This window comes from Gavia stellata, chromosome 20 (assembly GCF_030936135.1).
Source record: "Gavia stellata isolate bGavSte3 chromosome 20, bGavSte3.hap2, whole genome shotgun sequence".
Taxonomy (NCBI): domain Eukaryota; kingdom Metazoa; phylum Chordata; class Aves; order Gaviiformes; family Gaviidae; genus Gavia; species Gavia stellata.
Window position 1 is genome coordinate 12,354,533 of NC_082613.1, and position 72,089 is coordinate 12,426,621.

Here is a 72,089-nt window from a genome sequence, read left to right on the forward strand (position 1 = left end):
ATGGAGACAGTGAACAGGGAAGAAAAATCCTGTTTTAAGCACTTTTCAAATGCCACGGCTACAAACTGAAGTTTTCTTGATTGAAATGCTTGTGGTTTTGGTTTTTTTTTTTTTTGCTTCTTCCTCACCTTTAGAGATCTGCAAACACCAGCAGTCAGGAAACCTTTCTCCATATCACCACACAGTATTTAACTGGACTGTGGTATTGCAATACGAGTGTCTGGGGTCCATTCCTCCATACGGCTGGAAGCAGCCGGCCCCTTACAGCTAATGCTTGTTGGGGATGTAAATTTAAGTGCTGATTCCTGTGCTGTGGAAGCAAGGGCTGAGCTCTCCCTCCAGCTTTGCTGTGAGGTTTGGAATCATCACAGTGGCATTAAAGCCTGGGCAGGAGAAGAACTTCTTAGTCCAGCATCCAACCTCGTGATATTTGTGAAATTAGTAAGTAGTAGGTCCAGTCAACATTGCTTTAGGTGAAATTACAATTACAGGAATGAACTAAATATGATGAGCAGCTGCTATACAAGGCAGCTGGTTCACTTTCTCAGTCAGGGTCACCTTGGTGCTATGAAACTTAAGATTTTTTCTAGTGAACGAGAGTGAGAAGAACTCATTTTGAATTTTGAATCAGGTTTGGCCTGAAACTCCAACAGTCATTTTTGCTATTAGAACGGGTGACTGGGATGAAGCTAGTTGATTTTATTTTTATCTTCCTGTGAAAATACAGACACAAGTTGGTGAGGCTTGTAAAAGACTTGAAAGTCACTGTCAAAAGCAGGCAGACCAAGAAGCACTGCAGGTTTGCAGGTAAAAGACAATAATTTGAAATGCTGAAATGATGACTGCTGCTGGCCTGTGCTCCTTGTGTTAGTGGAGGCACAAGTGAGGTCTGAGATGGGTTGAATCATCTTCTGGTGTCACCTTCCTTTGGCTGCAGAGGAAGCCTTGGGAAAGCGGGGTTTTATTTTAGATACCTAAAGCTAGGTAGGGTGAATCCACACCAGAGAGGCTATTCTGTTCACCAGAGGCAAGTATATTCAGAGACTTGATTTTTAGCTTAATCCTGGAGGTGAAAGGACTGCTTTTATGCCAGCCTGAAATTATACTGCTTGGTATGAATTCTTGGTCTTCTGAATGAGTTCATTAAATGATTGCAAGAGATACAAATATCAACTTCTGGCTGATTTTCAGAGAGATCAGGGATGTGCTAGTTCATACCAAAAAGAAGGATGGGAACAGAGAAGCCCGTTTACCATGTTCAGCTCTGCTGTAACCTAATGCAACTTACTGGAAAGGTTGGATTTGAGAGCAGCTCATGCCCAAGTGTAGGAAAGCTGTAGTTCATAAAGTCATCCAACAGACAAAGTCCTGAACTGCCCTTTCGTAAAGCCCTGGTGTGATCTGGCTTCAGGGTAAAGTGCTCTTACGAAGTAGCCAGATTAAGTGTACAGCAGATATAGGCTATGACATGGGCATGTAGGCAACAGCTCTTATTAGAAAATTAGGTGTCGTTAGGGCCGTTCTCTGGCAATGAGGCCAACTGACCTGGAATGAGCCATGTCCATATTATTAAGCTCTTCTAGTCACCACACGGGACGATGGAACACACGGCATCTCTTGGGAATGGTCTTTGGCTGCACTAACTCTAAAATTCCTGGGACGTGTGTGGGAGTACACTAATTGATCCAGGCCAAAAATGTGCCAGGGCAGGTTCTAGGAATTTAACAATATAGACTATCAAATTCCAATGCCTGGGAATATTACCTGCCACTGTTTAATTTACTAAGAGCATAGGTGTAGCCCTAAGGGCTTATGCACACACACAGACGCCTATGGTGCATTTGAGATGCGTTTCGAAAGGTGCCTGGCAGATAACGTGATGATCAAGAGACTGGCTTAAGAACAGCAAATGCACTGCTGCCTTTTTAAGATCACATTAGAGCTTTTTTCATGGTGCTTCCCATGGCTAGAGATCATTCTTTTACATATGGACAGCACCTAAAGTACTGCTGAGAATACTGGAGATAAATACATAAATAAAATATGTCTCTTCTACTCTGCCTCATCCTGTATTCTAGTGCAGAAGACAGACTTTAGTGGTGCATTTCGTGCAATCTACATTGAAAGTAAAAACCCAGTACCTGCATTTTCCTTCTGACTGTGTGTGCCAGAAAGAGCGCGAGCCACCCAGGAAAGGAGAACATAGAAGGCTTATTTGTCCAGATTTCAAGTAAATTCACTTCTCCCTGCGGATTAATTCTGATTGTACAATGGCAGGTTTTAAATTTTTGATTCTTGTTTGTGTCTGTTTTTTAACCCATATCTCAAGAGGATTTAATTAGATTTGATGTTCATGATATGCTATTTATTGGATTATGATGAGATCAGCTGATAAAGATTGACATAAACTTGGCAACTTGTTTGGTGCTTTCTCAGTCTTTAGAATTTAATTATGGCAATTTCAAAACAGGAAGCTTGGAAACAACATGGGGATTAAGGACTTGCTCTTGCTCCACTGGGATCAGTAACCATCCGGGGTGTGTGAGCACGTGTTCCTGTTCTGCCTAAAATGGACCAAATGCTAGTGACATTTCTCCTTGGAAATGGTTTTCCTGAGAAATCCCACCAACTTCAATGATTTTACATGGCTTGGGTGAGAATGGAGTTAATGCCACTCTAAGGATATACGTAGACATACAAAAACGTGGGACTTAATGTTTTTAATGCAATTTCCCAGGGACTCTGCATGGATATATGCCCCTGTGCCACATAAAATAGTTTCAGACGCACAGGACCAAAGCAGATGGAGTTCTCCACTGTAAAGATTATTTGCCTGAGAGTGCTATTTTTCCACACTTCCACTGATTTTAAGCTTTCTTTCCTTTTTCCCACGAACAGCTACTGCTGGTGGAGGCTTCCCTGTTCCTTCTGTAAGCCATCCAGATGCCAAGAGCTAACACACTGCAGTGTGCACAAGCAAGTTCCTTCCTAAATCTACCTATGGTTAAGGATCAAAAGATAGTGGTTGAAATGCAGAATTGTTTCTTTTTATAGCTTTCCACAAGCACAGAGATCACATCTCTCTCTGTTTACTCTGTATGTTAAGTGCCTAATAAATAGCCTTGCAATCAAAGCATCTGAGCACCCACAGCTCTTATTGAAACCCCCACAGCTCTTATTGAACCCAAGGGGATGTAAGTTACTCTCAGAACCAAGTCACAGCTCCCTTTTTTGAGCACTTTGTTACCGATGCATGGTGCCAGGTAAGTGGAGAGCCTTTCTCCTACTTTCCAGTGTAAGGAAGTGAAGCAGGCATTTCTGATATTTTAGCCCTCGGATGGTTAAACATGGATTCTTGGGCCATTTTAGTAATGGCAAAAAACATAGATGTATGTGCGGGGAGAACCAAGGGGATTCAGGAGCAAACATTACAGCTGGGATTTGAGGGCTTCAGACACTTAAGTGTTTTTGACAATCCTGTTGCTCATCTTCTTCAGAGGAAACGTCTGCTGAATTCACTGCTGCAGAGAAACAGGCCAAGCACAAGTATGAATCCAGCCTGTCTGAGCTCTGACAAAAAATATTTTCAAAATACCTTTTTGAATTCATTGTTCTTCCATAATCACAGAATCACAGAATCATTAAGGTTGGAAAAGACCTATAAGATCATCAAGTCCAACCATTAACCCAACACCACCATGCCCACTAAACCACGTCCTGAAAGGCACTGTGTTGTCCTTCCATCTTTAGAAGTGGTGGGAAACAAAAAAAAGTCCTCTGCAAATTGAACTATAGTTGGTTAGAAAATATTACGAGGTTTAAATCTATTTCTACAGGTTTGCAGATAAGCCGTAGATACAGTCTTCTGGACAAGTCCCACTCTCTCCACCATTACACTGCATGGTGACTGAGGTAGTCTGCTCTGAGGTACTCTACCCACAGTCTACGTCCTTATCTTAACGTTGATAATTGCTTGTCAAACTGATTGACATTTATAGAACTGTCTTTTCCATGAGACATTGCTCCCTCCACACACACCCACCAAAAAAAGAATAGACAATTTGATTTTGTACTGTTTTTTCCCTCTTTTAAGCACAGTAACTTTTTCTGCCTAAAAGTAGTAATTACTTAATGAATAGTCCTCCATGTTTCCCTGTCAGTCACTCACTATAATGAACAACTCGTTTTGTCTGCTTTGTTAACAATAAAAAAAGTATTAAGCTAATAATAATGAAGATTTTCTAGGACTTCGCTGTTGACGCACAGGGTGCCCCACAGAATGTACGACTGGGATAACAAGAGGGGGAGGGTGAATTTTCTTCCAGACATCAAACAACATTTTGTACGTTTCTTTGAGCTATGGGACTATTTTCCCCTTGCTACTCCTCCTGTATCTTCTTATCTTTAACCATCCTGAATAATTGGAGCATATTTAGGGGACCAAGTCCAGCTATTATTTGTTCCCCCTCTGTGAAAGTTTTTTTTTTTCTTTTTTTTTTTTAAGCCAGATCTGTGAGCCTCTGTTGAGCTGTCGGTATTGAGGTCAGGGCTTTTTACAAGCTAGAGTTTTTATCATGAACTGGAGCCCAGAGTTAATTGTACACAAAGACACATTGTTGTTTCCATTAGGATTTACAGTACCACTGAATTTTAATTATTGGGTTACATTTCTTCCATTATAGCGCTCACTCCTCCTCTCCTTTTTGTGCCAACCCATGTTTCTTTTAGTTGCAGCAGCTTGCAATGCAAAGTGCAAAATACCCCCAATAAATAAACAAATTGTGACCTCGGCTTTGATGAAACAGTATATTTGTCCCTGCCTAAAACATAAAGACAACAACAAAAAAAAAGCCAAGAGAACAATTTAATGCAAGCTACAAACGGTAATCTATTGTTTCCTGTTTATCGGCACCGGTTACTTTTAAAGTTCAAAGCCCAGTCCTAGACAAGAGCTATACAGGAGGTCTTTATCATTGCTGGGACAAAACATTCACTTCTTATTGACAAAGGCTCTTGTGGGCATTAAAATGTTCTCAGATTCCTTCTATTTTATGACAAAATAGACATGCTGAAATGCTTCATCAATTGCCATGAAGCAAATGCTTCTACGGAGTTTTCATGCAAGTAAAACTAATAATTCACTAGTCTGTGAGTGTGAGCGGTTTCACAGAGTGTTTGTATGACTGATCCTTGAGTCTTTTTTTAAAAGTAACAAGCAGTAGTTTCAAAAGGCATCTAATAAACATGAGACTGTATGTATTAATTAGCTTGGCTCTTAATTTTCCTCCTGGTCTCCATGCTTGAGTTCTGCTCAATGTGTGGAGCCTCAGTCTATGGAGTGGAGTTGATTTAAGTAGCCCCAAAAGTGTAATGGGAAAACATGATGCATTCAATCAATAAAAATCCTTTTACTGAACCAATTGTACAAATAGTTGGCATCGGTTTATCACTTAGTCTCTATCCACTTCAGTCCTGTGTGTTGTTTTATGAACCATAGATTTACCTCGTATACACAAAAAAAAGTTTTTTGGGCTGGACCATTCAATTTGAAATGAATTCAAACCCCAGTGGGGGATGACATCAGAGGCATGGTGGGTTTCCAAGCTGAAATAAACCCGGAGAGGGCCCTGGAGAGGTTTCGTGGGTGGGAGGACTGCAGTGTGTGCAGTGCACGGGGCAGATCCCTGTTGTGCGCATTGCAGAGGCAGAGCCTTTCCAAATGCCTGTGTCCAGTCTGCAGTGCCAATAGTCAACAAGGAGGGGATAAGAAGACTCCTTTTTAATGATTTTACGAACCTTTCACCCCCTCTTTTTCTTCCTGCTGTGTTCTTCTCCCTCTACCTCTGATTTGTCTTCCAGCTGCCACCCACAGCGTGGCTCTGATTCTGCCTCTGGATGAGGTGGTCTCCATACAGTTCTCCCCAGTGCCCATATTTGCCTTTTGCTCACCAGGTCAGAGCGTGGCCTTTGGGTGCGTGGGAGGAATTATTCCCTTTCTCATATCCAGCTGACCATGGCTGCTGCCTCCATAGACAAGCCAAGTCCTGGTCAGCCAAAGGGGTGGGCAAATACTTGTTTCCCTTCAAAACTTCTCGATAATGAGAAGAACCTATGAGCTGGTCCCTGGGGGAACACCAGCAGGACCTGCAGAATTGCAGCGGGGATGGGTTTACTTCCTCTGCTCCCATATCTCAGGACTGAGTGAAAAGCTTAGATGAGTTCAGCAAGGGGTCTGCACATTTTATGAAGGCATAAATTGCTTAATGAAAACATGTCCACCCTGCAGCATCACTGCAGAGATGGAGACTGGTCTCCTGGGCTCTTCTCTTTGGTTTGACTGCAGTGGTAAATGCTTGAAGAGATTGAGTTCCAGCCTCTTACTGTGGATGCCATTTCTTGTGCGTGTTTAGGGTGGATCACATAGAAATTACACATCTTTAAGGACCTAATTCAGTTATGTGCTTAAAAAACAAAACAAAATTGATTTGAAGGAAGGGATACAGGCAACTGAGGCATATGAGGACCTTTTTCCTCCTGTTGGCTTACTGATAATCCTGTGGGTGTGCTGAGAAGAAGCAGCATCATAACCATTACAAGCAATATTGTCCTATTTCTCAGCCTCTGCAAGATTTGGATCCTCATTTCTGCAGGATGCAGGACCAGAGTTGGGATCCCCATTGCTTTAGCTCTTCTACTATGGGAACAGACCAGTTCTGAGGGCTAAAATGTGAGAGAGGAACACAGAGAAAATCTCATGCCCCAAAGGAAAATCTTCATCAAGATACCAGCAATCCCTTGTTCTCCAGGAATCTTGCAGTCGACCAGAACTTTGGGTCTTTTCAGTCTAAATCCCATTCATTTAATCTCAGATATAGACACCAAGCTTTTGATGGTCTGTGCCTTAATAACCACTACTAACCATCCTTGGAAGACATAGATTGACTTTTTGACTCTTGAGATCAATCAATGCCTGTCAATGTCTCTGGGCATGTAAACACACCAGTTCCTCTTAAAAACAAAAGGGAAAAGTCATGAAGTTGGTTGAGGCTTCTGAAACTCATCCGCAAGGAGAGAAGCCAATGCGCAGCATGGGTGCTGTGCTGAGGGCTGCCTGTCCTTGCTCTTACAGACAACTGCATGAGGCAATTCTGTGTCAAGGAGGCAACGGGGCTTCCCAGGACCCAAGGACCAGTTAGCTACTGTAACCACAGAGCCAATTCAAAAAAAAGATTAGGGAAGAGGTAGATACTGGTCACTGTGTACCCATGGCTGGGAGAAGTGAGATTTGCTGTGCCCTGTTATGGGTCAACAAAGAGAGCACAACAGATGGTTGTTGGACTGAGTCTTAGGAAAGAAACCCCAAATGGGACTGTGCCTCTGAAAGAGCCTTCTGTGCCTCAGAGAGGCAAATATGAGAGGATGGGTCATGGATCTGTTCTGCTGTGGCACGCTGGGAAGTGATGAGGGAAGGGTTCCTCTTGTAAAAATGGCAAAAGATCAAGCCTTTCATCGATGACGCGAGGGCAAGACTTTAACAGAGAAGTGACTAAGATCACCAGCTACTCTTATGCTTGCAACAGCTCAAGAAGTGATCTGGTTCTCCAAGGGCCAGAGCATGCAGCAGCACCCACTGGTACCTGTTGAGCAGAGGGTGACTCAGATAATTGGAAAATTACTTTCCTCAACTGTTGGCTTTGGAGCCTTACGTCGGAACTCCCCCTTTTGCAAATATCAGTTTTGCTGGTTGTGTGCTTGGATAGAGAGGCAACAGAAACGCAGAGAGGGCTGTCCCAGCATCCAGCGACTGCCAAGAGAGCAAACCATGGTCTTTGCCATGAAGATGCCTTTTATATCTAGCAAATCTGCTTGGCAGAATACATACATTTTGTCATGCAACATAACCACTGTCTTGTCTGTCTTTCTCTGCTAAGCCTAGTGGCTAGGCAGCAGGCATATGTCTAAAGAGAACCTGTCTTAGCTCTTCCAGAAGAAACTTCTCTGGAAAGGTAGATCCTGACAACGGTTTTGGGAGTTGCTGTTAGCACAACTAATAGTGGCAGAGCAAACAATTCCCTGTGCAATAAAGATATTTTCTCCCTGTCAGTAAACTTCTTGCCAGAGCTCGATGAAACAGGATACACTGAATTGACAGAAAGTCCCAGATTTACAGAGTGTAACTGAAGGATAGTTTCCAACATTCAGTTTTCCACCACAATCTGAAAAATTTTTGATAAAAAAAGGAAAAAAGAAAGAGGGAATTTCCTCTTTCCTCTCTCTCTCCCTAATTTTAACCGGTTTTCTTGGAATCTTTATAACTTCGGGGATTAAACTGAGCTCTGCATGTGCATTTTCTGTACATGCATTTAACAAATGCTTGTCTTTCAGCTCTTTTAGTAAGCAAAAGAAAACAGAACAGGATTAACTTCGCTGTCCTCCATTGAAAATGAGTTCCCCTACTGAGCAGTAAGCACAACCATGGAATACACGGCACTTATTTAACACACTGGAAAAATATTCTTTGTTAGACTTATGCTCTCTTTCCTAAATTGTTTTGCTGTTGTTGTTTTTTTTTCTTTTTTCTTTTTTCTTTTTTCTTTTTTCTTTTTTTTTTTTTTGTGTTACAGCCAGAAGGGACAATCAACATAATTTCCGTATACAAACTGGACATGTATATATTTTTTCCAGTAACTTTAATGAGAGCCAGGCTTGTGTAAAGGATCTAAGGGTGAGTTTTTTCCTGCTCCCTCTCACATCAAAAGAAAAGTTTTCATTGACTTCATTACTGCTAGGTCAGGATGGAGTAAGATATTGGGAAATAACACTCTGAGAAGAAAAGTGGCATCAGCAAGATGCTATAGTATCATTCTCTTATCGCAGGTCACTATCAGATTTATATAAATGTAAATCACTAATTGCACTAATATTTTGCAGAGCACCTAATGCAGCAGCTATTTAATGAAGCAGAGGAGTAGTAGCAATGCAGTAGATGAATCCTCCCAGTGTTTTTATGCAAGTTACATCAAGTCTAGAGAACCCACCGAGTTGGAAAGGCTACTGCCCTTCATTAATGCAGTAATGCAACAATGAATAAATCAGCGTGTCCTTCAAACTCCCAGGAGTCCTCCGGGCCTATACACAGCATGATTGTAAGACGAGGGGAAGGAAGGCAGGGAAGTCCTAAAGATTAATCAGATAATAAGGGAAATTCCTTAGTCCTGAGCACAAGGTCTTTTCCCTCCCCAGCCTCCCCGAGAACCCGCAGAAGCCGTATCGCCCCCGATTTGCAGCAGAGATAAGGATGCCCCGGCCACAGTGAGATGTACAACAAACACAACTTTATCTCCACCACCACACGCAGGCTCAGGATCAATAAGCAGTCATCACTTAGACGTCGTGCAGGAAGGATCTGCGAGATGAGACACCCCCTCGTGCCCCCCTTTCCCAGCCTTAGAAGTCCCCGGGTCACATAAACGAAGCCTTGGAAGAAACAGGAAAAACTCTTACCCCAGGTATGAGCCTGGGCCTCGGCAGCAGCAGCCGAACAAATGACAAAGGAGGAAAACACTTGATTTTGACTGTGTTTGTTTTTTCTTGTTTGTAGAGTTTGCTCCTTAAAGCTACCATTGGAGAGAAGTTTCATTCTGTGTGTGCTTTCCTGTAGGCCTGGCAGGAAAACAGAGACCAAAAGAAAGGAAAAAAAAAAAAAATCCTGATGCTGGAAACATCTGGATTTTTATATGTGCTTAGCATCTCGGGAGAGTCTGTTTTTGTTTGTCCTTGCCAATAAATTCAATGCTTTTCCCTGAAATATATGGGAGCAGGAAATATATATTAAAGATAAGTATTCCTGTTTAAACTCAAGCTTGGGTTATTAACAAGAGTGTGGCCGTGATGAGAAGCAGCGTGATGATAACCTTTATGAGCAATATTATGCTATCTCTCAGCCTCTGCAGAGCTAGCTGTAATCGTTGTGCAACCCAGACCATGAAAGGAAAGATAAGATCAGATAAGCAAAATACTGTTGTGATTTTGCATCAATGTTATTTAAGTTATAATTATTACTTTTCCTATCTTTGGTTAAAATGAGGGTGAAAACCTATTTTTTATTTACGCACACTTACATATATATATACATATAGGTATGTCTTTGACCTATCAGACCCCTAAAAAAATGTATGTCCATGTATTATACTACCTCAGGAAGACCCTGGTTAAATTGCTGGTGGCTCAGTCAGATGGTTTGGCACGCAAGCAGGCAAGATGTAGTCTTCACTGTACAGAGGAAGCCACCTGCAGATGAAAGATGATGGAGAGAAGCTTTTAGAAAGGCAAAGTCTCCCTCAAGAAACAGCCAAGAGACACCAACATGAGCAATTGTCTTCAGTAGGTGAACACTGATCTGGAGCTTACGGTCATACTGGCTGGGGCTGTCCCCATTCCCCAAAGGAGTTATGATTTCTGACACCCAGAATAATCCTGGCTTGGCAAAGTAAATGGGACAGATGACTGGAAATGCCTCCTCTGCTGCATCTTGAATGACCATCCCAGCCTCCACCTCCAAATAGACAGACAGGGTCCCAAAGAAATATTCCCTATGAGGTGCACTTCTACAGGTTTCATATACCTGTAAGACCCATAAAATAATAGCACTTTGGGTGCTTACCCAAATCTTTGCAAAACCAGGGGGTGATCCCATGCCCAGTGAGATAACTGGGTGCTTTATCACTGATTTCAGCTGCAAGAGGCTCACGCCCTCACCCTGTAACTTTCTCGAGGTCAAGTTTGCTTCCTATATTTCCAGCACTTCTGCTTCTGGTCCTGAGTGGAACAGACTTTCTTGTGGGTATGTTTGTACTTCCCAGTCATTTGCATGTAATTTTATGCAAACATTTTTATCACAGATCAGTTCACACAACCACAAGCTGTGTTTTTATTTTCTCTGTCAGCTGAAAGCTTCATCTACATTGCTTTTTTTTCTCTCCTTGCTCCAGTATGACTACATCAAAGTAATTGCACAGGTGCAAACCCTGACTCTAGATGCTCTGCATTTGTGCAGCAAAATATTCTGCTTTCCACGTACCTTACGTTGGTCTGAGCCTAGGTATCTCATACCTTGCCAGCACCAGCACTTTTGGAGCTTCAGTGAAACATAGGCATTAGCGTAATTGCAGCAGAGCAAAACTTGGGCACGCAAGCAGACCTTTCTTGTCGCAGGAGAAGTAAATTCTTTACAAAACAGGCCATTCTTTTGTTGGTGGATCACTTCTTCAAAAGGCTCAAATCGAAAGATCAAACGATGCTATAAAATCTTCCATTTGCCAGTCAATGACATACATTCACTTGAAGTGTCTCTGTAGTGTCTGTCCCAAAATGGTTGAGAGGATGAGAGGTAGCGCTGGTGGAAACAGAGGCTGAAGGAGCAGGAGCAGACTGGGCAGGGACCCACCGCAGGGAGGGAGACGACAGGCTTGTGCAGAGTGATTGAAACCCTCTTAGTGCCACTCCAGAGAGCAGAAACCTCATGATTTCACAGTTAACAGGCAATAGTGATCCAGAGTGCAGAGCTCAGAGCAGATCAGAGTGACGAAAAACATCAGCAAACTTCAATTTAAAATTGTTGGGTTGGAGCTGGCACCTACACAAGAATAACGCTTATTATGTGGTATCCATTTCATCTAATTCTCCTGGTTGATTAAATACTAGATCTTATCTTACAGAACACTGGAAGTTGTTGCTACATCACATTGTGGATTTATCAATAACTAATTCTCAGTTGGGGAAATACGTATTTCATACGTATACACAAGGTTCTCATTGCTCAATTTAAAAGATGCCTGATCCGAAGTTAATACTCAGATTTTTTCACTCTTTCTTTCAGTGACTCTTACCAGTTTCAGTTACAAGGAAATAGAAATTCACCCTTTGAAGATGCCAGAATCTGGCGCAATATGAGAAACTGACTCCCCAGATGAGCCTTGAAATGCCAAGTTTCAGCCCATTGAATTTTTTTCCCAGCCCAATTTTAAATCCTAGAAAACAGGCGTTTATGGTGGATCTGCTGAGGCAGCTCTGGGTGAACTGTAAAAGCACAGACTGCACCATGACGCCATGAGAGGCCAGGAACTGCTCATGGAAAAGCTCCATGTTTTCACACACAAAACGGAGTGTAAGGTCTTTGTTAGTACAGCCCCGAGTATTTCACGTTATGGCTCCAGGAAGAGCAGCACATTTAGCACAGTGCTGTGATCATGGACAATGCGGCTGCATTCACCCAGTGGTGGATGGCCATAGGAAAGGGGATCGCGATTAACTCCATCGGTGCCGAATGATACGGCTAGCTTGTGCTCCAGCTGATGCCTCTTTCTTACTACGAACAATAAAATAAAAATGAAACCACATGGCATCTCAGGAGATCTTATTTTTCTACAGTTGTTCATGTAATTATTTTATTTTGCTGAAAAATGATCAGAGCCAAGGCATGAGCAGGTGCCGCAGGATCTGAGCTGCACTGTCAGCCTCTTTAATGTGACCTTGAGCTAGCAACCACAAGTACAGTCCAGAATATGCTGGAGTGTGCTCTACAAAGGAGTATTCACAGAAGACTCAGATCAGGTCTTAAGATTGTATTCACCATCATTCCTTTAACTCACATCTCTTCAAGTAAAACCACACCAGAGAAACAAAACTGCTCCACCTTAGTAAAACTAATTCCTTTTTAGTCCCCCTTTTTTTTCAAGATTTCCGTGGGGGAAAGTTTCCTGAGCTATTGGAACGAAACTGGGAAGCTTTTTGATCCAGGAGCAAATGGGTTAAAACAGCTTCAGAGTTTAAAGCTCTGCTTTGCTCATCCTTAATGGAAACTCAGGGACTGAATTTAGAATTGTGTTTGTTGAGAACAAGGAAAAAAGCCTCAGAGAGGAGGCTGGCAAAGAGAGATGGTATGCACAGGAATTAAATGCGGTTGGGTGTCACTGTGCAGGGCGAGTCTGAACTATGTATGTGCGTGTAAGAATTTGTAGTAGTCTGTGTGCTGGCAAAAGAACTGGCAACCTGCCCTAAAATATCTAATAGGCTCCTCCTGAGTTTTTGAATCCCTCCTCAGTGCTCAGTGACAGAGTAGAACTTGATCCCCATTTTAAAGCATCCCTAAGTTAGGGGTATGTGGGCTAGATATGAGGTGGCATTCAGATTGAAAAAATAAAAAAGTCAGTTTGGACTATAATAGAACTGGGGACCACGCGTAGCATTCGGAACCAGCTCTTCCCACATCAAAGTCTGGGGATGCCTGGAGATTGGTCATGTGCCTACTTCAGAGACAGGATCCAATTTCAGATGCTTTCTCAGTCCCCAGAATCCATCACTGTTTTCAGCCTGCATTTCATGATTCAAACTTACATAGTGTTTTCTGCATAGAGAAATCAAATGAGCTGTGTAAGTTCCTCTGAAAGCTGCTCTCTCAAGCTCTAAATACGCAAGAGAGCTTGAAGGTCCCTCCTAAGAAAGAAGTAAGCCTGGCTGGTGTCACTCGGTGGCTTCTTTACTTCTTGCAGTAATCAGCTGATAGTCCAGCTTTGGCCATAGCCTTTGCCAATTTAGTTACTGATTTCAGAGGTTAAAGGCTCAAAGGAAGAACAACTGTAGCAGCCTGATCCATTTGCTCTCTGTCTTGATCACGGCTCTTCTGTGTTGCTGACTGATGCTTGCCTATGTTGTAAGCTGAAAGTACTGCAAGTGCTGAGGAAGACTTCAACAGAGGACATCTGTGGGTAGACCAGCCTAGCCACACTTGGTCCATCTGGATGCCCTGAGGTCTCCTTCATGCCACAAGGTTCCTGAGCAATCTTCATCTGTCCATGGATTTGCATGAATGGCAGAGGTGTCTGGCCGGGAGAAAGGGCACTGACCTGCTCTGAATGAAGAGCGTTCAATACCTAAAGACACCGAAGACAAGATAGGTAAGAGGAAGAAGGGGCATCTCAAAACAACATTTCTCATGTCATATGGACTCATGGAAAGCCCCTGATTGCCCGGCACCAAGGGTTTGTGTTACTAAATGAGTTTTGCACAAGTCTTCAGTGAAAGCCATTGGACTTCTGCAGAATGCCTCTAAGAGGAACAAAACCAGTCACCAAAACCAGCTGTGCTGAGAACTCTCCATTTGCCTCTGATGGCCTCACAGAAAAGCGTTCATCCTCCTATTTATTGCAACTGCCTAAATGCATCTTTATATGAAAGCCCGGCATAGCTTAAAAAGCCTCTATCTTAGGAAAATAGCATGCATTTAATACCATTCCAGGAAAATACCACATACAAATTGAACAAGTTCATTTAGCCAAGTAGCACTTAATTACAGCCAGCAGTGTGGCACCCAAACTCCATGGAGCTCCTCCATGGAGAAGCTCTTCCTTGGGCAGAGACTGTAAAATCCAATAGGACTGTTTAAATTCAGCAGGCTCCCTGTCAAATGTAGATGCAGTTGAAGGCTCCTGCATTTTCCAACCCTTCATCACCCAGTCCAGACCCACACTCAGCTTTTTCTAGACCCCAGCAGACTGGAACTGCACCCAGGAGAAGAGCTGCACCGATGGCTGCGCAGAAGCAGTGGGGGACCTAGAGGTGGTATTAACTGACTGAGACAAAGAATACACCAATCAAGGTGTTTCCCTCTACTAACTAAGGTCCTGTGAGGCATCACCTGTGTTTTAATGCTTCCCTTATCCGCAAGATCTTCCCAGAAGGCTGCAGTGGAAAACCAGCTGCCTTCCAGCAAGCTTCAAACTCTCTATCCACCTTCACTGAAGCCGATCGAAGCAGCTGTCACCTCCCTAAAATGGAACATTTGAGTGGTTAAACTGAAGGCCAAAGAGGCTAAATTAGTATTCTTTTTAGCCAAAGTTTGCTACCACTCGGCAGAAAACTGCCAGTCCAGCCAGCATACTTTCATATATAAGCATACAGCAGCTCTTGGTGCTCAATAAGACAGGTGGGTTCTCTGTGAGAAGTATTGTACCTCCATCGCATGTCCAGGAGGCAATGTGTGACTGGGATATGGGAAAGGTCTGGGAGAGATTGCCCTCCCGGGCACAGAAGCGGCAGAGCAATCCCTCCTGCTGCCTGGGGGCAAACAGCCCCTCTTCAACCAGTCCCCTGGTAAAGAAACAGGGACAGCTCAGCATTGCTTGAGGGACCGACCCAGCCCGGCATCGCAGGAAAGGACTTGGTGATGGGAGCAAAGGGCCCGCAGCGTCTGTCGCAGGCTGCTGCGTTAGTGCCTTAGTCACCTGCGATGGCACTGACTCTCACTTCTCAAAGATGGGAGAAGAGTCACCTGCCTCCCTCTCCCTGCTCCATCTCCGGGGCTGGCACCGAGCAAACAGTCCTGCTGACGGTTCCCACCAGTGACCCCTCGGGGTGGCCTGCCGGCACGTGCAGGGGGACCGGGTACCCCAGAGAAGTGACTGACAGCTCTCACGCTGTTTGCAGCTCTGGCTGGCGTGAGGCGAGGATGAGGAATGCCAGATTTAGATTTTCGTAGACATCTCTAGTGTGGGTTAGTTTCGGTGATACTAAATATTAACATTTGTGTCCCCTGAGTTCTGTGCCTTTCCGAACAGGACGCCTACTCGTTAATTAGTTCAGGCTTTTACCCGAAGGGTTATTTTGGGGATAGGCTTAGCGTTACAAAGTGCTCAGTCTGTGTTCTGACCAAGTAGTTTGCTGTGAATATGGAGTTGACATCACGTCATTTAGTTCATTTATTTAAGTGTTGATTTGTAGCTGATGCACCCACGGGTAACGCTGACAGCAGCTCCAATTTCTTCATTAAAATACAGTGAAATAAACACAGCCCTCACACCTCATCTTTCCTTAGCTGTAACCTGCTCACACAAGGAATAGTCATAGCATCACTGATGACAGCTAGGGCCACTCAGCAGTGGTATCGCTCTTATCCCTGATATTTCTGGATGGCATCTGAGACAAGAGAATACCTGGGACTCCACCCAGCCAAAAGATGCTGTCAGTATCTCCACAGACACAGGAAATCTCCTGCTTAATTTAGGGCATGAATGAGATCGTTTGTATGGACACAAAGCCTCCCGGCAGAGATCTGGACCCGTGCTGGAAGGATGGCTTGGCCCTGGGGAGGCTGAGGTTCTGGTTCCTGGCCCCGCTGTTGTCCTTTGTTGTGCCTCCAGCAAGCTGGATCACTATCCCACAGTCTCAACTTTCCCTCCACTCCTTTAACCAAGCTTTTTACTTCTTTCAGGTATCATTTTGCTCTGTGTGAGCACCTCAACAGTTTTAATAGCACTTTGTAACACTGCTGGCCATGGTAAGTAAAAGATCCCATGAAATCACCTGTACGGTGTTCCAGTCAGGGAGTAAGGAACACAGAAACTGTATCGTTCCCAACAGCAGTGAGAAAACTGTTTACTCCTGAATATCTCAAAAGATGTAATTTCAGAGAGGGGAAACTGAGGCAATGACAAGTTTTTGCGAAACATCTGTGGTGTGATAGAGATCTAGATCCAGCTCCCCAAGGAATCAATTTAATGCACAATTCACTGGAGTACTCTTCTTCTTTAGCCATATGAACAGTGAGTTTGTCGGGGTCTGGACAGCTTGCACAGCTCCTAGCATCTCTCAAGCTCATTGTGGTGGCACCCCTGTAAAGTACTACTTGAACCCCTAAGTCCTGGATTCTCCCACAGCAGGTTATAAGGCTGGTGTTCGACACGGTCATGGGAGAGGCTGGGTTCCCCTTGCTCAGCTGTGGTTTGGACCACGTTGCTCCTTTGAGCCATGGCTGTGCTGTGGCTGCAGGGACGGTCCCACAGCTCTGCTCTGGGACCCCGTGCTGTGGCAGTGACCAGGTCTGGACAAGGAGACACGTTGCAGGGGCACTGTGGGGGGTGGAAGTGCTGCGGCAGGAGGCTGTAAGCCAAAAACTAGACGAGAGTTTCACTTACAGATCACGTGAGGCTTAGTGGTTTGCTGTCACTGCTGGGAACCATCCAGAGTATCATTTTGGGTCAAGCACTGATACAGGGAAAGCTAAAAGCTGGCAAAAGCATCTCACTTCCACCAGCTGCTAGGACAGTGGAGCGCTGGGTGAAAGCTTTGGCAAAAGGCTGGACGTCTTACTGGGCCTATAACCTATGCAGAGGGATAACACAGCTGTAGATGTCTGTGCATGACCATCAGATGATGAGTTTGGAGGGCATATCTGAAGTTGGCACAGATTTATGAGATGCTATCAGGGGACTGGACCGTCTGACTGTGGGAGTGCGAGGTGCGGTCTTTTCTGCACAGAGAGAGCTGCAGCTTGTCCCGCTGCTGGCAAGAACATTTTCCCTTTCCCTCCTCATGGGCACTGTGCTGCCACATTGCTACTCTTGGCTTATGAGAGAATTGACTCCCAGTAGTACCAGTGGAGTATAGTATAGCTTGTGATATGTACTGGGCTCCTTTGGGAACCAACGTACTACAGAGCAAATAGTCATGCTGGTAATAGCAGTAGCTGTGTCTAGCACTATGACATTATGAACATCACCCTGATTAACATTTCCTCTCACTGATTGTTACTACAATTCAAACTAGAACCTTGAATCAAGGAATTATCCCTACATATCTGTGGAACGGCTTCTTCTATCTACCTTAGAGTTATCTGGTTTGGGTTGCTGTCACTATCAAGATAATAGATAAAATACATGAGAAGTCTAATCCTAACTACCAGTTCCAATCCTCCCCTGCAATCTGAGTTTGTATCTGTTTGTGGATCCTAAGCTGGCCCATCTCCAGCTGGAACCAATTCCTAAATCAGAAGGAACATTGGGTCCCCTTAAACCCTGAGCAATTTAAAAGTTCTCTCTCATCGCAACAGCTTTGACCTGGACCGCCTTCTTTAAACTGCCTCCAGAGTATTCTGTTTCATAACCAAATTGTTCGTTATTGTTGCTCTCTCCAAACTACCTTTTCCTGCTCACTGAATTTAATGGGACTCCTCTTCAAGATGTGTCTTGCGCAGAAGCAACATTAATGTCTCATTTTGGTCGTTCTATGTCTGAATGACCTCTGTATGGGAAAGTTGGTGACAACAGAACAGCATCTCTCGCGATAAAAGCACTCCGTATTCGTTCAGTGTTTGTAAGTGCACAGTAACATCACGCTACTTTAATTATATGTTTTCCTGCCCCTTCTCTTTCATCTTTCTGTAACTTTGTCAAGGTTGTAAACACACCTAGGCCTTAAGCTCCTTCAGCAAGAATTGCTTTTGAATCCATCTACGCATTGTCCTTCTGTGGAGCTCAGTGTTCTGTACTTCTCCAAATTGCAGGGCTGCAGTAAATGCCTGAGAATAATGCATGCATATAAAGCATATACTATAAAAGCAGAATTGTGTGACAGTGTTAGCAAGCACCTCTGATGAAAGATGAACACAGAGGCTGCAAGAGGCTTTCTCACGTGTAGTTTGTGAGTGCTGGCAGACTTTCCATTGTTTTGATGCTCTGGCTTATTAAAAACTCACTGAAATATCAGCTTGTTTCTCGATGGGTTACCATTATTCACAGACCCATTCTTTGTGCATTAGGCTGACAACTCATATGAAGGTTTCCTGTCCCATACTGGATTGCTTTTGAAATTGTTTGTTTTAATTTGCCTTGTGGGCTTTTTGGATTAAATGAATGTAGAATTGATTCACTGGGAAGACACGGGATTTTTCTGCAATATAACTATTATCCTTCAGGAAATCCAGGCTGCTCAAAGATGCTGCCCCTTTAAACAAAACACAAAAAGAAATCAACCATCGCCTGGATAATACCATTCTCATCAACATGCAAGGAGCTTGCTTGTCTGTCACGTCGCCCACATCTTCTCAATCACTCCCTTTCATTTATCCTATTATGCCCCTATTTTAACTCATGCTGTGGCTGATACTCAATGACAGACGGAAGAAATCCAGCTGAGCATCATCCCTCCTCTGCTTCCCCACTGGAGATGCAGTGTAGGACCTTACCTGGTGGAGATGAGTACTCATGCACCTGGTGGAGCTGGAGCGCGGAGAGGCTTTTTACAGCTAGAGGAAAACAGGGGCAACCCAGAGGAATCTGGGTGACGAGATGTGTTGTAGGCAACTGTTTTTCTGACTTTTCCCCCCTTCTCCATGTGTGAAGAGACAGTAGGTGTTTTGCAAGCATTTGCAGTTTGGAAGACATGATCATAAAACCTGACTAATGTTTGTGGTTGGTGGGTCTGTGGCAACAAGTCAAAGCAAGTGCTAATTACTATGGTTATTGCTGCTATTTTATTATTTAATTTCACTGTATTAGTGTGGCATTGCAGGGCCCTAACCGGGAGCCATGGCCCCACAGGCAGGACACTATCCAAACACAGAACAAAGCAACGGTCCCTGCTGCTAGGAACTTGCAACCTAAATATACTGGTATGTTGACTCCTGACCCGTAACCTGAAGGTGTTTGAGCCTTCTGACTCCAGGGATCCCAGAGCTCATACTGGTCTATGGCAGAGTGCAGTGGGGCTCTGTGGTTGAGCAATGGTGTTACTGACCCAAGTTGCCCAACCAGGAGGAGGTACCAGCCCAGGTACTTGCACATACAGGTGGGTAGATCTGTGGGAAAACAGTGGGTCTCACAGATAAATAAGAAAAATAAATATTTCTGGTCTTCAGCAGGAATCTGAGGCTCAAATCTGAGCCTGGAGCGGTTCGCTCCCATTTAGAAAACACAACCCCTTTCATATGGCTGATTCATGGCACTCTCTTCCTCAAGCTGTCTAGCACATGTCTACAAGTTGATGCATTGATACATAGCAGCTTAGGACAAAGTTATTTCTCTCTGGCATGCATATATATGAATGGCAGCCAAATGAAGCAGCCAGCTCCGATGCTGCTCTCTGATTGATCCAGTTCATGAAGACCTGCCCAGTGATTTCCATGCATATCATGCGAGGATTAACACACCATCCTGTCAAGCAGTGTCCCACAGCACTGCAGGAGAAATCCTTCGGTTAACCCTGTGCATTGCGAACAGCTGGAACTGGCTGTTTTAATGAATCTGGTGGGTTTTCCATTATAAATAATCTAACAGTATTCTGCTAATTTGTTGCTCAGTTTCCTGGGTATTTCTTCAAGACATAGAATAATGCTGAGAGCCCATGGGTCTTTCTGTCTTTTATGTCAACTTACGACACTCTGAGCTTCCCATTCTAGTGAGAACCTTGCAACTGTCAGCGATAATAATAATAATAATAAAAAAATTTAGTGTTACCATTTCTGTCTCTCCCTTGATTCAACAGCGATATAATTACCTAGAATAGTTTCTAATATATGAAACAATTTAGGCCAAAATCCTGGAGGCACTGGATGGGAATTTGGCCGTTGGTTTTAAAAGGAAAAGAAAGATTCCACTCTTTCTGTACAAGAAGATTTATGCCTATTACGAACAGTTTAGAGTTTGCTGTTGAAACAAACTTAATCTCTCTCTTTTTATTTCTATGTTTTATTCTGGATTAGGCTGTCCTTGCTGGTAATTCAGATTCTCGGGGTGGGAGGAGGATGCACAGATCAGGTTTTGTTCAGACTTGCAAGTGCTGGTGTAGTCCAGTCTCACAGCTGACTCTGGGACTCAGTATGCAATATTTGCTTCCCTGCTTTGGCCATTGCTTGGGTATGTCAAAATCAGAAGGAAGGGAATCCATGGGGATGACAAGGAGAGGGAGAGAGGGCATGGGGAAATCAGTGTAAGTGTGCTCCAAACCAGCCCCGGACCTCCGACCAGCCCCCCAGCTGGGAAAAGCAACTCCTGCTCGGCACCTTCCAGAATCAGTGCAGATACTTGTGGCACTGGGCACTTTGCCGGTGATGTGAAGTCACCAGCGTCCGACCTCTAGAAGGGAGGAAGAGAGAAAGCAAGCACAAGATCATGCCAGGCAACATTCTGTCACAGCTTGTTCCTCAAACCCCAGAAAGCTCCACACCCATTTTACTCTTCACTGTTTCCTCACCAACCTTGCGTGAGATGCTCCTGGGGGATGGATTTAGGAAAACCCTGTCATTTACATCTTAATGGCACATGGGGAAGCAGTAGCAATCTCCATGGGAACGGGGCTACCCCAGCCCAGCTCCGCCCAGCTGGTGAGGATGGATGACCTGCCAGCTCATCGCACAAAAGCACACCGAATTGCAGGGATGGACAGACAGACAGGTGGATGTCACACCTGTGGGAAGCTCACAGCTAGCAATCCTGCCTGTTTGGTCTCTGTAGAGAAGATTTCTCCCTGGCTAACTTACAAGACAGCCATCTGGCCCGTGCATAAAGAATACATGATGGCTGATCACTCTGAGGGCATTTATCTTCATGAATGAGGAGGAGAGGGTTATAGTGGCGAAGCCCCGAGGAGTTGGCTTGTCTCTCCTTGCGAGTGAAGATTAATGCCTTGTGAGATCTTGGCTAACATGTACCACGCACGCACAGTGTACCTTTCCCTCCATCCCCCTCTCCTTCCCTCAGCTCTCTTCTCATGGACTAATACAGCTTTGAATGATGGCAGGTTACAAGGAATACACTCCCTCTCCCCACAATATGTAGGGGAAATCTGTGGGGAACAAAGTGCTTAGAATGGTTAAGGGGAGTTTTGATATCCTATATTATTAACTTCTAAATGAAAAGAAGAGCAGCCTATGGAGAGGATTTCACATCTCTCTCTCTAGTATAAACTGGATGGAGAGTATCTTCTCTTTTCAAATACATAGCCCATAAACTAAGTTCTTGCACGTTTTATGTCACCCAGTTAAAAGCCAAATTGAGGTACCACGGCTCACACTTGTACCTAAACCAGCAGACTGACTTCCTTTAAAAGTTCAAGCATAGAGGAGAGTTTTCAGCTGAAAACAAAGCTTTTTGAAGCTGGTACATCAAGGCCAATAAGAAACTGCATTTGATATTGGCCCTGCGCATCTCTTTGCATTGTTTACTTCAGTGATCATTCAGGTACACATTATCTGCAAAATCACTGCATGCACAGGACAGAAATGAGCAAGGGGGAAAATTTATAAGAAAAGACAACGAAATGGCAAATCTAAGCAGATAGCTGCCTAATTTGTACCTGGTATATACTTTGCCACAAAAACACAGGTTCAAATTCTGCAGAGGCTGATCTGTATAAAGCAGCTCAGTTTTGGAAGCATGTATTTCATAGGTTAAATTAATGCTCGTTGTAGTCAGTGCAGCTTCAAGCTTGTGGAGAGCTGTGGTTTTTGGAGTAAGGAAAAAGCAGGGCAGCGTGTCTATCTCCAGGCTCTGATCTGGGCCACTACAGGCAACGGCAAAGGTCCCTGTTGCACTGGTGGTGAAACATCTGGCTGGTCCGCACAAGTCAAGGAGAGAGACATTAGAGTAGCTATGGAGATATGGGAACAAGAGAATATGCAGAGCCTTTAGTGGGGGAATGAATACATTAAATGTGATAGCAGGTATGAGATGGGAAATTAAAGAGGGACTTGAATGATGTGAGTTTGTGGCTGAACTGGGAGAGAAGTACTTGCATTTTAAAGTGTCTTGAGGCAGAGGGAGCTGCCAAGGCTGGGCAGAAGCATTTCTAAGCATTAAGATGAAAGATGACCAGCCTTTCTCCAGAGGCAAAGACATCCTCCCAGGAGTGTGCCCTGTCCACCTGCCCTGTTGCAATCTGCTGCCACGAAGATACCAGATTTCCAAACCCTGCTGAGCATATACAGGAGGCAATTATTCTGAAAAAGGGGTACTTCTCATCAAATCCATTTTCTCAGCTAATCTATCATTTACAAAGTCTCAGGTAGAAAACTGGTAATCTACATAAAAGTGAAAGGAATGTCATGCAGAATAGCTTAAAATATGGATCCCCCATCACAGAGCCTGTCATGTCTTCCTACTGTATTTCCATCACTGCAGACAACATAATGCCACTGCACCAGTCATGTTTCAACTAACACCTCAAGTCAGGTAGACGCATAGCAGGTTAATTAGGGGCTTTGGCAAATTGAGTCCATGGGCTGTAATTACCAGCACTCAAGACCTACAATTTCTGTTTTAATTAAAATAAACAGTGTGGAGAAGCTGACATCACACCAGAGTAACCAGCGTGTAAGTCACAGTTAATTATATTAAGCTGTGGCCTCTGTCATAAAAAATACTCGGTTTGGATCTGAATTTATAGAGACCGGCTTTACCATTTCAGTGAAGTTTAATTGCTGTACACAGGCCACCGACTGGTCCGGACCAATCAGTCTGTTGGGGTGACGGGATATGCTGTGTGTGGAACAGCTCCTTCTCCTCCCGGGGTGGAAGCAGGCAGTGCCAGTCCTTGAATCATCCCTCCACTGCCTCCTGCCAACCCCTTGCACCCAGACAAGCCCTGGTTGTGCCCCGTCCATGCTCGGGCTGCCTCTATCACATCAAACAGGAGTGAGTGCTGCTGCCTTTCCCAAAGAGCACTGCCAGGGAAAACGAGCTGGGGGAAGAAAGTTGGAAAGTGAGCTTTTGGGGATGGTCTTGGTGATGGGCGGCGCAGGGCACCGAGGTGCTTTGGGCACCCCTCGGTGCAGGGAAGCCGCCGGCGATGGGGAGCCAGGCTTTCGGTGCCTGAGCACACCAAGGGCACGGGTGGCACATTCGTTCACTGCATCTAATAAACGCTTCTGCTCTGGCACAACTCTTGCCTTTCTCTCTACACTCACTCTCCAGCTAATTCCTTAGGCGGCATTGCAGAGTACAGCGTAATGCTGCCACGGCCCACACTCCAGCCTCTCATCTGCCACCTCTCCCGCTTCTCGTCCTCCACCCAAGCTTCTCTCCCAACCCTGCCTTTTGTCTCCTTCACCCACTTTCAACCCTGTGCCTCCTTTGATGCCACCCGATGTACTAGGTGCAGCCAGATCCACCCCGCCCAGCCAAAAACACACCTGTTTTGCAAACCAATCCAGGTGTATTGGACGTACGCTGTTCTAGGATTGCTTTTATTATGTTACACAACCCCGCTCTGTGTGAGTCTCCAGCCTGAGCAGCTGTGAAGGAGCAGACGTCTCGCAGGCTTGCCAGGACTCCCCAGCAGTGCCATGCAATATATGGGCAAATAATTAGACATACACGAGGGTAGATGTGACAAATCACAGACTTGTACTTTTCCAGTCTGGTTATGAGAAGTTGGCAGGTGTCCTCACAAGCATTCAGATAATCCACAGGACAATGAAGCCCTTGGCAGTGTCCTCTCCTTGCAGGTCCCAGGTCCCGGGGGACTCAGCTGGGTCCCCTGTTGCTACCTGGAACTGTGAAGGGTCAGCAACAAAATGCTGGAACAATCCTCTGAGCATTTCCTGGAGGATGTGATGGTAACTCCATCCAAAATTGCAAAATAATGCCATGTCTCCTGGCAGTGCCGTTAGGGTTACAACGAGAACCCCCTGGAAGCATCACATTCAGCTTTTGCAGTGGAGCTAAGGAGGTGAAATGCCCTCAATTTCCATATGTCCTTATATCTTGAAACCAATGCACTGTACCTTTAGGACCAACCTGCCCTGCAGAATCCCTGGAAAACATTTCAATAAAGCTTTGATGACCTAATCTGCTTGGGTAGAGTGAGAGGAGGGAGCGTAGGGCCCGGCATGCTGCTGTTTTCTGTTGTGAAAGGTGTGGACTTCGTTAATCAACTCAGGTCGTTGGACGGACAGCTCAGGCTAAGGATGGACAACATTTTTTTTTTGCTTCTCCCAAGCAAGAGAATGTTTTTAAAATCATTCTTTATTACAGTCTATTTTCAAGCATGAAAAAAGCAATGGAAAATGCCATTTTTTAATTTTTGCACAAACCTAACCCTTTTTTTTCATGAAAACAAAAAAATAATATGCTCAGGCAGTACCAATGGAAACATTTGCTATTTACCCATTCAGTCACTTCAGGATTTGTCTTTGACTTCTGCTAACACTGGCTGATCCTTATTTAGTTAAGTATGGTTTCCCTGCCACCTCTCCGTATGAAATTGCGACTCTCTATGATGTTTTGATTAGCATAATATTAACCAATAATTTTTACTATGTCATAGGCCTCACACTGAAATTCTTCTTTTCAACATTTCTTTCATTGTTCTGCCAATATTTCCTAACAGTTGCTGCAACCTGCAGTCTAATTATTTTCATTTCCACGTTATTTTGAGACCAACCGAATAGCAGCAGCATGATGAGTTTTAAACCGGGTAGTTAATCTCTAGAATGGATCTTATTAAACACAACTGTCTAACCGATCATGGGTATTGCTGTTTACTTGTAGCTCACCTACAAAGCACCAGAGAAAGATGGTGTTTGTTTGTTTGTGTTGTTTTGATGCAGGATTGCTCGCCTTCTTTGGTAACCAGGTGAGACACCTCATGCAAGCTCAGACACCGGCGTTTGGTGTAGGCCTGTACGTTGCCCAAGAAGTAAGATTGCCCTGTGCTCCTCACCATGGGTTACTAATGCTTTTGGCTTCTGCAGGTGAAAGCAAAGAGACAAAGCAAAGCCACTCGTGCCCAGCCCTGAAACGTGCGAGTTTTGGCACTGCCTGCCCTCAGCAGGGACCGGTGTAGCTGACGTGATGTGGGCATTACCTTCATTTCTGATCAGACCAACCTGGAAAGCCATCAGTGCTCCCTCGCCACTGAGCAAGGAGGAGGAGGCATGGTGACTCGGAGGAGCATCAGAGCCCTCGGGGCTCTCCTGCACGCCAGCCCCACGCCCCTGCCCGGGCCCACGGGCTCGGCCAGCCCCTCGCTGCCTTCAGAGCACCCAGCTGCAGAAGGGGCGACTTTCCCACAAACGTGCAATCCTCCCCCAGCCACCTGCCCCTCCAGAGTCATGCACACCAATTTCGGGACATGCCTGAGCCCTCCTGCTACCACCCCATGGCTCCTGAACCACTGCACCAAGCAGAGAGAGAGCTCTACAGAGCAGTAGCGAGGGGGGCACAGGGTGCCTACCTGAGGCAGCTTCAATGCACTGAGACCTGGGGCAGGGCCACCTTCTCTCCTGGAAACCATCAGCCGGGACAGTGGCTTCTAAAAGCCAGGACACCCAAATTACTATTCTTCGTGCTGCCAGGATACCACAGTGTTATTCAGGGTTTTATTCCTCTGGAGGTATGGGCCACTCCACAGCCGTGCGTCCTGCCCAGCATTTGGGCTTTCACTGGCTCTGAGGAGATGTGGTTTTAAATTCTTTCACCTAACTGTAATGAGTGATTCGGATCTTCTCCTCCTCTTTTTAGAGCTGTTGCCAGGCAGTTTGTCCTGAACATGCTAGTTACGGTGCTGTTTTCTTTTTCTCCTCTTATCAGAGCAGGATGCCAAAAGACCAAATTACTGTCCTGACTGTGTAACATCCTCTTTCACATCCTCCCTTCCATGGTCTGGGATGACCAAAGTGCCCAGATATCAGGCCCTCGACAGGTCGGTTCAGAGCAGCCAGCGAGCAGGCAGGAGCACGCCGCAGACCGTGCTCATGAAAGGCTCTTACTAAACCCCATTGGAGTGATGGGAGGAGTTTTCCCTGACTTCATCAGGCTTGGGAATGGGGCCAACATCCTCCTTGAACCCTCTGTCCCTACATAAACCATATAACTTTCCTTTCATGTCCAAGGCTGGGCTGCAGCACGGACAGCGATGAGAGGGGTCTGAGGGGCTCTGAGTAGCACAGGGGGTTTGCACGTCTGAGCTGTTACGAGGGAGAGCCATCGCTTGGGAGGGAGACTGCAGAGGCTGGAGGGGAGGGGAGAAGAAGGGGAGAGAGGCACTGAAGCAACACGCTCTGACCATGCAGGGTGCCGCTGCTGGGACAGGGGCAGAAAATCCGTTTCATGCTACTGAAGGTTTGGTGTCCCTGAATCATAATCCATTTTAATTCAGGTCACAATAAAAAGACACTTATATACTCATTAATGAATGAAGATATACCATGTGTGTTGTGTTTTCTCGCAGGGCAAGGTGTGTGACGGGACCATGGGTGTTTGGTGCTGACGAAGAAGCTACAGGGCTGTATCACTCTTTCTGGTTTGTATTTACCACATCCCTAGGTCTCAAGGGGTTTTATTAAGCCTGATCGGAACTGCACACTTCTGGGGAAAAATGAAGTACATTTACATTTACTGAAGCTTTTAAAAAAAATTCCCACTCCTGCTTTTTTCTTCCTGATCATTTTTCTTTGGATGCACCCTCCAGCCTTGGGCTTGTATGACAGAAAGCAGCTCCCAGTAATTGGAGGGCTGATGCCAGCCTTCCCTCAAATGTTCTCATAAACATTTCCAACGAAGTAATATAACAAGGAGGTGCCTGCGTTTCCAGCACCCAGCTTTGCAGAGCAATATCACCCCTGCAATATTGCTTTAAAAGTGACCTGCCTGTGGATATGATAATGGGGAAGCAGCTCCAACCTCATTAAAGCCAGTGGAGAACCTCCCACGGCTTTCAGGGGCAAAGGCTTTGGGATGCCTGTGTGTTGAGGCTGGAGGAGACCACTTGGAAATATCTTAACAAAGGAAAAAAAAACCCCAATATGCAAACTACACTTGCTAAAAGCTTTATTTAAAAATGGTGTTATTCTAATTCCCTACACAAGTGAATTAGCATGGGATTTCCCACCAGCCATGGTGGGAAAGGAAAAGCCCCCGTTCCCCACCCACTGGGTGTTTTGGAGACCTTGTGCAGGCAAGAAGCCAAGGGGTATGAGTGAGGAGCTTTATCCTGTCTGCATTGGGTGAAGCCAGCTAGGAAGAACGATTGCTTTTCATAAAAGCAATCACTTCCACCCCAGCACCGACATGTTTCAACGTGCTCTGGGGAACTTACTGTAATGAGTGACACAGATGCTGCTGAGAGACCACCTAATAAAACCGTATTTTTCAAAGCTACCCCAATAAAGAGAACAGGAGTCAAAGTGGGTTGAAGGTTTTAGTTCAATGAGGTGTTTTGGGGGGGCAAGGAGGGTGTGAGAGAAATTTGACATTCCTGTGAAATCAGGTGGATGTGGAATGAATGATACGAATATCCACGTGTTTTTTGTTGTTGTTGAGAATACCTAATTTCTGAAGATACTGAGAGTTTTACTTCCAAGTGAAACTTTTCTTTTTACCACTTGGGTCCTTCCAGTGCTACTCAGACACAGTTCCAGCCCACACCAGCAGCGGTGCTGTGGGTGACAGGTCAGGTATCACATCACGCTGAAGATTTTATCATTCTTTCTAGTAAATCACTCTTCTTCACTTTTTCTCTCTGCAAGAGGGGCAGGACATAACCTGCTAGAGCCACCCTGAAGTAAGCAATGGCTTTAATTCCTAAATGAGCAAAATACTGGAAATTTGCCCAGCTGCAGCATCCGGACCCCTGCAGGCCCCCAGGGCAGGGGGACTGGAAGAGGAGCGAACTGTGTGTGACTCCCAGGCAGGGGTGCCAGCCCTGGCAGAGATGTTGCTTTCCTGTCCAAGCACCCAGGGGTGTCAGCATGCATCCGGCAAGCTGAAGGGTTAATGCTCCCTTTTTGCCTGTGAAAGTGGCTTCTCTTAAAATGAGCACCACGCTGCCTGCTCAGGTTTTTTGGCTGCTCTTTCCACCTCTTTCCCCCCCGCCTCCATTCAGTAAAGAGGAGCTAAAGGAAACACCTTTGGCCACAGTGAATAGGTAGCGGCTTTTGTATTTCCCTTCGCTCTCCTGCCCTTCCCAGCCCAGTGACGTGGGGATTTCAGAGATTTCCTGAGCAGCTGCTGGATGCTACACCTTTAGGAGCTCCAGCACTGACTCCTCCACACCCTTTCCCCTTCAGCAGAATTCACACAAAACCAGGGGATTAAAAAAACCCCAACTATAAAAACCAGCCTGGTGCTCACTTGGACGGAGCGACTCTGCTCCCAGCTGCCCATGGAAATCTGGCACAACCCCGGTATCTTGGAGGCACTTTTGGGGTGAGGTGGGCAATTGTGGCATTCAGACAATATATCCGAGCCCCTCCTGAGTTTACTGGCATGGCTTGTTAAATTAAGTGTGGATGATTTTCACTAAGTTGGGTCCTCTGCTAAAAATATCTTTTTTTAATGATTAGACATGCTGTATTGCTTCTTCCTTTTTTTATACACCTTTCTTCTGAACAAATGTTAGGACCCAGGCGCTTTCTGCCATCTGCGTATGGGGCCAGGTCAGATCAGTTTTGTTTTGTTCTTGGTAGCTGCTGCTCCTCTGACACCTCTCAGATCACACTGACAAGGAAAACTTTTATTCCTTAGCCTGTAATTCCTGCCTCTGTGTGTGGGACCAGCTCACACGCCTTGTAACTATTTAACTCTGGCTCAGAACTCATCTCCTCATTACCCAGGTATAATTACATCTGACAAAAGTATTGAATGCACTAAAGCACAAAAGGAAAAGACAGAGAGATTAAACTGATACAGGTCTTTCACCCTCGTGGACATTGTGCCCCCACAAAGAGCTCGAGGAGGAAGTGGGTGAAGAATTCTTGAAGGATCATAGCCATGATGACAGGGTGTGATCTCTCATATGACACCTGAAGACTCAGGCAATTATGGAAATTATAAAGGAAAATCAGTTTCAGTGCTAAGATGGGAGCATGGGGATTTTTTTGGGTTTTGTTTGTTTGGGTTTTTTTTTTGGTTTTTGATTTTTTTTTCTTTTCTAACAGCAAACCAGAGAGTCTGCAGTGTAACTTAACACAACATTTAGCTTTACATTACAGGTGGGTTTTCAAAGGCATTTAGGGACAGCCTGACAGCTGCCCCTAAAAAACCTATGGCTAAAAAAATAAATAAATAGAAAATCATTTGAGGAGCATTAACAGCAATAACATTAACCCCGTGCCAAGCACTTCTGAAAACAGGGCTAGGTGGGGCAGTGCGTGGCTGCACCTTTGCTGGGGAGCGATGACCTGCCATGGTCGGAAATGCCAGTGGGGTTGGTAATGTGAAGGCACAGCGGGCGTCTGGTCGCCTGGGTGCTGCTTGGGTGTGGGGGCCACTGATCGTCCCCTCCTCGGAGCGCCTGCCTGCCTGTCCTGCCTGCGCCAGGCTGGCCCCAGTCCTGGGCAGTAGCCTGGCCCTGAATAAACTTTGCAGCAGGTTTATGCGCTGTTGAAAACTTGCAAAAAGGTCGTGGTGAGAGGATGGCGCAATTTTCTTGTAAAAACTTTGCTGACGCGTGCTAGGGAAAAAAATCAGGACTGAAGGAGTAGACGTGGATCACTGGCTGAAACTTGCCTTCCTCGTCAGCTCTCCTGTTTTCTTTTAATTAAAAAAAACGGGGGAAAAAACCAACCGACGTGTCTCCTTGTAACAAATGGAGGAAAATAGAAAGTAAACACATAAAGAAGTGCCAAAAAAATTACCTGGGAAATTTGAAAATGAAAGTATTTTGTTTAAAAATTTCAGTCAGGGTTGCTAAGTAACGACAGTGCATCTACTTATCAGCTCATTTACAAAATCTAAGCACTGAAAAGCCAAGACATTAATAGTGGTGGATGTCATAAATCTTATGCTGCAGACATAATAAACGTACATGCATTATTCTTATCAAGTACAAAGAAAGCAAAATGCATATTTCATCACAACAAGCTTAACGCTGACCTCTAAATAAATAGCTGTCTTTCATTAGCAATCTCAAAATAAAACATAAAGCAAACCCTATTAAAAACAGCCATAAAAATTATGTATGTAGACACTAATGACACATATTGATCAGCTTCACGTGCAAACCCATACACATGCATAATTCTGCCACAAATCAACATGGTTATGCATTTTTTTTTCTCAAATCACTCATTCAATAATGTTCTCAAGAAAACACAATTATGAAGAATTAACTGAAAGTCAACTGTCGGTTTGATAAAGACATGTATTTTATACGAACACACATGTAAGTCACAGTATTGACTGTATCCCTTTAAGAACACTTTACTTTTGTAACTGGAATTACCAAACTAATATGATATTAAAGGTCAGAGTTAAGGCTGCTGAGTCCTGGTGGGACGTACTGCATAGCTGTGTTTTATGCTTCATAAAGCTCCGGCTCTCTGCTGGCGCTAATTAGGATAGTCCCTTGTAATCAGTGGCGCTATTCCAATTTCCATTAGCTAAGTTTTGGACTCAATGGGCTTTTACTTCTACGGTTGCCCCATTTCAGCTGAGCACTTAACCATATGCCAAGCCTTATGCAGGTACCTAAGCTCTGAGAAGTGCTTATTTTTAAGTATTGTGATGGATCACACGGGCGATGCAGGAACATAGAAGAACATGCGCTTGTCATACTTCAAAACCCCAAATTTGAAGTGCTTTGCCAAACACTCTTCATATCTCTCAAGCATTTTGGCAATTTCCAGGGGAGAGATGCTAATCCTCCAGCCGGGTCTGTGTCGGCAGATGGCTGCTTCTCCGCGGAGCCCCGGCGAGACCAGGCTGGTGCGGCACAAATGGGATGGCAAGGGCAGGCACAGAAGGGTAACAGCGCAGTTGCCTCGATGGACCAGGGTGGTCCCTGGGGTAATTTGTGGTTTCAGCAGATGACATAAATTTGTCGTAGGTTTTTAACCAGCATCGCTGGGGCTCCGGCTCCCAGTGTGCCTGCAAGCTGACATGCCTGGCTGTCCCGAGGTCTCCCAGCTGAGCCTTCCCACGTCACACCGATGGACTGTGACTTTCTGATGGATGAACAACTGATTCCCACTCCTTATAGGTAGCATTTGCTCTGCGGTTATTGCCACAATATACCAAATCCTTTTTAAGAAATCGCACTAAGTGCACCGAGGATCATGTAGCTGAAAGAAACTTCTGAAAACTCGCAGATAATAGTTAAATCCATTCAGCTTTGAACACTTTAAAAACTGATCAGACCTCTTTCTTACAGCCCTGAAGTGCTTTTAACTCCCACTGAAGCCAATCAGGGCTCTTTGAAAGAAGTGAATGGCAGAACTAGCCCCTGAAAGATGTGAGCCCTGCTACGGAGAGTGGAAGCAGAAAATAGGTTAACCCTCCCAGCACAAAAATGCAGATGTGAATTAACTCCACATATGTAATGACATTTAAAAGCTACATTCAGTAAATCTTATTCAGAGTGAGGAAGAAATATGAAAGAAATCCGTCAACATTAATTTAACTCAGACAAATAACTATTACTCAGTGTAAGCCAAATTGCAAAATGCAAAGACTCACGTATCTAGTCAGTAAGTTTTAATGATTCCCCCACCCTCAAAAATGTTTAGACAAAAAATGGATAAAGTCGTCCTTTCACTCAATGTCTCACTTAAAAAAAGAAAGAAAAAATGTGCTGAAATTTGAAATAAAGTGTTCATTTTGAAGTAAAGAAGAGCTATAAAAAAATCTCTTCTCTCAGGTTCTTAACTCCCCTCCTCCTGGGAGAGAGGGGAAGCTAAAGAACTGTGTATAACCGTTCATGTTGTGCAGAAAGAGGGGCTTTTTCAAAGCATTTCTGCACTGCTGATGAGGAGAAAAGTTTTTCTTTGAAACTAGTTGCGTTGCCCCCCTTCCCCGCGTTCCCCTCCCTGCATTTCTTGGATGGAGCACCGGGGAGTGAGGGGTTGGGAGAGGAAGCAAGTGTCCCTGTGGGCAGAGAACGACCGAGAAGGGATTTCCCTTTAAAATTTCTCCTTCTGTGCCTTTTGAGTAAGGTAGGAAGGGATAGAAACATGGGACAAAAGGGGGAAAACCCCCAGGCTTCTTGCCCAGTAACGCTGATTCTCATTTGGCTGCCTCCTCTTCCCAATGAACCCCTTCATTTTCCCCACTGAAAAAAAGAAAATAGCCTGTACCCAGATCAGCAGTGATGATAACGAGAGCAACATTGGTTCCAGATTAATGCTGACCAAGGAATTATCAGTTAAAAAGCTGGTTGTCCCCATTGCAAGTCCCTTTCCTTCACCACCGCTGGTGAGAGCACAACAGCCGTCCGACAGTGATGTGCAGTGACGGGAGGAAAGTATTTTAAGGCACATGTAGGGGAAAAAGTGTGTGCATGTGGGAGATGTCTCTGTTATAACTGGAGGGTATACCCTGTGTAGGCAAATGACAACATACACCATGTGCTATGTATATGTCAAAGATTTTTTTTAAAAATAACAAATACGTAAAATAATGATATTTCAACCTTAATCATTTTATAGACTATAATTAGTTTGTGTTAATATGTCTAAACATTTCAGTGATGACAGCACTTCCTAGTAGCCAGATAATAAATCAGGGCCTATGAAGAAAAGGAATTCAGAGAATTTTTATTTGGTATGATTTGTATGCTGGAAGAAGTAATTTATATCCATGTAGATTCACTTGGATTTATTTAGGCTTGCATCTGAATTTATCTTTAGTATGGGATATGGAGAGAGCAAATGCTTTACACCTGCTGATACCTGCCCGTGTGTCTGTGCCACTAACACTCCGTTTATTTTATGAAAACATGTTTTTGTTTTGGGGTTTTTTTTTTTGGTGATCCCTTTAAGAGGGTGCAGAACTAATTTTTAGCTCATTATGGAGGTAATCTTCCCTTGCTTATTTGACTTGGGCTGTTTCCATAACATCTGCTTTCATGCAAAGGCGCTCTGCACTATATGGATGTAAGCAGTACTATATGTGGTTACATTCACATGTTGTTCACTTAATGAAATCCTGGCAATTGTCCCATGTTTGAAACACATCTGAACCACAGAAAACTACTCAATGCTGTTGCTATCCAGGAACCTAAAGAGGAGGGAGACAGCATTGTCCGTGCTTTCTTAAGGGAGCTGAGCTAAAAATATTAGGGAGAAAAGAGTGCACATGCTTTTCTAAAAAAACAAGAACACATGGGGCAATTCTGGATCATGGGCTAGGAGGTCGTCTTAAATAGGAAGCCCAGAAAACGTTCTTGCCAACTCTTTTAAATTGATTTACACAGATTTTCCTGACCCGTCCGCTCTGGTGATGGCTCTCGGTGCCCTGTCCAGAAATCTGGCTTTTGCCAGGCTCACGGGCAGAAGTGGATGAACTTGTTTCCAGTCCATCGAGTCAGGCTGAGCCTGAATCCTCGACTTACGTCTGTCCTCCCCTCCTTCCCGTAGTGACCAGTGTTGGCACCATGTTGCCATCTGAGCAGTGCAGGAGCCTTCCCTTCCAGAGACCATGTTGTCTGGAATACAGTCCAGTGCTTTTCTCTCTATATTTATACATATTTTCAAATTTATATCATTTCAGTTGGGGGAAAAAAAACCATCATAAAACAGCAAACAGAATTTTTCCCTGTGAAAACCACAGAGAAGTTCAAGTTTTACACATTTTCACCCAAAAGCAAAGATGTCGTTTTGTTCACTGTGTTTTTTCAAAAATATTTCCATTATTTCAATTAAACCATTTAGTCAGTGAAGTGGGGAACGAGGCAAGAAGGTGCTGCTGGGCAATAAGAGCTATTAAAGGCTAAGTTAACTATTAAACACTTACAATAATTTTCTGGGGGATAAGTCCGATCGGACGGGGCTGTTCTTCCCTCCTGGGGCAGTGCCAAGGTAGGAGCTGGCCTTTCAAAAACCCACGCACATTCCTCGCTGTGATACAGATCCTGTCGTGTGCTGTTTGCTAATATAAAGATGTTTGTACTCCTCAAGTCACAGCAGAAATAAACTGATATATACTAGAAGCCAACCCAAAGGCTTCCTTATGTATTTGTTCACAAGCTGTTGTTTTATCACAGGGCATGTGTCAGCCAGCAATTCATTCCTTTCTGTTACATAGATTTCATGCTATGGGAAGTGATGGGGTTATCTGAATGAGGCAGCAGAGAAAACCAAACAGTTAGGGCTGTCAGGAGAGGCAGAGGGACGTAGCAGGGAGAGGAGCGTGTAAAGGGTGATGAAGAGGCAGAAAGCTTCTCAGGGCTTATGCAGTTTGCATCATTGCTCAGAGTGCCACCTCATCAGAAGATAATGCAATCCGCACGTTGCTTCACAGGGCTGCATCATTACCAGGAACAGCAGAGATCAGTGGGCGTTCAGGTGAGGATGCCCTGAGTCAGAGAAGACATCAGCTGATGGAGCAGATCGAGGGCCTAGTTGGTGTGTTTTGTTTTTTTTTTGCAAGATGATAGACCTTAATCTCCTAAACTACAGCTTGGTGAGATGAAAGTGCTCTTGTACCATACTGCTCCCAGCTTGTGAATCTAAGCCAGACACACACATACACAGAAAGCGCTGTCATTTTTTGTTCAACTAAGGCATTAGGATTTCTTTTACTTTTTCTTTTTTTTTTTTGGCACTTTCAGCCCAGCTCAGCTAGCAGCTACATACTTCCAGAAGGTTTTTAATGCACGGACTTGCAAGAGCAGATTTTGCTCTTCGGCTGTGCCCAGGTTGTGGCAGCTGGAGCCGACTTCCTCGGGAACCCACCATCTGGGCTGCGTGCGGGGCTTCGGCCGCGGGTGCTAAGCGCTCGCATAACCGACCTTGAGATCTTCTAAAATCTAAACCAGAAGAGACTGTGGCTGCACAAGGCTCTGTGTGGGTAGGTGTGTTTGAGAGAGATAATTATTGGGAAAGGCAAGAAAACATTTACCCACCGCTGTAATGTGTTCTCAGAAGACAAGAACAATCCCTATCCTTTAGCCTTTTAATTGATTTTAATTATTCAAAGCCCTTTCTCTCCTTGCTCAAATACCAGTATGATACAATATTGTTGCAAGTATCTTGGTGCCTTTTGAGATACTTAAATATGAATAGCTGGGAAGCTGGTGTCTGCTCTCCCTCTGCAAGCACACAGCAAAACCTTGCCGTGCAAGGCAGAGCCTACTGCACAACAGCCAGATTATTCTAACAGCTCTCTTCATTTCATGGGGATTCGTTTAAGTGGATTCCACACAATACTCTAAAAATGTTATAAGAGATGATTCTAATAAGGCAGAAGCCACTACGGCATTTAAGGGGAATTTAATCTTATTCTACTACCACATAAAAAGGAGAGAAGTGCTGACATTTCAGCCCACCACTGGCCTATTTCACAAACATTTCAAACTGTGCTTTTCCATTATACAGCTGTGTATTCCACTGATACACATGTGTATATTCCATCAAAACCCTTATCGTCCCCTGTGATCCCCAGTTCACCTTCCTCCTGTTTGGAAAAGGCAGACGCAGCAAACAGTCTGGTAACAGTCTTCACATGCAGAAATGACTCCACTTTGAGGAGCTGGGGACTGCGGAGCTGAGACCTGGCAGTGGGATTGCAGCAGTGAGCAGGCAGCATGCTGCACTGCACTCGATGCAACCCAAACAGTCATGACCATATAAGAAGTGCATGCCGGCACATGAGGCAGCAATGCTTGAGCATGCACAGGGTTATTGCTGTGATTCATTGCTGGATAGGCATGGCTATCCAGTTCATCACAGTTATAATGCCGGGAGAAATGTGCTGAATCCGTGTTGTTGCTCCTCTCAGCCTTTCTGGCTTCAGCTACACTGTAAGAGAACCTGTTCCAGTGCTGCAGTGCACTAAAGCACTCACATTTCTCACTGACTGGTTTGTAATGCCATAAGTACAAAGGTAAATGAAGGAGGATCATCAGACCCAAGGACTTGGCAAGTAAGGGGTGCTCCTGAAATGTTTATGCATGCTCACACACAAATTCACTGGAAGAGTTTGCAAAAGAGGGAGGACATGTTCGTCCCAAGGAGCAAAACCTGCAGTGGAGGTAGCTTGGTTGGAAGTGAAGGGCTGCCTAAGTGCATGACTTGAGGCGCGACTGGCTCCCTCCAGCACAGCTAGCTGTGCATTTCCTTCTCCATCTCATAAAGCTGAGCAGTCCCTACACACAGGCTGGTTTTCTACAGAGGACTTAGCCCCTCCAACCTTCCATGCAATGCTTGGACCTCCTGCAGCCACAGCACTGCTCTGAGCCATGCAGCCCCCAGGGCAAGGCACAGGGTGCCTGAGGCATCAGAGGGCCTGCACTGGGTTCACTCTTCCCACTGCTTCTCCCACTCTCCATTGCACAAACCAGCCCTCCTCCTTCCTGAGGCATATACCTGCCATTATGCTTCCCGGGAGCTGGCTTACTGGGGTAGCCTTCATCCCTATGATTGACTTACCTAACCCTATTCTTACTCCTCCCTCTGATAATATTAGCCTATCTATTGCACATCCCTGGCATAAAGTTACAAATGTAGTTACCCCTCCAGCCATCCTCTGGAGAGACTGCTTTTCCAATTCTGTCTCTCTGGGCAAACCATATTTGAATGATAGCTCTCTAACAGTTAGTAGTGGGTTCAATACTCAGCCAGAAGGTGCATACACAGAGGAGTTTGTGAGCTGTTGAAGGTAAGGACCATTTTCATAGAGATTTGCATAGTATCCACCAGAAAAGGTCTTGCTCTCATTTGCATTTCTAGGCACTACCGTAACACTGGTGCCAAAAGGATCAGTCGTACAAGCGTTAGCTTTTGATCCTTGTGCGGCAGTGATGCTGTTGGGTGGGGATGCCAGCACTGTGTGTTTGGCTAGGGGATGCCCCAAACGCCTGTACTAAGTGACAAAGAGCTTAGGGAAGGGGGTACAACCCCTTAGTTTGTCTGTTCCCCTGTTTAATCTGAACCAACAAAGAATTGTAGAATAGTTCTAGTATAAAAGGGAAAGGGACAAATCCAAACTATGATCCCCAGATTTGAGTCTTGGCTCAGATGACTTTCTTTTCATCCTTATGCAAATCAGACAACTCCTGCTTATTTCATCATGAAGTGGGAGGCAGGGTAAGGCTTACGTAGCTACAGTACCTCCCAGGAGTATTAGGAAGGTTAATTAGTTAATGTTTCCAAAGCGTTATTATACAAGTGCCAAACAAAACTAACAACAAGAGGAAAAAATGACATGACAAAGAAAATAAACAAACATAAAGCCAAATTAAACATAGTTAAGGGAGGTAACTCTATGATATTAAATGTGATATTGTAGAATAAAAATAGAGACTGACATAACATATATGAGCTACAGAATACTGAATGCAAAACTGTTTGGTGGTTGCATTGTATAACCAGAGAGACAGATTCTAGAAAGCAAGGTTTTATTTAAGTTTTAGGCTTCTGTGACAGTGATTTACTTTAATGATACGCAATACTTCACTTTGCATTTGTGATTTCAAGACCTCTATAAGTTTATGTAAATTCTAGCTGCTAGGGCACAAGATAAAATCATGGCTCTTACTTACTTTCATAGTGTCACATAAATGTGAAAAATTGAAGAGTTGCTCCAGGCCAGCAAGCTACATTTTGACATTGTGAGAATCTCTGTATCCTACCTACTCTGCTCTGATCACGGAATATCTGTACTAGCATGTACAGAGAAAGAAACAGAAAGCAAAGGACAAAGCAGCTTGTATTATCGAGGATCCAGAAGCAGTGTTCCCTTATTCCCGTGTTATTTCACTATGTGGGACATCAGGAAAAGAGGAGAAAAAAAAAATCAGCAGGCTTTTCAAGTGTATGAAATATTCTCAGTGGGGTCCAAATAAGATCAGAATATTTTTCATGATTATGTCACTTGGCAAACTCAGAATCGATCCTCTCCATGCAATCCTCAGGCTGAAATGGGGCTAGTTTGGAGTGAAATTGCATGGTGGAAACATGCCTTGCTTTGCGATTTTGCCTGGTTCTGTAATCAAATTTCACAATAATGAAAACTGTAAGTCAAGAAATTGAGGAAATGTCATGAAAAAGAAACCCCAAAATAAATATGCATTGAATAAATCCATCCACACTAACTTGGAAGAAACAGGCATAGTGGCTAGCACAGCACGTCTGCTTTCTCAGCTGATCACTGAATCACAGTCTGACTTTGAGCACTTCACTTAAATCTTGCTTAGCTTTGGTTTTCTTCTCCGGGAAGGGGAGAGAACAAAGGACATGTGCACCAGGCTTGCTCTAAGTAGGTACTGGCCCCAAGCAGCTCCAAAGGTCACCCAGTGCCCTGCTGTCCACAGCTCCCCGCAGCCCCACGGGGCAACAAGGGAAAGGGAGATGCATGCAGCGGGATACTCTTTCAGGACAGCCAAGGCAGCACCACATTTCGGTTGACTGATCTTCAGGACTGGTGACAAAGGATTGTAGTGGGGGCAACACCAGTTTGCACCCTGAGGTGCCTCTGGGCACTTTGAACCTGTTGGCCCTTTGCTTCTGCCATTGCATGTTTTTCCTGCTAACAAGCCCCAGGCCAGCTCTGCACGTGAACAAGGAGCTCGGAAGGCTCTACATGGGAGGAGCTCAGTCTGTTTCTGCTTTTACAATCGCGGTAAGTGACTGTTGCTGGCTTTAAAAACGTATTTGCACTGCATTCTGTGGGACAATGTTTCTTTCAAGGCTGAGCTGCACACTGAAGTCTACGCTGGGACCAGTGCCACTGCAGAGCTGAAACCACTGAGGCTCACTTGGTTTCATTCAAAATCCTTCCAAATGTGGCTGCAAACGCCAAGGAATGTGCCAAGCTGTGTCAGTCACACCGAGCTTTACCCACGCAAACTGGTGAAGGGCATTGGTGCACCTTTGTGCTTGCAACAGTGTCTCCCCCAAAAGGTGAGCCTGGCAGCCCGCGCGTGGGTCTCTCTGCCTTTCCTCAGGGCGGTAGGAGAAGTATCACTGATTATCAGTGCCGAGTGCGTGCCATGCAAACTAAAAATTAGCATGACATAAAAATGAAAACTCTGGTCCCAGACGAGGCCCTAGGAGTCTTTCTGGTGCTGCAGGGAATCCTTCACACAGTCCTACTCAGATTTATTGCACACGCGTTGAAATCCAGTGTCTCCAACTGCATGATGTCGGTTTTCCCCCAAAGGAAAATTTCCTCCAGTTGATTAGCATTGCCTGAAAGCGACATGTGTACCAACGCACGTATGCCCCCTTCCATGCTGTACTTATGCTCACACGCTTTTCCTCCTCCATTCCACGAAGTTGCAGCGCATCATGCTGCAAGTGCATCAAACTGAAGGGGTTTAGTCCATTCCAGGTCCCACAAAAGCCAAGCGTAATAGCTTGTTTCATCTGGGCAATCCTGTAGATGCCACGCTGGGGGCCTCTATGTGATACAAGCCAAAGAAAGTGCAGGGCCGTCTAGATTAAAGGAGACTCTACTTTGGTTAAGCACACTTCTGAATTTGGCCCATCTTTTGTCTCTGACGTACCAACAGGAACACATCTTACATACTTGGTAGCGACACTCAAAGCTCCCTGCAAAGGAGGAGAGAGGAAGGGGAAAGAAAATGTGATTATGAAACATCAGAGTAGATCTGATCATGTCAAATTCCTCTGGAGGAAAAGACAGAGAGAAAAATTACCGTCACGCAGTGCTTGAAGTCAATAAATGAAATTTAACCAATTCAGCAGAGGCATCAGGGAAATCACTCTTGATTTGTCTTTGATAGGTTGACAAAATCTCTGTTAAAGTTGTTTTAATGCTTTTGTAACTGGGCTTCCAAATACATTGAACCCAGGCCAGGTCTCAGCTCAATAGGACCAGCCCTCCATGTCAATCAAATTTGTAGCTGGTGAGAAAAATGAACCTTTTTTTTACTGCCCCTTGTTCTCCAGTTGGGCAAAGAGCCCAAAAGTGACTGAGGTTTTACTTTGCCAAGCTTCTGAAGGAAAATTTACTTACAGGAATGAAAAAGCCCCACGGCTGTCTGTAGCACAATGAAACACATCAGGCCAAAAGCTGCCCCTAGACATTTTCGTGTAGCATCTGTTGAAGTCAGCAGTGGTATCATGTAGGTAAGCTGAGGGCTGAATTTAGCTCCTTGATAATGGAATCAGACATTATGAAATGAAGGTATGTTCCGCTCTCTGAGAGTCGGCAACATTAATGAATTAATTTACTACTTAATTAATATACAAAGCCACAGAGTGCTGTTGGCAAATTAACCGTCAGCAAGACACGTTGCTCTGAGGGTCATTGGGTATTTCTTTTTTTCTTCACCCTGCTTGTGTCGGGGGCAGAGATCACATGTTGGGTGCTGAGTCATGGTGTTATAATGGGAACTACTGGGAGCTGCGCTCTTTGGGATAGAGCTGCTCCTGTCGTCTCCATCTCTGAACACAGGAGACAAAGGTCAGACTTCATCCAGTGTGAGAGACTGCAGGAAGCTTTCTCCCTCTTTTTAATCCTGTAGTGATACTCAGTCAATGCACCCTCACCTGCACTTGCTTTATGGTTGAGAAACAAGATGATTTATATTAAAAAAGGCTAAATACATTATAACTCAGTGTCATAACTGAAAAGAAGAGCTGGAAGTCTAACTACAGTGGTATTATGTGAATCTGCATCTGAATTTCCCCCAAATCTGGACAGAGTTTTTAAAAGGGATCTAGATTGATAGCAGAGCAGAATCCTGACTACTTGCTGTTTTAACATTGCTAATATTTCTGCCTCAATAAAAGTGAAATGCGTGTTTGAACTTCCCTGAATTGCTTGAACTTCTGAACGGACTGAAACCGAGTAGGAAACGTCAGAAGAGAAGGCAGTTGTACGACTCCAATTCAGCTCCAGAGTCAGTTCAGAGCTCGGCTTCCCCTCTGTTCACAAACTTCAGTTTTGAACTCAGCGTACACCCCAGCTCTCATAGCTTCCAGTAAAGCCCCAACTTTTCAGTATGTTTCTACAGAAGTTGTGTGAAACAGTGAAAACTTTGGTCAAAAATGAGCTCTGGCACACTTGAAAGGTTTAGTGAATCTTTGTTAAATTGCCCATTCATTAATCAAAGATGAAACCTGGCAGGGCAGAGCAGGTTGATTACTCAGTGTGTTCACTGCACCCAGACCTCGCTACCCAATCCAAAACTCATTGAATCCTCTGGGAGTCCTTCCATGCATTCCTGTAGACTTCGGACAAATGCTTGAATGAGAACCAGTCCGGGATCTCTTTTCCATACATAATACAGATGAGGGTACTAAAGAGAGGAGACAGTTGTTTACAAGGAATACTGCATCTGAGATCAGATGCAGATCAGATCTGAGGAGGGCATGATTACAGAAAAAAAATGCACCAAGTGTTTTGCAAATCTGATTCTCTATCAGAAAAGCAATTTCACAACTATGTAAATACACAGTTATTCTGTGCAAAATTTTTTTTTAAAGCTCTCTCTCTAATTGCACAAGAGGCTCCTTTGCTGTAATGAAAAACATCTGCCATTATTTACCAGCAGACTCCAACGTGCATTTGCACTGTGCTCTGTCTTACAATTGCACGGATAACATGGAGTGGAGGAACTTAGTTTGTTGACTGGATAAGGAATTTCTACAGGGAAAATAGGGTGGGGGAGCTCAGGGAGAGCTCTGATCCATTGTACACTCCGCTTAAGGCCTGATACCTCTGTCAGAGCCATGCGTGATCAAGTGCATGACAAAGCCTCCCCACCTTTCAAAATTTATCTCCACGGACTTTCTCCATTCCATGCACAAAAGGACGATAATCCCCCTTCGTAGTAAATCTTCAGATGAAACAGAGTCCACTATCCTCTTAGAAGGATACTGCATTTCACAGAATATTAAAGCTGAATCTGATTAGAGGCTCGGCAAGAAAAGCAGAGAGCCACAGGCGCAGGTCACAAACAGGTGGACCCTAAACTGACTGGAGGTAACTGGTATCTTTCTGTTGGCTTCAGTGAGCTCTGGACAAGACCTAAGGCTGACAGGGGCTTGTATGTATGAATTCTGCAACTTCTTTGGCATTAAAACACAGGAAGAGTGAAAGCCTGCTTAACACTGAGTGACTATAAGAAAAATGAGTGAACTGAAAACAATTCCTTCACAAAACAAAAATAATTGACAGTTAATGAAGTATTTCCACTTAGTGAAAAATACAAATTATGTGAGATCTATGCAAGCTGCTACAACTAAAGTGCCTTTCTGCCCTCGTTTCTTGTCTCCTCACTTTGACAGCATTTATAACTTAAGAGGATGTCCTTCAGGTCACAGCTACTATCAGCAGGACACTTTTTAGTCATACCTGCTTGACAGACCACCAAAAATGTATGGGATTTGCTATGAGGTTGGTGATCTGAGTTTTAAAAATTTAATCATAATTATTTTTCTGTATCAGTGTCTTTATTTTGCAGAACCCTAGCTTTTGCATTTCAAATGATGGCAAAAATATATTTCTGGTATGCAAAAATAAAAATAATCTTGGTAGTCAGAAGCTCATCAAAGGGGAGATACTGGCTGTTCATTTGGCTCATCTTCCGTCAGTGAAGGACAATTCAGACTGTGTTTTAGAGCTGCACTACCCTAGATGTGCTGCTGATCTAACTGGCTGCGTGGAGCAGAGCCATGCTCCTGCGACACATCCCTGCTGCTCCCTTCCTGCCCTGGGCTTTCAGCAGGAAGGTGTGGACTTGTTTTACCCTGAATGAGGAAAGCATCGAACCATGTGCTTCCACACTGAGGAGTGAGAGCCCGCGTTAGGCAGGATTTGACCCTTAGTTTGCAGTGGTTGGGGAGAGAAAGGACAACAGGGGCCATTTAGCTGAAAGCTTCTCATCAGTTTCTGGGGGAAAGGAGCAGAGAAGAGAGCCAGAGTATGAAGTATTTGAGGAGTTGGTAAGTATAAAAGATGATCCTCTACAAGTGTGGTTGGTTTTGAAAAGGATTGGCATAGGCATTTCTAGTATGTCTGTGAAGAAAAGAGAGGAGATGGAGGTGGAAGAAATGGGCAGCAACAAAACAGTTTTAAAATCTAAAATGAAAGGTTCCCCACGAAGAAACAGAAGCTTTTATTTTTTAATAGTTTCTTAAAAAATAACTACTTCAGAATCGGGCAAAAAAAATCTGTTCTGGACTCCCCAGGCCGCAAGGTACCATCGATTCATACCTTCAGTTCACACTGGTGTCAAACCCAGTTTGTCAAACCACTACTATCAACACACTTTCTCTGAGAGACAAATAAAAAAAGCCCAGTGAAACCTCCTAATCTTCTGCTAGTCTGGGCTATTAGCAGCTTCAGAACTAATGATGGGTGAACCTCCTAAGGTCTGAGATGTCAGTGGGAGTTATATGCCTGGATCAAGGACACGATATGACCCAGATAAGTTTAAGACAGAAAGGTAGATCAAAATGTGGGTCAGGCAGTCGTTAGTGTTTCTTTAAAGATGATAGAGGAACGTTTTTTAACACTTCCGAGGAGTTGTGTTGATGTTCTTATGTACGCTCTTTGTTTAAAAAAATAAATACATTTTTCATGCCTTCAAAATTCCAAGCTGCAGAAAATTTCCTCTTGTGATGAGAAGCATTCAAAACAAAAACATGTGGCCTGATTTGTCTTTTATAGAAATCAAAGGCTGTATTCTAAAGAGACTTCCTTTACCACACAAATGTAGCAGATGTTTTTTAAGATTATAGCTGCACAAGCAATCTACGGTTTGAATCTCAGAAGCATTTAAAGTTTTTTTTAGAGGAAGAGTTTTTGTGTTATACTGTGATAAACTGCAAGTGAGTAGGAAAGGGATTGTCTAAGACAGGTAATTAAGGTGACAGTGTGCAGTAAATTTGGCCAGCATTGTTTGCATTCAGGAAAATAAAGTTAAAAATGATCAGGCTGTCTCAGTCTAATGTTTTGCTAGTGGGTTAATTAAAACACATTTTCATTGCCAAAGGTGAAGAGATTAGATCTATGGTAAAAGCAGCCCAACAGAACAATATAGCCAAAAGTGTATATTTGCATATGTGTTGTTAATACGACGTTATGTTGTTGCCATTATTGTTGTCCCCGAGTGAAGCCCTTATGTGTGCACTGGGGCAAGCGGTGCTGGAACCAAGGGCTGGGCTGAAGCAAAGGCAATGATCCTATGCGGGTGCATCAGGAGACTTTCCCAGTGGGTTCAAAGTTGCTGGGTCAAGCTCAAGCAGAAGGGTCAGGTCTTAATCCTCCTTTCTTGCTGTAATAATGGTCTTTTCTCTAACTGCAAAGTTCATGCAACTCCTCAACGACCGACTGACTATCTCAAGGAGCTTTGAACCCCGGTCACCTGTGGGACACTGCTCTGACAGTCTTAGAAAATTGGCTCCTGATGTAGTCTGAAATGGGAAGTGAGGATATAAACCATGTTTACAGTCTTTTTAATAGATCTAAAGAGTATTGGTCTCTGTATATTCCAGTGAGATCATCTGAGAAAAAAATAAATACAGGGAGAAAAAGGTGAGGAGTGAAAAGACAGATTATGCAAGGGGGAAGCCCTAAGAGACTGGGTGCGTTTCAACACCCAGGAGTCTCTGCAGCAATCAGCTGCTTTGGTTGTTGCTGGGTGGTAACACCAGGGAAATTCAGCCAGGGAGCACGAACCCTGCTGTGCTCTCCATTGCATGTGCCCAGGACACAAGGACAGTCCTGGCTGTTTGGTTTCACATCACCATCGGCTACAGCCTCGATAGAAGAGTAACTGCTTGGTAACTAGCAGTGGTGGTGGAGGACGCTAGACTTTGAGTCAGAATTAGATATCGCAGCTTCTGCTCTTAGTAAATGTGAGAGTATTGCTGGCAGGAAAAAACACTCTGTTATTCCAGGACGGTGCTCCCATCACAGCAATCTTTTATTGATATTTGTGAACTATGAACCCACTTTTTTCAGGAATATGATGATGGATGGTGATGTGGGTTAGTCCTGCTTCTTTGATGAAACCTGGTGAGGAAGATACTGGGCGTTCCCTTGCCTGGTGCTCAGTGCAGTGTGAGCCATCGCCTCCAGGTGAAAAGTCCTGAACCATCTCGTGGTGGTGGGATGTGAACTGTGGCCACCCCTGTGTACAGCCCAGGCTTGGGAAGCTCCTCCTCCCCTGTGCTTATCCTCTGCAAAGCCATCCTCATTTTTCATTTGACATTTCTTTACTTTTTTGAGAAAAGCATAAATGTAGCATTTCTTTCCTATATAGGAAGATTTAATCGCAACCTGTCTACTGGACAAGAGGAAAGCAGTCGGGGGAAAAGAGAAAGGCAGGTGAGGGAAGGCAAGTGTCGTCTTTAAACCTCTCTTTTTGACAAGTCACTCATGTTGTCTGGCGGAAGTGTAACTTTCGTGTTTTGCTTCCCTCAGTGTTGGGCAATCCATCCTGAACACACTGCAAACATGTTCTTGCCCTTGTTTGCACTCTCACTAGTTTTTCTGATCCTCGTGGTTATATATTAACGGTATCTTCTCTACACAGATGGGAGTTTCTGTTTGTTTGTTTGTTTGTTTCTCAGGCAGGATGGCAGCAGAACAATCTGCAAACCAAGGGCAGGTTTCCTGGTGCAAGAGGTCAGCCTCAGGGAGGAAGGGAGAAGTGGAGGGCAGGGGCAGGGAAGCAAAGGGCACTGTCGCTTCCCCATTAGCTTCAGCACTTCTGACATCTGCTCCACATCGTGTAGCGGGGAGTGGCTGTGTGACTGCCCCGTCTCCTCTCCTCAGCGATGAAGTTTTAACCCAGCTCTAAAAATATAGGGAACACATTTTGTCAAAATGAGGAAACTTCTAGTGTTGGAAGTATATGTGAAAACACAAGATGGTTTGCTGCACCAAAAAAAGCATTAGCAGTGAAACTTTTTGTGCGTGCTCATGTTCTGAGAGTGTGCGCTTCAGAAAAGAAAGCTTGGGTTTAATTAACTTCTTTTTTTTTCAGCAAGGATGGAAGTTTTGTCACTTCTGAAATGTTCCCATTTATAAAATTGTCAAGTGATGGCAGATACCACTGAAGAAAAACTGTTCATTACTCTAATGATTGCTCCGTAGTACAAGCTGGCACGATTTTGGAAGCTTCAAGAGCACTGTTAATTTTTAAGAGCTCCAACATTGTAATTGCAATGGATCACTACCAGTACATCATCTTCCACTACTAGATGCTTTTTCTCTAAAGGCTGGAGAGGACCAGTATTATCATAATGAAATTTCCAGCCACTGGACAACACTGTATGAAATTCTGGTTTCTGTTACACCAATTAGAATTATTTCACATTTCAGACTTGTCAGATTGTCTTCTATAGAAATCATGTAGACACATCCATATTTTCCACTGGTTGCAGGATATAACATAATTTATTAACAAGACTGGACCAAGATGATTTGGTTTCTAGTGTGGCTTTTAGCCAAAGACAGCCGGTCCTGGTTCCAGGACTTGGTTTTCTTGCTGTTCTCATTCACTTATTTGAGGTCATAAGCTGTGGCCCTGAACGGAGAGAAAATACCTAAAAATGAGCCACAGCCCAATTCAAAGGCCATCACACACCTTCATGATGGATCATTGTTCATACACTGTTAAACTTGTGGGGGGAAGGTTTGTCATGACTCTGGCAGAGCTGAACTGTCTAGAGCTGACATCTCGCTAAAAGACATCTCCATTAACTCGGGCCGGCAAGAGTCCCTGCCCTATTTAATTCAGGCTTCCTCACGCTGTAAATGAGACATTTACTAGAAGACTTTACAGCATGGCTTGCAGGCTGCTGAGTGCAGGGAGACTGTGTTGAGGGGAAGAGCAAAAATGGAAATGCGAAAGAAGGCAGAGTCGTCTCAGAAAGACTGTTGTCGGTGGTGATCGGGGGAGGTTAAGAGAAAAAAGCAAATCCTTTGTATCAGCTGGACTTTCCTCCAGAAACCTCTATAGACATGATCTCAGAATGTGCCCAAAATAAATAGAAATGATCTTGCCAAGTACATCCTCAAATAAAGTAGGATTTAGAAAGTTAATATTGTGCATGTCAAAGATCTGGCCTCTTCCTTTCCCTGGTAAGTAAAAGGAGACTCAGGGAGATGATCATAAGGCTGAGAAACAGAGTTAGCATAATTTAGCAAGAGTGGAAACAACCTTGAGCCTAATGGATTCTTTAAAATAAACCTCAGTACTACCAGAAAAGACCAGTACGAATTGCTAGAGATGGAAGGGTGATAGATTTCCTTGCGTGATTCCAGCATTGTGCCCTATGCCTTCTCTCCCAGAAGGAACCCTAAGGATGAGCAAGTAGAGCCAGGGTATTTCCCACCTAAATTTAAATATCTAGTTGGGGTACTTAAGGTATGCACTGGTTGTTCTAGTCTTCTATTGTAGTCAGCAGAGAGACCAGCCTTGGAAAGTGCAATCTGCCTGGGATAGCTTATTTTTCTCCATTGACCAGACAAAGGTTCTAGACCAATGATGTCACTAAACCAGGTATAATGAGTCTGGATAAAAGTGAGCAGTAACAGCCCAAACCTCCACCAGTAAGTTTGAAACTTCTGCTGCGAAAATATTAAAAGGTGTGTGAAAATTCATTACAAATTCTGCTTGTATACTCAGCTACTTCTATTAGCTTCCCAGGAATACTGTAGCAAATTATTTTAATGAGGGGGAAGTCATGGGAACATCTGGGTTTTTTATTGAAAGCAGGAGAATTCTATATGGCTTGAAAGAAAGACTGAATAATTTTCTAGGGGATAATGCTTTGTCAAATGTACTCATACACCAAAGTATGGGGGAAAAGGACTGCCTGAAACCTCTGGCCTGTGCCCTTCAAGGAGGTGGAGTAAGTAAACTGTTATCTCTTCTGGACTGAAAGTCTATTAACTGAAACCAAATTCTGAATTCTTACCTACAAATACAATAATTCAGAAATCTAAAACTCCTCTAATCAATGAGCCAAAAAAAATCACTATGTCATCAACAGAGTCTAGTCAAAATAACATAGATTACAAATAATTGCTATGAACTGTTCAAGAAATTTCTTTTTCAAAAAGCATCTGTAGCAAATGATTTGAATAGCATCATAATCTGTGGACAATTTATGAAACAGATAAAGCAGTAAAATTCATCGATCAATTTATGTACTCTGCATTGTCAAAGATTGGCAAGAAGCTCCAAAAATGACAACCATCTCCTACGCACAGCAGTGGACAGCGGTCAATAATGTTTTTTGACCACTACTGACCAGAGCAGGTTAAAAGCAACTTTCCAGCTGAAGATAGACTGACATTCACTGCGGGACTGATTGCCTTATAAAGAGGACCGTGAAAAAGCCTTGCTTCATGGCTCTCTTGGGGCGCTACTGGGGACAGGCCTTGAGCAAGTGAAGGGCAATGGCTTCGTTCTGGCTATGCAGTCAGCCCTACTGTGTAACAGTGAACCTCTAACAACAAAGACAAAAAAAGAATAATGGATTATCAGGCACTGTTTAAAAAGCTAGTGTGCACGTCTCCTGTCTCCAGCAGTGCAGCCTCGTGTTCCATGTGTGGGAGGGCTTTTGAGGGGCAACAAGTCAATGACTGGCTTCTGCTTGAGTATGCATGCTGAGGACATCGTATAACATGGATCTACACGTTGGTCCTCAATTAATTTTCCATTTACATCCTCCTGTACCTGCCACATTCTGTTTGCATTGAGAATTAATATTTGCAAGACTAATGGAACCATCTTGGACATCAAAGAAGAGAAAAAAAGGTGAAGAAGAGGTGAGAGAGACCCCAGGGGAGGGGAAAAAAGAGAGAGAGAGAAAGAGAGAAAGTATGTAGCCCTTGAACAACTTCTTGCATTCTCATAAAAGCAAGTGTTGTGTTCAGCAGCCATTTCAATTAATTTGGCAACAATGTGTTGGGTTGGTGACTACACATGGCTTATCTATAGAATTAGATGATCCCTTTGGAGTTACTTAAAAAGAATAAAACACTCAGGCAAATTAAAAAATATATATCATATTTTACTAAAACCCCATTAAACCATCACACCCTTTTCTTTCTGTGGTTCCTCTGGCACTAGTTCCTTGGCAAAGTGTTTGAGCCTAATACTGTAACAAGAGACATTCGTTTTCAGCTGAGGGCCTTGCTTCCCCTGTCTTTATTATGCTCAGCTTTTGCACCATTCAGACCCAACTGATATGTACCCAGGGTTGTGACTGGGAGCCTAATTTTGCATATGCATCACCTTTTACTGTACATGATAGTGGCTAATCTGGTCCCTGCCACGTGCAACATTTGTCCCAAATCAATGTGATTCTGCAAAAAATTGTTTGCCTGGGTACTAAGTTCAAGGCATTTTGGTTCTGCCTCGTCAGGTAAATAAAATGTACCCAGGAATAAGCACCAAAGCCAGCCGGCATCTATGCTAGTAAACTCATTTATCCTCCAAAGAAGTGGGAGTTGCATGTGCACTGCCTCCGGGACTGGTCCCTCAGCCATGCTGTGCTCACGAACCATTCAGGGAGAGAAGGATTTAGAATGGGCCAGATTCAGGCCAGAGAACAGCATAGAAGTTGACTGTATAAACAGTTTTGTTCTAGTCCTGGGAAAGCTTCCAGACACATTTGAATTTACCAATTTAAATGTAGCCTTGAAGTCCCAATGCTTGCAGTACCACTCCAACATTTCCCTTGTGAGCAAAGAGAGAGGTCACATGGGCAAGATCATAACCACATCGCTTTAATAAACCAGACAGTAGAAAGCAAGCAATTATAAAAAGGCAAGACTTACTTAACAGGATGGGAACTGGAACCCCTTTATAGAGTAGGTTTACATTTTCTGCATAGCAATGTAGTTTGTTCTTACTGGAGAGGGTTACAGTCTCTTCTAGTCAGGAGTGTTAGTAGAAAGCACGTATTCATCTCTGAAGTGTTACCTGAAATCATGTTGTTACACTTTATTTTAATAAACAAGCATTCCTAGATGCATGACAGGTCATAAAAAATCACGATTAATACCAGGAAGTAATTCAGAATAAAATAGGGCCTCTGGACCAATATATATTCCTAGGGTTGAGGCAAATGTTTAATCAAGGTGCTAGGAAGTCCAGAGGAAGAAGCAAGACAGAAGGGTGAAAAGGAGGAAGGATCTTAAGGAGAGAGAAGGTAGGTAAGCCTGGAATTTGACTTAGGCCCTGATTTTCATGATTCCCTCAAGTTCAACTTCTAATTTTCTGGTTACTTTTCTGATGCAGCAAATGTTTGCATTTTCTTTGAAGAGTCCAGATGAAAATGGCAGTGTTGATCATTGTGGTATAGCTTTTCACAGGCATCTTCAATTTTTGCAGTCAAGTCTGGATGCACATATTTGTAGTCTGTAGAAGCAGTTTGACAACCTAATTTATAAGCATTAATGGATAATTGTTAGCAATTAAATGTTTGATTACCCAACTGGGCCTACAGATCAGGTTGCTAGATTTCCGTCTGCTAATAGCTGTGTGCACAGGGGATCACGGGACTGAAAATGAGAGTGAAGACAGGGGTTTACAAGATGCAAAACTGAATGTGCATACATGAAGCTCAGTCTGCTGCTCAGCTAGAAAACATGAAGCTTCAGCTATCTATTCTGTTTGTAATTCTTTACATTTAAGACTGCAGTGTAAATGTCTGCAGATTTAAATAGCATCCATTATATTAGAGATCAATGGATTAGATCAGTGTGTAATTTGAATTCCCCCTCCGCTTTTATAGACTGCAGGTAGGCATAGGCCACTTCTGTTCTTTAGTCCTACATAACCTTCCCACATTTAAATTTGCAGATCATGTAAAGACAAGACCCTCTTCTGGATCTAGCTCAATTCTTCCAGTAGATGAATCTCGGCACCCATGGAGACCGGTGGAGCTAGCACTGGGAGCCAAGGTGGGTGCAAACCCTACCCAGACAAGCAGCACTACAGTGAAGGTCACAAAGGGATGCCCAGCAGTTTTCTGTTCAACGGCTGAATCTGTAACTCTCCTTATACAATGATGGAAGACGATTAATTTCCTTCTAAGAGGCCATTAGTAGCAAGACTACAAGTAAAAAGACCAGGTGGGGCTGGCAGTGATAAAAGACTACTTGTCCCTGGTTCTCTTGTTGCCCTCAGCTCATACGTTGCTCTTGCCCATCCTGGGAGAACTGTACAGCAGATAAAGAGCCCAGAATTAAGCCTGTTTTAAATGGATTTAAAGCAGCCTTCTGATTTTCTACAGACATGGATATTATGCAATGATTTTCTGGTCTGTCACCTAAGATTTGGCCTTTGTCAAGGGTTTAAGCAGTTGTCCTGTACAGCCATAGCTTCACAGTGTACCATTTTTTTTAAAACCTGGGTCACTTTGTGTGCATTTCCCCTCTGTCTCAGCTGAGTTGCCCTCACTTACAGCTGTCTAGCAAAAATACAGAGCAAGAGATACAAATAGCACACTCTACTATTGGGCAGTGCCTATTAATCTTTGCATTTAAGTGCCCTGGATGCAGTGAGATCCCATAGGAAATAGGTAACTCCATGCAGAAGCAGCAGCTCTCTAATACTCCCATCCTAAAAGGGAGGTCTTGTTAGATGGTGGGAAGATTTTTGAAGTCTGAAGGAAAGAAAGATTCGCATCCTTGGCAGCATGGGAGCAGCACAACTACTCTACATCAATAAGTAATCTTATCATGAGAAGCAAAGGTTAATGACTAATCTGTTTACCTGAGCTTCATTAATCAAAGATTTACTAGAAGTCAGAGTCCTATCACTGCTCAGGCACAGACAGCTTTGCTTCCAGGTTAAAAAGACAACTACGCAAACTGCACAAAGCATGTAACTCAATACAGAGCAATTTTCCCAGTGTGTGGATGACAAAGGGGAGCATCAAAGAGAAAAGGCTCTAATCAGAAGGGATTATATCTGGGTGGTGTGGAGCGGAGGGAAAGCCTCAGTATCCAGTGATGTGAAGAAGAGTTGACTATGCCTAGCAGCAATATCATCAACCATCTGAAATGATTACGGGGTATTTTTATGTCGTGAAATATTACCTTGTTCTCCATGACAACTGACACCTCAGTAATAGCACCTGTAAAGATTTAAAAGTTGCCAGAAGACTGCCGAAAACATTAGGCTAAATATCCAGCATAGAGATCTGGGAAACATGGTTTAGAATGCAGGGAGAGAACCGCTGGAGAACTGCCCTGCCTACCCTTTCCTTAGGAACTGGTATGAGGCATGCTGTAAAATACATCTACTTAATGGGGTTATTTAGATCTTTATGTGTGTTGTGATAATTAGTGTCCACATTATGGTTCTAATTATTATCCTGAGGTTAAAGGCACTAAAGGAAAAATGAATAGCAACTTAGGATCTTGGTGTTGGCTATTCTTTGTGCAACTTTAACCCAACAGTTCCCTCTCTCCAGCACTCCCAGAATGACAGTCCAGTTTTCCTAGAGAAAGAACTGGAGGCAGAAAACTTTCTAATGGACCCAGTTCTCCAACTCAAAAACTACTGATGACTGAGTCACTCACCAGTTTTAGCTCCAGGGACTGAAAATGTGGACCTGAACAGACCAAACCAGATCAAAACAAATTTTCTTTAGTATGCAAAGCTGATTCATTGAATTCAAGAGACAGTAATGCCTCTTTACATGGGATTGTCACCATGCCAACTGATGTTACATCATATATGTGTAAACATAGACATGGGTAAAAAAAAAAGGAAAATGCTTTCCCAAACTAGAAAGTCCAAAGCTCTGTGGTGGCCTGAAGTACCTTATCTTGGTCTCTTGCCACGTCTCATGATTACACTGTTGTTTGCAACAAGGAGAGAGAACTGCACTAAGTAGGGAGAGAGTTAGTTCAATGACTTGTCAAGCTCAGGCTTTGTAGTTATCGTTCCAGTCATGGTAGAGAGGCAATGTTGCCAGTGCTGCACTGGGACCTGCAGGTACTGCAGTCAGTTAGTGCAGTGAGCTACGAAGTGCTGTAGCGATGCAGAGCTACAAAGGGGCTGTGGGGAGTGGAGACGGGAGGCAGAAGAATCAAAGCCCAGGCCTATTCCGGGATATAGCTGCACGGCCATCTACTTACTGGAATACAATTTTCTAATGCCATGTGTTGTGAAGTAATTAATTCAGGGCCAGATTATTATTTCCTTTTCATTACCTTATTTCCTCCATTCAAATACGAGGCTCAGAAGCTCTTTTGGTCTGTGTCTGCTCTCCGTCTGCCTTACCCATGTGTCTGGAGGCTCAGGAGAGGAATGAGCTGGGAGATGTCCCAACTAACAGAGTGCTGGGACTCGCACCGATGGTCCATCAGTACAGAAAGAGGACGTGCGTATATGCTACATTTAACACTTAAAAAGTATCTAAAACATTTCTTACGGTTCTGAACTTCCTCTTCTTCTCCACCACACACCAGCCCACAGACCTGTGAAGGGTTGTTGTTATCAAGTGCAGCACCTCATTTTCTTAAGCATTTTTCAACCGCCAGCACTGATGCCTTCTTATCACACAAAACCAAGAGAAAATGTTGGTTTGCAGAGGAAGACATCGGCCAGGTGCTCTTAGTGCTTTATCTGTGCACCAGGCATGGATGTCATTATCAGCATGTGGCAAACCTGACATCATTGTTTGGCATCCCTCAAGTTCAGCAGGAGCTATGTGGCCTGACAAGGAAGATTCTGTTTTTAATAAAACATATTTTGGCTATAGGCAATGCTTCTCTTTCCCTGGAGAGAATTATCAGTTTCATGTGAAGCTGCTTTTTGCATGCACGGAAGAGAAGCTACAGAAGTGCACACACTGGGAACTCCCTGTAAAGTGGGAAAAGATGTATATATAACCACGGATACACCTTTACACCAGAAATTATTTTCAAAGGCATAACTTCCCATTTAACATTGAAACACTTGGCATAATTTTAATGCTTTTTCTCTCGCTCCATATATATTTAATTTACAGCTCAAAGAAAGCATGCAACTACTCCTGTCACAAATAGACCAATAAAAGCAGGCAAATATAATTAGATGAGCAGTTGGAATTTATTTCGGAGTGATTGAATCTGAATGAGTAAGACCCTCACTTGGGTTGTTTTACCTGGGAATGTGTCATTTAGGTTGCTAATGGAGTACATCCAAAGAAGGAAACCACATTTTTCTTAGTAAGAAAAAAAAAAGATGGTAGGGTCTCCTTGTGCAAGAATCAGGGCTCTCTTTTATGAAGATACAGTGGGAACTGCATAGGCGAAGGACTTAAAGAAATCTTTGGAGGTGGCTGGCTGAGATTCTGTTGTATCGATCATTTAACACCACTAGGCCTTAATTGCATGGTTAATGGCATGCTACAGAATTAAATTCTCCACAGAAGTTTCTTTTTTCTTTCTGATTTAAATCAAAATGCATAAAAATATATATATCTTCTTCCCCAGAGACAACTACAGTATCCCTGGCAATAGGAATTAATGAAAGATGCTGCGATCCTTGAAATCAATGTAGTTACATTGATTTATACTGGTGTAGGAACTGACCTTTGAGTTCAAAACAAATCTAATGATGTTAGAAGAAAAAGAAAACCTAATAAATATACATAAGACAAAATTATCAGAAGCGTCTACGTGAATTAGCATAAAATCAGGCTCAAGATTATTTTTCCGTACTACAAAATTTTAAAAAGAAGTCTCTATTCTTCATCAGATGAGAGACACCCAGAAGGGACAACTAGCATAGCTAAAACCCCAACAGTTGGGGCAACTATGTAAGAAGGTAATGAGAAAATACTCAAGCCTTTGCCCAGTCCAGTGTGGAACGAACCTCTCTGTATTCCCATGTAATTCACAGTAATTACTTGTACAAAATGAAACCTCTCCGAAAGGAAGAGCTGCACCCAGCCATCCTCCGGCACAGACGGGAGCCTTGTGGGGAAGGGGCTCGGTGAGGGTTTTCAGGAGCAGCAGGCTCCCAGGAGCTGATTATCTTCCGCATTCAGGGTATTTCTTACACGGTGTCTGATAGCTCTCGAAGACTCGTCGAGAATTCGGAGAAGAAGAGCAACGTCTCATTCCATGTTGTTCATTGCATGGATGCAATCAGTGGTATTATACCTGAAAAGTGGCTGGTGAGCATCTGCTAAAGAAACGGTGAAATGATACACCCATGGTGTTTTCTTAAAGTCTCTGCTGAGGTTTTTTTTAAGTGCTCTTTTTCATTGTCAGCTTACAATGTGCTTTCTGTAAAAGTGCCCAGGAATAGGACTTGGTACCAGTTTTTGTGGCTGTTGAAGGCCTGGCTGTGGGTGTTCAGTCTCCTACCATTACCTATGTATTCACTTCATTCCAGTCCCAGAAATGGGAATTACAGACAGTCAAATCAACTTGACTGTTACCAGGCTTTCACTTTTTATATCTATTAAAAAACTTCCCATAGCTACTTCTCTATTCCATGATATTAAGGGAATCAGCCAAAGAATCAGCCGAGAATGCACTGATAATGCAATTACTACTAGATTGATGTTTTTAAATGTACTGTTGTTGACAAAAAGCCCTCAGAAACCTGAAATGTTAATCTGTTTTTCTTTTGCAAATTGAGTACTGCCTGCTGTGTACATCCTTTTATTACTGTAGGGCTGCTCATAAGCTCCAGGCTGCTGGCATTTATTTATTAAAAAAGAAAAAGTATTAAGAAACAGCACTGAAACATTTTTCAGTTGGATTCCAAAACAACAATAATTGGCAGATAGAGGGAAAAAAAAACATCCAAAATTTTGGCCGAAGAGTATTGACAGACGAGAACAGAAGGAGCAGTGTCCGTATCCCCAGGGACGCAGAGTCAATGAAACAAAGCTGACTTTCACAACTAGTTGTCTAGACAATCAAGAGGCTTTTTACAGATTGATGCATATGTTTAATAAAGAGGCCAAACTGCTTGAGTCTGCATGAAGTGGTAGGAAATAAAAAGCAAAATTCCACAAAGTGGTGCAAGAGCAGTATAATATAATCGTAGGGGTTTCAAAGCACGATCTTTATGAAAATGGGCAGCTTTCCTAGCCAAAAGACACCTTCTGGTGTCATTTATCAGCAGCTGCTTTAGAAACCTGAGGTATGCTACAGTGATCATTCATAGGAAGCTTTGCTGTCATTAGTGACCAGATTTTTTCCACTTGGTCATTTTGCTCCTTTCAAAACAAGGAGCTGCACTGTAATCCCTTTTCTGACTCTAAAGCACGAGAGTCTACATAGGTGCTTTAACACAAGCATTGCATAGTTATTATTCTTTCTTTAAATATATCTGAGTAGCACTTATAGTGGAAATTTCCCCCAGATAGCTTCACCCCTGACTTGGAGTGAGGAAATATCTCTAAGGGAAAAGCAAACTGAAATTAAAGTTGCAATCACCATTACACCATTACGTACAAAGAACTTCAATTCTTAAAAAAAAAAAGGAGAAATAAATCAGCAGCAGTCACTTACTCGTCCTGAGATTTAGGAGTGTTTATTACCCTGCTGAATCCTGCCTATTTTCCTCTTTGCTTGGGAAAGGACTTATTTTCTCGAAGGACTGTGTTTTACTGGTGTGAGTCTTGAATTTCTTTTATTATAGTATTCATTTATATAGAAAAAACTTTTTGCTTGTTTGCCAAAAGGAGCAGAAGATACTGTCTGCATCATCTGGGTAACTGACCTCCAGTTTTCCAATTCCACCTGCCTTTCACAGAAAGAAACTACCCAAGTAAGACATGGGACCTGAGTGCTGTCTAATGGAATATGTGGTGTATGACAAGAGAAAACACTAGATTGCACTTGGTTAGTATTTATATGTTTTTTAGCATTCTTGGAAAGGACATGCAATTACTGTGCTCTTTCTTAGAGTCCATAGACCAGGGTTTGAAGTAATACAATCTGTGCTGGAGTCATAGTATAGCTAGAATGAACCAAACTTTCATTACAACTTACAAGAAGTGCCCTGGGAGATCTGTATTTTTACAATTCCTTCAAAGAAATCATGGACATGACAAATATGAAGAAGAGCTCAAAAGCACATCCCTATACCCATAAACCTGCTTTTGGGCAGGAACAAATATATGCATGGTTTCGAAGGAGTACAATTCATGCCTTCTGCAGTTTAGAGGCATGTGTTCTATTTTATTTATTTACTTCATTAATTCCTCTGGGCCATTGAGATTTTGAAATCTAAGGCCAAGGTCAGTGGCTATGACAGGAGCTGTTGGGGTCTTTGTAGGCAGGAGGTGGAGGGAATGAGTTTCATTCCCCGCCAATACCAGCAGGATTTAGGACCAGCCAAGCCAGCCAGACTGCCAGCCTTGTGGTGCAGGCTGGGAACTGACCAGAAGGACTCCCCCAAAAATGGAAGCGCTGAAGATTCCTAGAAACAGATGCTTTTATTTTTTTTTCTCTCACTGTAAACATTGGTTGCAAAGTTTGTTGCCAGCCTGCATACAAAACCCTCCCAGGTCTGCTGGACCGACAGCTTGCTTATGTAGACTCTAGGCTTATGGTTCTACTGCAAAGAGAATAACATGGAAATGAGCACAAAGCATGTTAAAGGTAAAGACCCGGTGAAACTGATTTCTGGCTTGAATAAATCTCCCAATAATTTGAATATTTGTTCTACTCTGATTTTTGCTGTTCCAAATTATTCTCTTCCCTTATTCTCCCCATGGTTTCATAACTTGGCAAGTCCTATTTACTGATCAGCCTTTATCTCTTTCTAAAAAGGAAGGCCAGGGACTTTCTGTCATCTTTTAGGTCAGCTGGCTCACTCACTATAAACATAGCCCGAAAGCATGGGATGAAATCTGCATACCCAGCCCCATGAGCACACTTCTGTGGAGCTGGCTGTCTTCAGGAACAAAGACAAAACCTATGTCCAGCTGTATGCAGAGTCCAGACTCTGGTTTCCAAATGTTACTCAGTAGCTGACAACCTTTGGCAAGCAAAAGAGACCCTTTTTATACTGTCCTGAACATTCACAGAGTTGTAATAAATAGATGATAGCCTTAGAGGTGTGATTTATTTGTTTTATGAATCACAGAAGAGTCCATAACTCATAAAAGATTAAGGCTGAAGCAAGTTGTATGGCTCTTGCATTACAAGTGGAGATTAATGTCTTATTTCATGAAGCACCATCATTAACCGGTCTACATTGCAGTAGTTTAATGTTAGTGACAGAAAGAATTGACTTTTAACATTTTTTAAATATTCTTCATTTTGGTTTGTCTTTGTCAGGGGGATTTCTCCGAGACCTGAGAGATTTTAAAGGGAAGAAATCCTATCTCAACCCTAGCTTTCTTACAGACACCTGCACCCCACATTACTATTATGGAGATCGACAAGATCAGCAAGACAATAGGGACAGCTTTCTCCCCACACGTAGATTGCTTCAAGGCTTTTGGGACCTTTAGTCATGCTGAGTCACCCTGAGACGACTTTCCTTCATTAGAGTATCTCAATTTACAGCTCATCTACCGTGACAAGAGTGGCTTTTGCTACAAATGCACTGCAAAAAGCTGGAATAGCTCTCCCCATCCACTGTGGTGGCTCCTGTTTCTATCAGAGCAGAGCAGCTTTGTTTTACCGTTTTCCGGGCTTCTCCCTTTCCAGGGCCATGATTAGTTAAATCTTATCTTTCATGGGAATCATATTTATTTTTGAACCACAGATTACGTCTGCAAGTGACTTTATCTTTCATTGTAGTGTGTCGTATCACAACACTACAGTATTGAATACAATGTAATTTACTAAAATCTATTAAAACACTCCCATTTTAGAAATCCATTACAACCTTCCTTGTTGTTATTACCGTATCCAAGAATGCCAACACAACAGGAGAATTAACTTGATGAACAGTCCTGCAAAATGTGCCGTTACAAGCTGTTTCTAAAACATCTTTCAAGGCATCTCCGTCAGCTCATGGATTCTCTTTGGTTTTCTTTCTTTTCTAGAACTATTTGCTAGGCCTTAGTTGTGGTAAGCGATTATTTGTGCTTTCAAACAAACTCCATGAAAAATGTTTTTCAAGTGGAGATCAAAGAGCAAAGGCAAACATAAAAGCAGTCGTATAAAAACTGTATATTAAAAAACCTAAGCTCCATCCATATGCCAATTACATCCAAAGCTCATGGCCCCTTCTCTGTGTGGCTTCTTAAAGGTGATAGAAATGTCAGATGAAACAAAAAGGGACGCATTATAGTGAGGGAAATTATCATGGAGATGGGAGGTGGCTCTCAGTAACCTTCGACTGAAGAGTTGTAGCTGGAAAGTGCAGTTCCATAGAGCAACGCTTGCAGCACAAACCGTGGTCCCCAATTACTATGGTCTGAGGGCTGTAATCATTTCTAATGGTTGCAGGTGCCATTAAACAGAGTTTCCGCAAGCTGGGGGGTAAAATGATGCCCTAAACCTACAAAAGCATGCAAACTCTTCAGTCCCTAGGAGGGATTTGTTCTTAAGACCTAAGGGCTAGTTTTAATCTCCCAGATTACTTCTAAAATTCAGATCTAAAATGAATTTATGTACTATCCTCTTATGATTTTCCTTAGCAACTCTGTACCCCGGTTGTTCATTTTTTTGACTTCTGCCAGTGATGGGATGGTAAGGCACAAACGCAAAGATTTCCTCATAGGTCAAAATGTTACTGACCACTGAAGACCCCAGACACTCAGGTATCTGGAGTAATTATATGGTATCTGTGCTCAGTGGGCTTAAGCAAACAGCATAAAAGGCTTCAAGAAGTGCAATTATATTAGATAATTAAACTTCTTGCACTTGCTGACTAAAGCTGGTCCAGATTGCACTGCCATCTCCATGCAACCATAGCAACTTCTACCTTCCATCGTGTCCCAGATTAATGCGAACACCTGGAATCAAAAACCTGAGGCTTGTGAGTAGGGTACATAAAACTTTATTGATCCTTCGCGTATGGCATGGATCCAGTCACACAGCAGTGATTCACTTTCCAAAGCCCTGTCTCAGCAAGGAGCAGTGGTGGGTTCTCCAGAGACCCCTCTCTTCTTTGACTGCTTCGAAGTCCCAATCAGGAATATTTTAAGGAGCTGATTACAGGAAATTACACATTCCTTCAAGAGATGTGAGCCTTCATCACTTAGATTTTAGCACATTAATTTTTTAAAGATAGTTCACAACTAAATATGTTTTTGTCTTGCCCATTGTTTTTACTGGGCTCATTTCAACACTTTAAAACCCCTACATGCCAACAGGGTTCAATGGCAGCAGCCTGTGGCAATTAAGGTTAAATTTTAGCCTTGGTCGTATGTGACTGCTCCTGTAAATGTGGTGAAACACAGTTGGAGCACATATCCCCAGAGAGTAAGTAGGCAATGCTTTAAGGAAGCCATGGAAAGATAAATGGATGCAGAAGAGGCTCTGGCATTTTGCTTGAAATAATTTTTGCTTTGCTTTTAATGATCAAAACCATTCCTCCCACTGAACCACATAAAAAATAGTATTTGTGTCTGTGCCAAAGGTGGAGCATAGTGTAGACCCACTGAAATAAAAGACAAGTGAAAAAATTAATGAGAAACTGGAAACCAGAAGCTCCCACCCTGTGAGCAGTAGTCTTTTATAGACTTCTTCCATAGTGAGTATCTCAATGGGGCTAAAATCACAGTAGCTCCTTTGACTTCAAAGGATATGCACCAGTTGGGAAGCAGAGAAAACAATCTGGAGTGCACTGTACCAAGTTTGCACAACTTAGGAAGAGAAGAGAGCCCCTAATACAGCAATTCGTCTCTCAGGAGGGGAGGGAATATTTTTATTAGAAAACAGTTTTAAGTAAAGAGGAGAAGCATCTACAGGTGATCCAGCTTTGACTGAGGCACTCATCGCCCCAAAGGGGATGCAGAGTGGACCTTTATAATTTCTAGAGTTAGAAGGCACAGACAGGTACAACAGAGAAGCCTGAGAGATACAAGCATCCTTTTTCTGTAAACCCTTCACTCCGCAAGTTGTGCTCTAGAAGAAATTAGCAGTCTGAGATCGTTCTTTCCCAAAGCCTACTGACACCCATCTCTGCAGGCATCACAGTCCTGCATTACGTCCTAGAAGGGTCTTTTTCCCCTCACGGTAACTGCAAAGAACCCACTAATTAATTACATGTTTTTTATCTAACGATGTGATGTTTAAATTACCAGTTCCTCATGCTCTTTTGGGAAGCTTTAATGAAATAAATAGAAACATTCTCTCTTCTCATCTGTTTAGCAGTCATGCAACAGAGTTTTCCCCAAAAAATGAGAATTTATGGGGAGGAGATCACAAGTCACTGAAAATATTCATGTGTGTTCTTCTGTTGTTATTTATGAGCCAAAAGAAGCTGTCATGCATGTAATGTGGAACCAGAAAACCAAGGGTTTTTCCTGATCTAGTGTCTTTCCCTGTACATTCATATAATAACATTTGTCTTCCATAGCATGTTTAATAAATTCACTCTATAGTTTTGAAATGATGCCTCTGCAACCTGGGGAGTTCATTATCACCTGCACACTGTAAGTAGTACCTCTCTAAACCCACCATTTCTTAGGAGTTAGATATATAGTGTTTTAATTGCGTATCGTTAAATGCTTTACCTGTACTGAATATTCTCTGTGAAGTCTATGGGGCCATAATTTCCTCCCCTGTAATTAACTCAGTTCACATGGCAGCACTGGCAAATTACCTTTTGGAAGGCAGGGAGATAAAGAGGATCTGCACTAGATTTGAACGAGACCCTTATTTGTGCTGGTACCTGAAGTCTGGACTGTCCCGGGTTTGTGAGTGTTACAGAAGTCAGCAGTATCGCATCGCTCTTATCCCTGGCAAAGGAAATTTCTGCTCAGTTCAGATGCTCCTGCGCCCAGCTGAGCTCCTCATCTTAGACCCTCTGTAACCTCACTTTTACTGCATCAGATCTCAACAGGCATGCTTCTCTGCCATCACTCGACGTGTTTTAAAAGGGGCTTAGTTAATGAAACCTCCCAAATTCATCTTGTTTTACAGGAAGAGAGACAAAGTAGGTGATGGTGTTTGAGACGCTCACCCATGAGTGAGTCAGTATCAAAAAGGGAGAAGCAGGACACTCTGGACAGCCCAGCGCTGCGTGGACCCACCACCAGCACCTGTGACTGTGGCACTGAGAGCCAGCTCTGCTCCAGCACTGAGGAGGTTTCTGCATCTCCCACAGCCTGGTTTGCCATGAGCCCTGTCTCCTGGCTTCTAGGGGAGAAGGACTTGAGCAGTGTTTTTACAGAGGTTAGGCCATTTGTACAGGCTGCTCCCCACCATCCTATTATTTTGGTGCTCTCATACCTGAAGCCACATAAACTCTCGCTGCAGCAGTTTCTGTCACAGGGGACACCTGTAGACTCACTCTCCTCTACTGATTTTGATAACACTTGCAGGAGCAGCAGCACCCCTGGAACCTCTACCCCCCTGTCAAAGTAGGTTGAAATTGAGCAATGAGTCCAAAAGTTATTGGGGAGGGGAGGAGGATGTAGACACAGACGCACAGACAGCACGATTGCATAAGCCTCGTTCCCATGAGAAACCAGGCTGAAAAACAAACTGTCCTAACATGGATTCTCATAACTCTGCCTAGTAAGTAGGTCATGCCAGGTCTCAAACTCACGTAACTTTGCCTTTATCACCAATGGGCTCTCCTCTAGGAGGCAGTCCTGGTTTTGGCAGATTTGACGCCTCATGTTTCAGCTCACCGAGATATCCTTAAGGAAAAAAAACCCCAAACAAACCCTCTCACAGGTTGATACAATGCAATGTCAAAACCCACCGCAGTCTCATACCACAGCAAAGGTTTATGCTGTGGGGCAGAATCAGGGAGCTGATACACCAGCAGGGAACAGCTATGACACTGACCCCGCTGCTCCCACTGCTCTAGGAGATCAGGGGGTCTAAAATGATATTCTAGATCTCTTCTTCCCTTGAAGCAGGAGACTCTTTCCCATTAACATTAATGGGAATTATGTGTCTGCCCTGAAAGTAGAATGGACATTAGGCCTGTTCCCAAGAAATAAAAATTTTGCATGCACGCTGCAGAGAGGCACTCTTGAAAATAATCTGTCAAGAAAATATATTATTAAAGGTAGCCTTTCAGTTTAATTCTGAGGCCTCACACTCTTCTCTATGCATTTATCTCCAAGCTCATGAACAGACCAGACCTACTAAGTTTCAGCTATACTTTTTTGGAGAATCACAGCAGACAAAACCAGTCTGTTTTCCAAACTCTGCAAACTCCTTGCAGTGGTCACCCTTCAGCAAGGACCAGGCATCTGGTAGTCCAGCAAGTCAGCACTCCAGTAAGTCTTGCCATCGAAGGAGCCCCGAGCCCTCTCAGAGCTGCGATCTCTTTGCCTGTGAAAGGAAACTTCATTTTACATCTCTTTTGTGCCCATGCCAGCCCCTGTGTGCGAGAGGGGCTGCTCAGCTGCCTTCCCACTGACGGTGTCACGGCTGAAAGGGAACCGGAGGCATTATTGTAAAAAAATTTGCACAGTGGTATGTAGAATAGGAAAGATTCCTGCAGTGGATCAAAAAGTTTTCGGAGCCCTTCCCCATACTTAAGTGGGAATTGCAATGCTAATTGCTGTGTCTTGTGCACAGGCCAAATGCGAGGATGGATGAGCCATTCTGGGCCATCCTTTGTGCATCTGCACACTTTGGTAGGGACCGCAGGCACAGTGCAACAGGACATACAGCTGTCCCATGGTGCTGAAATCTTCCTGCTTTCAAGTAGTGCCCGCTGGAAATGCTGATATGGGAATACAGCCACACCTCCGAAAGCTGAGCAGCTGTAGGACTTGTGAACAAAGTGGCCGCAATGGAAAACAAGAGCAGTCCAAATAAATACAATGAGAAATCCCACTCATTTCAGCAGATAGAAACCCCACTCATTTCAGCAGATACATTTACAGAAAAACACTTTTTTTTTTACACAGAGGAACATTCTTTCTCTTTCTCTTCTTTGAAACAAAAACAAAACCAGAAACTTCTCCACTTTCTGTAGTTTACCAATTGCATTTTCTTTTCCTGTACGAACTCTTAACAAAATATATCCCCTATCAGACTCCGTGTATACACAAGAAAGCCCCAAATTTGTTTTCATCAGACCCTCAGTGCATAGAAAGCACCATAATGTCAGATTTATTTCCACCAGCTACTTCTTTGGTCAGGTGTGTGCAAAGGCCCTTACCGAGCTGTCACATAGAATTGTTCTTTGTGTATTTATCTCTACGAACTCCAAGGGAGTTGCTCATCAAAGTAATCAGGGTTTGGTCAATGGGCTGTTTCTGTATTTTTTCTTCTTTATGCTTGGTGATTATGAAAGGTTGTCACATAAATGTCTGCTCCTCACACAGTCTGTTGCGTTCACTTTCTACATATGCTTTCCATAATGTTCCAGTGACAGGCCACAACTTCATCCAAGGTAGCTGTCTGAAAATGAAATCTGCAGATTTTTGTTTATAAATTGGACTTGCATCTCCAATTAAAGGGCTAATGGCTTTGCAGCTCTGCCCCTTGCAAATCATTCTGTGGGCACAAACATTACAGGAGCCAAATACCCCTGCGAAAAGGGGCAGGCATAACCACAATAAAAATAAGCATATTCCTTTTAGTAACAATTAAAAAAAGCAAAATGCATGCACGGTTGTGCTCACTTTTGATTTGCATACCAAGTTACTTCAGTCACACATGGGGATTTTACAGGTGATATTACCTGTCTTGCATGCAGCATTACAAATGGTATTAAAATGCTTTGCTGGAAAAATGGGGAAGGAACTCAGCTGAGCAAAAAAATAAACATTGCCCTGAAAAGTAAAAAAAAAAGATCCTTCTACAATCAGAGATACATTGCAAAGGACTTGCAAAAAAATGCCCAGGAACATTTACTGAGATTTAGAAAAAATTAAATTTTTTGAGTTTTACCTGACTGTGGAACTAACCAGCGTTCCTTCAGCTAATTCATTCTCCATAAAACTGTTCTATTTTCTGTCACCTAAAAATATCAGGCCCTTTCTGAAAAACTGATGAAGAATCCTGCTCCTTTTTCTTCTCCCAGCTTGCCTCAGCTTGAAATCGTCAGAGCTGTGATGCTTGGCTTCTCTCCTCAGCCGAGAGTGTGAACAGCGAGGACAGGATTTCTCTCACCTAGTTTTAACCACTGAAAAAGTGGGTTTCAAGTGCAAGCTACTTGTCTAGGTGCTTTTCATGACCAGCATAGAGAGAATAGCCCTTTGGAGGTGCCACTGACTATTGACGGATAATTTAGACTAAACACCTGTAAGTAGGTGAGATGAATCCCACCCACAGAGTTTTCTTCTTCCTTGAGGCCAATTAGATATAAATGCTGTTTCACCGTGATCTAGTTTCAAGACTTTGAAACAAGGCTTTCTGTCAAAAATGCAAATTCAGTGAAAACAAGACCTTTTTGTGGGAAAGGGCTGGTTTCTGAGTCCTGTCTTAAAAAGATATTTAGAAGAAAACAATAGGTGTGGTTTCTCCATTTTCAAAAAGCAAAATTTCCATTTTCTGTTTGAAATGAGTCTTGTGTTTGAAATTCACATTAATGTATAGTCATTTAAAAATAAAGGGTCAACATAAAAAAGAAATCACTCCATTGGCCCAGCCTTTCTCCTTATATTTAAATCACAGATCTGCAAAGAAATTTCAAATTTTTGCTTTCATCCTGATTTAGACGAGGAAAAAAAAAAAACCCAGTCAAAACTTCAAACATCTATTTGGGAAACAAAAGCTATTTCCAATACGGCTTTAATGCTTCATGTACAGCTGAATCACCCTGTGCTAAAGGGTTGAGCTGACTTCACTTGGCTCGGGGAATCCTGCTGCTACCGTTTTTCATTCCTCTTTTGCTGTTGGGAGCCCGAGTCCAGGACCGGTCACGGGCACCCCAGCTGGGTGACAGGGTGCTGCTGCAGATGCATTGGCCATAAACACTGTGAGAGGTGCTGGGCATAAATTTGTCTGTGTTTTGCTCACGCTCTGAGCCAAAAGGACTTGACCCACGTCCCATCTGGGAGCCAAGTGAGCAGGTCAGCAAGGTGCTTAAGCCCCAGCTCGAACACCTGCCTCTCTGTTCGGACTTGGTGCCTCGCCGCCATGGTCAAACAAACCCTCGGTGCCGAACCAAAAGTCCAACAAACCCTTTAATAGATGCACAAAACCCAGAGGGAAGTTTTGCTGTGAGTTTTCCCTTGGGTGAGTTTATGCTGGGCTGTGTGGGGGAGTTTGGGAAAGCAGCCTCTGGTTTCACCTGGTCAGAGCAGAGCTGTCCTGTTCTTTGCAGACACAGTTTCCATGCCACAAAGTCCCGTAGTGCCCTTTGAGCTGTTGCCACCCTTTAATGCAGCCTCGTGAAAAACAGTATTGAAAAAGAGTTGACATCTCAGCATGAAACTAAGCTGTACGGCATATGCTTTTAACATTAGAAAGAGGAAACAGTTCAGGGGAAAAGATGCAGACCTGGCAAGTTTTTCTTTGTGGGGGAGAAAAAAAGAAGAAGAAGAAAAATCCGTGAAGAGTTTTGTCTTTCTTCAGATGGAGAGGGGACAGAGGAGCAGCAGTGCGGGGCTGAGGGTGCAGATCGGTGCCTGAGAACTGTTGCTGCTGATACTGCGGGGTTTAATTTGCAGCAATAACTGCCCCATTTCTGGCACTGAGTGCAGCCGTGCTTTCCCGGTGACAGCCCTTTCCTATCGCAGTCTCCTTGTCTGCCGGCTGCATGGCTGCGAGACGGATTTTGCAGTGCTCTGCAGACCAGCACAAGGAATTGCACTGGCTCCGTGGGATTCAGGAGCAATACTCGGGAGCATGTAGAGTGGTTCTGACAACAGCTGTGAGGTTCGGTACATTTTTAGATAGTCCCCAACTCCTGCACCTACGCAGAAATCTCAGCCTTCATTTATTTCAGTAATTACGTTAGGAGGGTGTTTTGGCTACAGAGAGGGACTTCAAAATAGTCATTGTGTGGATTCCAAAAACAATAAGCAAATAAGTGGAACCTCTTTTTTTTTTTTTTTTTTTTTTTTTAACTGGGGAATAAACCCTCTGTGTTTTTTAAACCAGTCTCAGTATCCCGTGGTATTTGAAAGGCTGAGGCTGATCACCCTTTCACAGGAGCAAGAAAACCGGCACACAGATCAGCTCTGGAGCACCAAACCTTGTTCTTATTTCTCCAGTGGGCCAGCATGGGTGTAGCTGAGAGTAAAAGCAGACCCACAGCAAACGACTGCTCCAAGAGAGGAACGGGATATTGAAAACAGCAGGCCACCGCTTAATTGTTTGGCCGGTATCTTTGAGACAAGCATTGTTCGCCCCAACAAAGCCACCCGAGCTGCCATCTTGGATTTTCCTTCTGATTTTTAAGCAATGTCATTTGCAGGCCTCCTAATTAATGCCAGGCCAAAAGCCCTGCGGGAAGGCTGACTCACAGTCGAGAGAACGGTGGAGCAAGAGCCTGCTCCATCCAGGCAAAGCCCTCGGATGCTCGAACCCTTTTCTTCTAAAGGCAAATAGTTCGCTGTGAACCATTACGAGCTTCCGAGTTTGTGGGATCAGGGCTTACGTCTTGTTGCTTCTAAGGGAGAAAAATAGATCATGTGGTGATCTGAGAGTTTATCGGGAGTTACACGCAGTCTCTGGTATGTCTTTAATAAGGAGACAATTCGTAGTTCAGAACCGCTTTCCCTCCAGCCCTCTTTTCTTCTCTGCCTCCTGTGTATTTGCTTGTGTGTGTGTGAACACACACGTGCACACACACACCGCAGACATGTGGATAAATAACCCACTGGACTAAATCTGTTCAAAAAAGATGTTCAAAGAGGATGAACCTCTCCCCCTTGGTTGAAATCAGAAAGAAAATGGGAATCTGAAATACTGTTGATGATGCTCTGGTAGGAGACCAGGAATACTTCAACCTCACCGAGATGCTCTTATATCAGATTAGTGTCTGTCTATGCTGCCGTGTTACTGAAGATTGGCTTCCAGGTATGGGCACTCAGGTTAGTCTCTATGAGCGCTACTTTTATCTTCTTAGCTCCTGATTCCTTTTTTTCTTCCTGTTTCCACCAATCAAGAAAGCTTTACCTTTCCACACCATGAAGTCCGTGCCCAGAACCTCCCTTCTTCACCTGTAGCTCTGCACTCGCAGGCAGGGCAGGAAGGGGAGAAGCAAACCCCACTGGTGTCACTGTGTCCTCATTGCTTATGGGCCTGTTCTCACATTTGGAGGATAATTTGCTGTGGTTCTTCATGCTTTAAGGGAACTTTCCCACTCAGATGTCTAAACTACAGATTTTTTTTTTTCCCCCCTCTGGGAGAACTGAGGGAAGGCAGGTGGGTAAGAGTTTTGTGTATATTGTAGGGAACCTGGGTTAAAAATATTTGAACCAGCCTAGGCTAACCCTTCAGTGTGTGAAGTCAGAACAAAGCCCATTTTTTTGATTCATGGGCTCTACGTGCAGAGGAATTGCCCAAGACAGACTGTCCCTTTCTTCCTCTCTGCTCATGTCAACGGTACAGAATGGAAAATTTGCACGCGAGAAAAAAAGGTCGCCTTGAAGTTACATGAATCATTCTGAGGGGCATTGCCCTACCTTGCCTCTTCTAAGTCATCTCCTCTATTTCCTCTTCAAGGTATCACGTGAAAGCAAACCACAACAGGCTGTGCCATCGCTTGCTCAAGTAGCTTATTTTTATCCAGCAGTGAATGTCCTCACTTCCCCCTTTTCAATAGATCAATGGCTCTCCCAAAATCTCTTACTGCAACAGAGCTCCCTGCAAATTTAACCATGTCTGCACTGATGGCACCTTTAAGAGTCAAACAACTCTTGTTTTTTTGTTCTCATTTTTCTTAAACGATGACACTTTCATCATTGGGGAGATTATGGAAAAAGTTCAGTGGAAAAAAATTATGTACTTTCACCTCAGAAAGTCTTTCTTGGCATCACAATTGCACTTATGCCTCTGTTTCCAAAATTAAGCTGGCCTGTACTGAGCAAAATCAGTCAGTTTACATCAGCTTTTCTCCATTCCTTTTTCACACAAATTCAATTGCTTTGAATTTTAGCTGGCAAGGGCTGGATGAAAATTGGTAAAAGTATCAGTAACTGACCTCTTTTCTTTTTAGAAATAAGAAGGTACACGTGGTTCCTCCTCTACTTTCATGTAATCAAAAAGCCAAAAGAGTTGATAACATTGTAAAGGCATAAAATGTTGGCAAGTCAAAAAATCAGATGCAGAAAGAAATGCCAATAAAAAATTGCACATTACCCCACCAGGTAATGGGGTCCATCGCTGCAGTCAGTGTGAGGGCAGAAGGGACTGGCTTACTCCTGAGCTGGGCTGATCTCCCTTGTCCGGGGTGAGCAGCAGCATAGCTGTGGCAGAGGGGATTTCAAGCCGGGGGATAAAGTGTAGCCCCTGAGTAAGGATTTTACAGCCTTAACTGAGAAAGGAACCATTTCATACACAAAATAACACAAAACCAAACAGAAATATGTTGGAGGGAGGAAGATTTCTAGCCATGCTGAGCAGTGATGTTCTCCCAATAGAAGAAGAGGCAGCAGAATATTTCACTTCTTTTCAACTGGGTCTTGATACTCTTCTGAGCGCGTACGGCACGGTTATCAGCAACAGTCTGTGAGCTGTCCCTCAGCCCTGCACGTCCGTATTCTTAATACAGTCACTGTAAGAAAACATTGATTTTTGAGTGTGCCTGTCCTGCACTAACTGGGAAATGAGGAGTGCAGGAATTAAACCAAGCACTCATTTTGCTGTGCAGTTTACTACATTTAAGCAATTTACTACCAAGTCCCCCCTGTACCCCCACCAAATGAAGATGATACTATTACATGCATCCTGGCTCAGGAAGGAGATGAATCTTTTAGAGTCTTCTGACACTAGTACAAATCTGGACATCTGAGCAGCCTGGAGCCCTAGAGCTCCCAAAATGTGTGTTCTTCCTCTCATTTAAGACAGGGACAAAGCACAGCTCCCTGCTCCAAGTGACTGCTCAAGACTTCATGCCAGGCACCCTCCTTTAGTGTAACATCATGCTCTTCCTCTTTTATCTGAGCCCAGAGCAGGTCCAAACTGGAACTTCAAACATACAACCAACAGATGTTGTGAACATCAAGGGCCCCAGAAGGCGATTCAAATCCCATGATCCCAAAAGAGGAACTTGCTTTGTGAAATGTTTTCTTGCATATACCCACAGATACTAGAAATCTCACGAGGACAACCGAGCTGATAACGTTTCCACTGTTCAGAAGGAGTACTCTCCCAGTCAGAACAAATAAGGACATTTTAGTAACTGCAAACATAAAGCAGAGCCCTGCTTCAGCCACACAACTGAAATGCTGCATCTTTGCCTAACTGCAAACCCCATCTGGATCCTGCCGACACCCTTCTCACTCACATTTAATGCTAGCAGCCATCAAATCGCTTCTCTGACCCAAATTTTGTCTCCCTGTACCTGTTAGTTCCACTATGCCCACCCAATGTTCAGCTCTCAGGGACATCTGCAAAACATCAACAGACTTTTTATTAAAGGTTTTATTAGTCAGAAGGGGCTATCTCTTTAAAAGGAGAAGCTGGATGGATTTCTTTTTCCCCAGGCTGCTGAAATACACAAATATTGTCACATTTGCTGAGGCTATTTCAAAATAAATAAACGAAGCCTGCAGGCTGGGTAGCGATGGAGATCTACAGCTGCAGGGTGTAAAATTGGAATCCCCATCTACGGACATGCCGCAGGGCTGCTCCCCTTGCACAACATGCAAAGGAAGGAAGTTGAAAGGAAGCAATTTATGAGTTAGCTGTGAGTAATACAGTGATATGGTTAGCAATGCAGAGGTAGAAAAGCCTGTATGACAAAGTGAATATACGTGAGCTTGTAAATCAGTGCTGAACGGGAAACTAACGTGAGAAGGAGAAAAGCTGCCAAATTTTATCAGCGTGCATCCAGTAAGGTCATGGGCAATAGTAGATGCGTAGGATAAAGGGAATAGGGGAAGAAAGGCTGCTTTTTGTATTTTATACCTACACCTCAAGTGTAACATAAATGGACAAGCAGTGTTTTCCTTTCCTTCATGATTTCCTCTGAAGGAGGCAACTGCTATAGAACAAAATGATTTTCTCCTAACACCCAGTCTGAGAAGGGTAGGATGTATTTACTTATTCAATAGGCAGCCTCCTGATACAGAGATAATAGAAGGGTTTTTTTCCTGTAATGTTGCTTATCACTCATTTACTTTTTCACAGTTCTTAATAATGAACAACTTCAGATGCAACAAAACACACTCAGAGTCACTCAGCTCCTGCACTGAGCTTGAATACAGCTAT